Raw genomic sequence first — 72,089 nt, 5'->3', positions numbered from 1 at the left:
ATGACCTGTAATGAATGTACACATTTGAATTTTTTTCTTTATATTCATGTGCTATCCTGAAGTTATGTGCATGTTTAATCAATGTATAATTGTATCACTCCATAATTCAGCCATTAGGAAACACTGATCTTAGTTGAATCAATAGCTTATTTCTTTATTTTATTAAATTTATGGGGCTATCCAACTATATAACTATGGGCAGTGCACAATAAAATCAGCAATAACATATAAATAAAACCTCCAAGCATCAAGAACAAAAAAACCAGCCATTTTTTTAAAAAATACAATACATAGGACTCACCCCTTACTCTAAGCCAAGGCCTGGAGAAACGACTACATTTTGGGGGACTCTTAAAGACGGATAAAGTGGGGGGAAATGGGAAACTAATCTCAAGGGGATGATGTTTCATAGGTGGGCACTGCAAGAAAGAAGGCGTATTTCCTAAATCCCATCAGGTGATATTGTATAATGGAAGGGATCCAGAGCATGCCAATTATCCTTCCAATAATACAGACCAGATAGAAACTATGAGAGGCAGCTGGCCTTAAGATTATCAAGTCCTATGTTATGAAGGCCTTTCTAAGTGGTAATCAGCATCCTGAATTGTAAGGTGACCAACCGTCCTCCTTTAGGGAGGACAGTCCTTCTTTTGTAAGTTCTGTCCTCCCTCGAAAAGTGTCCTCCTACATGTCCTCCTTTTCGATATTTGAAGACTAATCTATTGCGCATTATGTGATGTATTTTTATTTGACATGACAATTCGTCAAGGCTTGGTATAGTGCGGTATAAGACATGATTATGAGATGCATGCGCTCCGCACGGGAGATCTTGAGAGAGAGCGCTGCGCGCAAGTGGCTTTGTTTACTTCTTACTGAAACATGACATGGCACATACGCACGCAGTAGATTCACGGCACGTCGGCAATTGAATGACTCACAGTAATTATTTCTTTCTCAGTGAATATTCAATTATACAGAGGTAAGTACAATTCATGTTTTATTAATTCATTATCTATTTAATAATTTCCAAATATGTATAATTTTATTTACACGTTTATACAACCCTGTTGTCAACAGAAGTGTAAAGTAATTTAAATTTAGATTTTAGTGAAGTTTATTCGCTTATGTTATTAAAGTTTCAGTTGTAATAATTAATTTTATTTATTCATAATGTACCTGCATTGTTCGTGTAGCTTTATATTTTATTTTTAATTTTAAATTTCATTAGGGATGGAAAAATCAAAAAAGAAGAAATGCTATTTCAATGATCAATTGAAAAAAGAATTTCCACTCCTCATATCAAAGAAAGATGCCATTGTTTTCTGCAATATTTGCAGAGGAGAATTTTGTATTGCAGTTGGGGGCAGAGCAGATATAATGAAACACTTGTCCACCAACAAACATAAGCAATCATTAGATGCATCAGCTTCCAGTCATAAAGTAACAGGTTTTTTTAAAACCATTAGCCGGCCTGGCCTGTTAATTTTATCTCATTTTTAAAATGTTATTGTCCTATTAATTGGGTTTGTTTTTTGGATATGTATCTAATTTCTCTTTAACTTTCGTGATACATGTTTTTTAATGTTGTACGCTGCCCTGAGTCCTTTGGGAGAAGGGTGGCATATAAATCCAATAAAACAAACAAACAAACCCTTTTGCAATCTTCTGACAAGCAGAGTCAATGGGATTCACTTAACAACTGAGTTACTAACTTAACAACTGCAGTGATTCACTTAATAACTGTGGCAAGAAAGGTCGTAAAATGGAGCAAAAATCACTTAACCAATGTCTCACTTAGCTACAGAAATGTTGGGCTCAGTTGTGGTCGTAAGTCGATGATTATATCTGTATAGAACTGATATATGCATGCCCAAAATTGCCCCTTCCGTTGCATTTTGGACCAGCTGCAGCTTCCAAGTGATTTTCAAGGGCTGCTCCATATAGAGCAGATTGTAGTAGTCCACATTCAAGATAATCAGAGCAAGAGTGACTGTCTGATTTATCAGGTCCAGATAAGAGTGCAAGAAAGAATTGTATGAAAACCTAGTTAGCCACAGCTACTACCTGCACTCCAAGGAGAAGCTATAAGGCCAAGAAGTCCTACAAATCACACCTCAGTCCCAAAGAAAAAATGTAACCCCATTCAGGACTGAAGATGAAATATTCCTAGTTTCAGAAGTACTCCAAAAAACCATAGTCATTTTATCTTGTCTGTTCCTCCTCATCCAGGCCTCTATAGTCTCCAGACACTCAGATAAATTTTTGTCAACATCATCTGGATAGTTTGAGATTACTGACTACTTTTGACTGGTCAGGAGTTTCTGTTCCTTGCCTACATTTTGATACAAGCAAATTCCTGCTTGCTGAGCTATCCAATCTTCTCTATCAGTAGCAGGATTTATTTTAGAAAATGGAAAAAAAACCTGTCCTTGATTTATATAGGCACCGAATGAAAACTGTAATCTTTGTACATTTTTGTTGCACAGAAGAAAGAAACCTATAATCAAAAGCTTTCTGCCGTATGAAGCTTTTTTTTAGCATAACTGGTTTTTCTTTTGTTTCCTGCCAAATATCTTTCCAAGGACACTTTTACCAGCGGACATCGTTATTTTTAAGCATGGGGTTTTTGTAAACTTACCTGAAACATTACCTGCCATCTTTTCAAGCACTGCAAAATTTAATGGAAAATCAAATTATTTATAACTCATCCTGGGTGAGACTTACGCCTTTTTAAACAATAGGCCAGTTCTTCAGAATTATATATTAAAGATATTTGAAACTAAGAATAAGATGAGGAATTGCTGATATTCAAAGAACCACCCAAACTGGGGGACAGGAACTATATTCCTACTTCACAAACCCAGTCGTCTTTTTGGTGTCATCTCCATCCTGCAGGACACATTCAGTTCATCTACAGATTCCAATTTAGTAATATAGAGACAGAATTTAGTCCACTGCACCACCATCTTCACATCTCTTTAGCAAAACCTATCTGCAACCCTGGATTCATTAATTCAGCTACTCCAAGGAGATTTTCACCTTCTCCTTGCAGGCACAGTTCTTGGTTTTTAAAGTCTGTAGGACAAATAGAAATTTAACTGCATGCTCTTTTTCCAGGCATAATGCTAGACAAGAAGAGAATATTCAATTTGATTCATGCACTTGTTTCACACACTTGTTAAAGGGACACGGTGGCCTAACGGTAAGGTGCTGGGCTTGTTGACAGAGAGAGCATACGTTTGAGACCCAAGTGTGGTAGAGTGAGCTCCCATTCTTGCTCCAGTTCCTGCCAACCTAGCAGTTTGAAAGCATGCAAAGGCAAATAAGTAAACGTGTACTGTTTTGGTGGGAAGGTAACAGCATTCTGTATGCCTCGGTGTATAGTCATGCCAGCCACATAACCACAGAAGCATCTTGGGACAGTGCTGGTTACCTCGGCTAAGAAACAGAGATGAGCACTGCCCCTAAAGTACAACATGACTGGGAAAGGGAAACCTTTGCCTTTATACCTGTTAAAGGTAGCGCTCACAGCAGACAGCATCACTTAGCTGACATTGACTGCTCTTGAAAAAACTTAGCAGGGTCAGGCTCGTCTCGAGATGAGATGAATGGATGTCACCCAAACCAAAAAACAGGGATGAGAAACCACTAGAAACTTGAGAAAGCATCCTGGTAGAAAGCAATAATAATCCACTTCTGTATAGCAATATATAGCATTTAGGCTTATATACCACTTCACAATGCTTTACAGCTCTCTCTAAATGGTTTACAGAGACAGCATATTGCCTCCAACAATCTGGGTCCTCATTTTACCCACCTCAGAAGGATGGAAGGCTGAGTCAACCTTGAGCCTGGTGAGAATCAAACTGCCAAATTGCAGAGAGCCTGCAGTCAGCAGAAGTAGCCTGCAGTATTGCATTATAACCACTATGCCACCACAGTATAATTGACAAAAATACAACATGTCCACAAAATCGCAAAGCTATAAGGGAAAGAGGATTTATGTTTCATCTTAATGTCATGGAAGCCTGCCAAGAAGAAAAAGATAGAACAATGAACCATAAAATGAATTTGCATCTCAACACTGAAATCAATAGTTTTTACTTGTTTCAGTTTGCTTAGAAGTAAAACATTCATACATGTTAATTGTACATTTAAAATGGTATTCTTTAAAATGCAATCATGGACATATTTGCCTAGGGATAGTCCGCATTCAATCAAACATGAGATACTATGAATAAACATTATTTCAGGATTCGCCAAGTTATTTTTATCATATATATCATCTAAAGCACCAAGCACTTGAGAATTTGTTGTCTGGATTATGTTCAGCAAACTGGGTCATAAATTTCCAGCCTGACGCCCCATAAAGAAAATAGATAGATAAAAGAGGGAAGAAAAAAGAAAGTGAAAATGGTGATTTCAGACTTGATCATTTCCCTACATAAAACGATGAAGAAAACTGTGCTGTTCTTTGTGAAATTCACTCTTGTTTAAAATTATAGCCCTCTCACATATACAACCAAACATAAGGATCCAGCACAGGGGGGACAAACTGACAGCCCATGGGCCAGATGCATCACACACAGCCCACGCCCGCCCCAGCTCTGCAAATGGGAAAAACGTCACAAAATGTCACATGAAGGCAACATGACATGGGGAGTTTTACACCCGTGATCCAGCATATAGACAGCACTTTTGTCATAATAATAAAGGAACAATTAAAGAATATATATGAAAATATGAACAACATCTTCACAGAAATAAAATTCACATGGAAAGAAGAAAACAACAACACACTATCCTTTCTGAATATCCTTATCAGCAGAGGAAATAGCTGCAAATTAGAAACACTAGTCCATTGAAAAACCACGCACACTAAACCAGTGCTCCAGTACCAAAAGAAGAACTCAAACTTCTACAACTCACCTTAACACATGAACCAACTAAAGTGCTCCAAAACATCTTGGATAAACCAAAAGACCCAAGAAGCCCAAGAAGAAAAAGCAGGACTCATTTTCAATATAGAATGTAAAGATTATAACAGCCACTATATAGGGCAGATAGGCAGAAGAGTGCATCCATGAACATCAAGAGCCTTATTCAAATGGGTACAAATACACTGCAGCAACTCAGACCACCAGAAAAATGAAACAGACCACCTATACAACATTTTTCAACAAATTGGATACGCATGCAACTTTATTACAAGCTGCTTGACCACTCAACCCTCTAAAGCAGAGTTCCCCAACCTTTCTGGCTTTGCGAACTGGCCAGTGGGGTGAGAGGGAACAGTTCCATGTGGGCGGCAGACAAGTATACACATGCGCTTGTCTGCTGCTCGTGCAAGTGAGAATGTGCGCATGTTTACCTGCTGCTTGCACAAGTAGGGATGGATATGCTCTCACCTGCTACTTCCACAGCCTATTCCAAAGGGCTCAAGGGCCAATAGTGGGCCTCAGCTCAGGGATTGGTGACCCCTGCACCAAAGCACAATCAACATGATGTGTAAGAGGATAACATTGCCATACATCATCACCTTAACTCATGAACCAACTAAAGTGCTCCAAAACATCTTTGATAAACCAAAAGACCCAAGAAGCCCCAGAAGAAAAAAGCAGGACTCATTTTCAATATAGAATATAAAGACTATAACAACCACTATATAGGACAGATAGGCAGAAGACACAGAGTGCATTCATGAACATCAATTAGCAGTCGGAAGACATAATTTTACAACACATGGACAAACTTAACCATAGTTTCAACTGGGAAACTGAGCATCCAAGCCAAGCTAAATCAAAAAATGTTAGGGAATAATTAGAAGGTTGGCACTTAGGCAAATCAGTCATCAACTGACACATGGAGATAAACAACATTTACACAGCATTCAAAAGAGACAACAGAAAGCTAAAAAAAAAGAAACTATAAAGACTAGAACACATCCTTGCCAGCAATCAACAATCAAATAAGTAGGTGTTAATGCCAGACAAATAAGCCATGAGCAATACCCTAATCAAGGAGCTACCCATCCAGACAAACAAGCAATAAGGAACAAACTAATCAAGGTATTATCAAGGAGAAAACCACACCCTCACCAGCACTGACAGGACAAGCTATTATATATAAACAGAGAGCAAAACCCAGGCTCACTGAAAATGCTACCTAGTCAGGTAATGAAGCATCCACAAACAAAGAACCAAGCTTAGAGAGTAGCAAAGACTCCAAATCATTCTGGTGACTACTTTATTTCATATGTGGGTATAGAGAATCCATGATTCAATTTCTTCCGTCCATTAATATCTGAACATATTATAAATGCATCCTTATGTATCATACAGAAAACAGATAGGCAACCATTTGACAGCTGAGGATTGCATGTAGCTGCACCAAAAATTATTTTTCCCAAATAATTTAGCTTCTGAGAAGGACTGTCATCTTAGATTTACTATGAAGGTTGTAATGGAGACAGAGGAGTTTTTCCTTCTGATCTTTCTGTAACAGAGCATAATCATCTTAAATTCAAGCAGTGTTTCTTTCAAGTGAGTGTGGTACCGTTTTGGAGAAGTAGCGAAGAGCCAGGGCAATAGTGCAAAAGTTGATAGGAGTACATTACATACATTGATTTGGGAGTAATATTTCATATTTCTGGGCTTATGGGGAAGTTATTTTGTTTTGCTTTGCTTTTGAAATGTGTTATGTCTGCTTTATATCATAAACAACAGTTTAGTATCCTAGTCAACTCACATTACAGGAAATGATATCTCTGATGTAGTTGACCTTCTATCAAAATTCACTGGAGGTCAAAACTGAGATTTGGGGGCTACTTAAGCACTGTGGTTTCTCTTGCCTATTACTTGTAGATACTTCAATGGTGCCCCACCACCTTCTCTGGATCTTCTCTGCTCAACCGTCTGCTCATTTCCTGATAGATTATTTTAAAGCTGCTTTGCAATTTGCAGATGACTATGAAAGCAGAATCCTTCTATCACCCCCTCCCCAAAATTTCTCTTTTAGTTCTTTTGGAATAAGACTTTAATTCTTCCCAGTTCAGCTGTCCAAATCTCACAAGAACAAACCCACACTTGCTAAACAAAAAACAGACTGGCTAATGAAGCACACAGCACTTAGATAGCTATTGTAATAGGGGCCTCCATTCTTCCCTTTAGTCTGATCACAATAGCCAGTTTCCATTAGCCTGGCCCTCCCCAGCATTTATTTTCCTTTCAGAAGCTATTGAAATGGCTTTCCTGGGACATGAAAACTAATTTATGCAGATTGTTATACTGCATCACTGCCAAGTGTGATGCTGCTACATTGTTGAGATGGCTAATTATGGGGATAATGCGGTTTGTCTGCTTTCTGTTCTCTTCTGGTGATGCTCAAATGGAACAAAAGACATGGCAGACTGAAGACAAGGAGAATGAGAGCTTTGAGCCCTGTTAATAGGAGCCATAAAGGGAATAAGAGAATAAGGTTGGTTCTCAGCATGAATGAGATTCTGCACTCTGTGTCCGAGAAATCAGAAAGGAGATCAGGAAGCTAAGTTACCGTCTTGGAAAGGTTGTTTACTGCTAATAAGCTGATAAATTTAACTCATTTTGATAACTTGTAGGGTGTTGTTACTGATCCCAAAATAAATATGAATTGAATTTTCCCTCCAACACTACCCCTTTAATTGCCCCTCAATAAGTCTTACAGGAGAACCTCACTTCCCTTGTTATTATCTTCAAAAGATCCAACCATACAGTTCCCACATATTCCATTTCTGATATATTTCGTTACATAAGCACTGCTGCTCCCTGGGTGGTTTCAAAGAACCCCGCCTCAGGCATTTCCAGATAGCAAATGGAGGAGATACCATCTGGATCAGTCAAGGTCTCATCCTGTGAATTTGTAACAAACCACAAGGAGCAAATGCTGCTTCACAGAGCCCTTTTCCCTTAACTGGTTAAGATTGCATTATAACCTGCTGTGAATGATTCATTCAAATGACTCCTCGTAACACTATTCGGCACATCGGAAATACCTTTGGAAAAGTGGAAAAGTGATTTGAGAGATTCAGATATTTGCCCTGTCTCCATTTCCATAATTTGCTTTGCTCCATCCTTTTTTTTTAATGGAGGCTTTGTGCACAGATTAAAACAGATTGATGGACATTTAAATCTACTTTCATTTGCAGTTGTAAAAAAAAACAACAGAGGGTGGATATTGATCAGGAATCTACTCCTCTACCTGAATCTGTTTCTGGTTTTTGAAATTGGAAATCCATAAAAATGCTTGTTTTGAACTGCCTGTTTCTGTGCCTCTTCAAAGACATGGCATAAAAAGGAAAGGGGTTATATTACTCCTCTTTTATTGCTATACAAGAGCCCATTAAGGTTGCCAGGAAGAATTTTATTCACACTTCACATTGAAAGCGAAAGATGAGAGATTAGATTAGATGCTGGTTGCTAAAAGAAGGTCAGAACAAATCAAATAGTTTTTCTAAACTTAGGGATTATCTATGAAGTGTTCTAACATCTTGCTTCTTATTCAGAAGGCAGACAGCAGCTGTATACAAAACTGTAATAGAAATGTTAATTGTCTGTCTTTTGCCTAACTTAGGTGCTTATGTTTCTTTTTTTCCTCTCTCCGGTAATTATATTCTTGATCTATTAACTCTGTAAAGCAATAATGGTTTTGAACCAATCTGCAACATTATTTCCTAAATGTTTTTTACATTAGTTCTGAGAGTGACATCACATGTTTATCCATGGACAACCTTTATTTTTCTGCAAGGTCTCCATGCTGATGCCTTCATCTTGCCCCAATCCATGAAAATTTTCATCATGTTGAACTGTTCTGGCATTAATCAGATATCAACTGATTTACTATCTGATATCAACTCATGGCATTTTTTAAAATATGTAAAATGAGGCATACTTTGCTGATTGTTTTATGGGCACATAATCAGAAGACCTGTAGAAGACACAAGGGTATCTGCAGGCTGGAATCAAAAAAGTCAAGAGGCAACCTTGATGGTCCAATCAAGGCTCTGATCATTTTTAATGATATGTAATGCAGAGCTTTGGTCACACCATTGAGGCCACCATCTTGGTTTTTTGGGCCACATCCTATAAACATTTCTGAGGGGATGGGAAGAGTTCAGTACTTATTCCCCCCATACATCTGGGTCAGGAAATTAGGTGAGTTCTGTGGTGTTGCAGTTCTGTGTTTTTTTTTTTAATTTTGGAGGTTTTTTTCCATTACTTGGTTATTTGTATTCTATATTGCATTCTATAATTCAATAAAGCAATTTTAAAAAAATTAAGAATGCTTAAAATTTAAATGTTCCAGACTATTTTCCATTACTCCATTTCCATTAAGAAACATCCAGATTATACAATACAGTACAATGCAATAATACAATACAATACAATACAATACAATACAATACAATACAATACAATACAATACAATACAATACAATACAATACAATACAATAGCAGAATTGGAAAGGGCCTTGGAGGTCTTCTTGTCCAACCCCCTGTCTAGGCAGGAAACCTTACACCATTTCAGACAAATGACTATCCAACATCGTCTTAAAGACTTCCAGTGTTGGGGTATTCACAACTTCTGGAGGCAAGCTGTTCCATTGATTAATTGTTCTAACTGTCAGGAAATTTCTCTTCAGTTCTAAGTTGCTTCTCTCCTTAGTTTCCAACAATTGCTTCTTGTTCTGCCCTCAGGTGCTTGCCTTAATATCACCTTGCCATCCGCCAATCAATTCCTTAGAACCACATCCATCTAAGTCAACTTTATTAGTTGATGGTAAAAAGACCTTAGGTCAGCATCAGTAGTGGGATTCAAATTTTTTTACCATCGGTTCTGTGGGCATGACATGTTGGGCGTGGAATGGCTTGATGGGCATAGCAGGGGAAGGATACTGTAAAATCTCCATTCCCTCCCGATCAGCTGGGACTCGGGAGGAAGATAATAGATGGGGGCGGGGCCAGTCAGAGATGGTATTTACCAGTTCTCCGAACTACTCAAACTTTCTGCTACTGGTTCTCCAGAACTGTCAGAACCTGCTGAATATCACCTCTGGTCAAATGTAATGTAGGAGAGGGCAAATTCACTTTAGACCTCTCGTAAAAGTAAATTTCCCCTTTTCTGAGAACAGTCAGGAGAAATTAAGAAATAACAAAGAGTACAAAAACTATCATAAAGAAAGAAATTAAAGAGAAGGAGAAGGTGTGGAAGATGGGAGGGATGGAGGAAGAAGGAAGGAAGAAGGAAGGAAGGAAGGAAGGAAGGAAGGAAGGAAGGAAGGAAGGAAGGAAGGAAGGAAGGAAGGTTGGTTCTGCCTACAAATGGCACATAATTTACAATAGTATATTCCAGGAGAATGTAGTCCTGACACAGAAACTGATGTCTATTCTGGCAAAGATGATTTAGTTATAGCATGACAAGAATAAATGTTTCTTAAATCTTCTGCAAGCTGAAATCAGTATGATCTAGCCTATTTCTCTCCCTTGAAGATGTCATTATTTGAATTTACCATAAGGATAATCTTTCAGTGGAGCAGCTATATTTTGTATCTGTGACTGTTTTAAGACCAATTTTGTGTGAATTTTCTGCCTCACAAGAAATGATAAACCAAGATCATGACTGGCTCCTGGGTACCCTTGACTATTGGCCATGCAGGCTGAAGAGAGCCTGTAACATCTGTAGTACTATAAGATCTCAGTCTCAAGATATTATGAGCACAATTTTAGCAGAATACCTTAAGAGAAACGAAGAACAGATGTGGTGGGATATGGACCTGGTTTATAGAATTATTTATTATTTATTTATTTATTTTATCAGACTTATTAGTCGCCCCCTCTCCCCACAGGGACTCGGGGCGACGTACACAAGCAACGGTCTATGGACTACAAAGGAGGAGGTAAAAAATAAATAAATACAATAATCAGAGAAGTTAAAACCCCAATAAGAATAAGAGTTTAAAAGCTAACATTGACAATTAAAATTAACCAAGGGGTGGAACAGTTGTCGAGATTATGCCAGGCCGGCTAGCCGAAACAGGTGGGTCTTCAGTTTACTGCGGAAGGAGCGGAGATCGGTTGTTGTCCTGATGTCTAGGGGGAGGTCGTTCCAAAGGGTGGGACCCGCCACAGAGAAGGACCTACTCCTGGGCACCGCCCTCTGACAGTCTCTAGAGGACGGCACCCGGAGAAGGCCCTCTCTGTGTGAGCGAATGGGCTGCAGGGATGTATGGGGCAGGACACGATCCCGCAGATAACTAGGCCCTATGCCATGGAGCGCTTTAAAGATGGTGACTAACACCTTGAAGCGCACCCGGTAGGCCACAGGAAGCCAGTGCAGTTCGCGCAGGAGAGGTGTTATATGGGAGAACCTCGATCTCCCCATGATTACCCGCGCGGCTGCATTCTGGACCAACTGCAGTCTCCGGGTGCACCTCAAGGGGAGCCCCATGTAGAGAGCATTACAGTAGTCCAGGCGAGACATCACCAGTGCGTGAGTGACTGTGCGCAGGGCCCCCCGGTCCAAAAGGGGATGCAATTGGCGCACCAGGCGAACCTGGTGGAACGTCCCCCTCGCCACGGCTGCCACATGATCTTCTATAGTCAGCCGGGCATCAAGGAGGATGCCCAAATTGCGTGCCCGTTCCACCGGGGCTAATTGTTCATCCCCGATGGCCAGCGATGGAATGTGCTGGTTGTATCGGGGAGCCGGGAGCCACAGCCACTCTGTCTTGGAGGGGTTGAGCCTGAGCCTGTTGTCACCCATCCAGACCCGCACGGCTTCCAGACAACGGGACATCCCTTCGACGGCCTCGTTGGGGTGGTTTGGGGTGGAAATGTACAGCTGGGTATCATCAGCATACAGGTGGTATCCCACCCCAAAACCACGGATGATCTTGCCCAGCGGTTTCATATATGTGTTGAACAGGAGAGGTGAGAGGATCGACCCCTGAGGGACCCCACAAGTAAGGGGCCTCGGGGTCGACCTCTGCTCCCCTGCCAACACACATTGCGTCCGGCCAGAGAGGTAGGAGCGGAACCACCGCAATACGGTGCCTCCGATCCCCAACCCCTCCAGACGGCGCAATAGGATACCATGGTCGATGGTATCGAAAGCCGCCGAGAGATCTAATAGGACAAGGATGGAGGAACAACCCCCATCCTTTGCCCTCCAGAGATCATCCACCAACGCGACCAAGGCCGTCTCAGTACTGTGACCGGGCCGGAAGCCAGACTGGCGCGGGTCTAGATAGTCATCTTCCTCCAGGTGACGCGGGAACTGTTGAGCCACCACACTCTCAACAACCTTCGCTAGAAAAGGAAGGTTGGAGACAGGACGATAATTTGCTAGCTCCTCTGGGTCCAGGGAAGGCTTCTTGAGCAGGGGTCTCACCACCGCCTCTTTCAAGGCGGTTGGTAAAAGGCCCTCACCCAACGACGCGTTCACCAGCCCCAGTAGCCAGCCTCGTGTACCCTCCCAGGAAGCCAGTACCAACCAGGAGGGACACGGGTCCAATAAACATGTGGTGGCTCGCAGTCGCCCGCGCAACCTGTCCAAATCTTCGGTGACAACAGGGTCAAACTCCTCCCAGCGTGGAATCTCAAGACTAGCCTCGGACGCCCCCACTGGAACACTGGGGTGGGTCCACTCCCTCCGGATCCGATCAATTTTATCCTGCAGGTATTCCCCAAACTCCTCTGCCCTGCCCTGCAACGGGGGATCCCGCTGTCCCTGCGACAGCAGGGAGCGGGTCACCCGAAACAGGGTGGCAGGGCGGTTCTCTGCGGACGGTATAAGGGTGGCACAATACTGACGCTTGGCCACCCTTATTGCCACAATTAATTCAGCATATGCCAGAACCCATAATGTTCCAAGAGAGGTACATGTTAAATTTCTCAGGAGGACCACGAGAGATGAGATGCTAGGGGCCCAAAGGGAGGGACCTTTAAAATACCAAGATAAAGAAATTACCATTCTAAAGCAAATCCGAAAAAAGATAAGAGAAAAAAGGAGGAAGTATGCTTCCTTATCAAAGAAAGTATACAATAGAGGAATTTGGTTTAGATGGTTATTGCCAGAAGGAATGCTGATTTTTTGGGAGGGAAGCCGAATTAGAATTAAGACAGTGGATGAGGCCGAAGCCTTTATTAAAAAATATTTTTCACTCCCAGAGGACGAAGATAGCGGAGGTGGGGGAAAAGGCAGCAATGTACAAGACATGGGGAAGCGGGGGGCTATGGCTCCACCTGGGGACAGGGAGGAGGGAGCAATATCGAAAAGGCTCAGGTCACAAAAATAAATATATCTGAAATATTATTGTAATTGTTGATATACTAGAAAGTGACAAAGAAAGAGTTGATTGAACACATGGTTGATATAAAGTAAGAATTCTGTTTATGCTTATCTTTTATATGTTATTTTTAAAATTGTAGAAGCGTGAGATTTGGAGGGATTTCTACTACTAACATGGGAGCTACCAAAATTTTCTATGTACCCTTTCACCTTTTCCCCATAAATGTTTTAAAACCAATAAAAAAAATTTACAAAAAAAAAAAAAAGATCTCAGTCTCTATTTCAGAATCAAGGCTGAATGAAAGAGAGTATCATTTTGCTTGTTTCTTTATTTGCTAGCAACTGCAGAAGACTACTCCAATATTTATTGTAGAAGGAAGCAGTAGAAAAAAACATTTCTTGGTTTCACATTTCTGGTGCAGCAGTATATCAAGGAGGTCAAGATAATTGTAGCACTACACAAACTGATGAGAAAGCAGAGGAAACTCAGGATATTACATCTGAAGTATACTATTGCAAAACCTGTTCAGACATTTGATTAATGTATGCTAATTGTGCATAAATAACACTCAAATGAGATGAAAGGGATTCAGAAACAGACATTAAAAATAAATGTTCTGCTGTGACACCCTTGACCCTTAGTTTAAAAAAAAGATTTCTTAATTTTTGTTTATTTGACATTATAACTAGATTTAAGGGCAGATATTTCATGTGGGTGTCCAGAATGAAATTCTTGAATAACCTTAACCTTTGTGATAAACAGTGCAAGACAATTAAACTTTCTTCACTGGTAAAAATTGGTATTCCTGATTTCCTATGGCTGACATTATTATCTTTGTTTTGTCTATCTTTCCTTTCATGAAAATATATAATGTCACAGCCATTCAATGAATGTGGAATTCAAATAAGATAAATTTATTACCAGCAAGATATGCATTTATTAGAATTAATCAAGAAATTCATTCATATTATACATTTACGTATTAATTTATATGGCATTCATATTGCACCTTTCTAATATTTCAACTTTCTTCAGAAAGTCTATTTACCATGATTAAAACCAATATAGTATTTAAAAAATCAAAAGGACAAAATCAATCTAAAAACATTGCAGAAATCAATTTGTAGATAAGACATATTTTCTTTAGGCATTTGGCCTTTGAATGAGGGGTTCAAAACTACATTTTAGCAAGCATGAAAAGTGAGGATAAGGAAATTAACAAGAACAATGCAAAATTAAATAGGATTCACTTAAAAACAAATCGAACACAGTATGTTCACTTTCCCAGTATTTCATTTTTTCCTCCTTCCATCACATTACAAATAATAATTTGGGGCTCTATGGGCCACTTGGCATGGCGTGGATTCGGGTGTAAGAATATATAACATACTATAAATGTATCACCAAAACCAGTTACTTAAACTATGCAAATTAAGACATTCCTTGCCTGGGGCAGGAATTGGCTTAGGCTGAGGGGAGAAAATAAGAGTTAGAAATTCAGGACTAATATTCACATAAAGGTAATAAAATATGGTACTGTTGAATGAAGCTTTGAATAAGTCAGACATTAGCTGGGTTCTCACATCACTATTTTTTATTTTAATTATGATTTGATGAGCAAGTTGCAGGTTTTTGACTGACGCACAAAATTAGGCCATGAACTATGTTTTTAAAATTACAGAGGTAAGGTTTATATATCACAGAAACCAGAGCAACTGTATTATGTGATAGCACAATGTGTGAAAATAAGGCATCTTCATCCCCATGATTTTTAAAATGTTATTATTGCCATTATTATTACCCCTAATTATACTAAGTTATTATACTGTCAGGGTCATGGTTGTCTATTTTCTATCAATTTGATGACTTCCAAATAAATAAATCTCCTATCACCTCCTAGGTAGCATGGCTATATATTAAATATCACATTTATGCAGATGTTTGAGAAGACAGTTTAGAGTGTTATTTTCTGTCTTTTTCTTTTTTTCATACTGAAAATTGGTATTTCATGAATCATAGCTACTTAAGAAATTACTGGTTTATAGACTTCTATGAAATGGTTTGTAGCAATGATTTTACGGGTAGTCCTCAACCTACGGCCACAAATGTGGGAGCCCAAACTTTCCGTTGTTGCTAAGCAAGACTGTTGCTGAATTTTATGATCTTTCTTGCCACAATTATTAAGTGAATCACTGAATTAGTAGCACGGTTGTTAAGCCAATCTCGCTTCTCCATTGACTTTGCTGGTCAGAAGTTCACAATAGGGGATCACATGAACCCAGGGCACTGCAACCGTCATAAATATGAGTTGGTTGCCAAGTGTCTGAATTTTGGTTACCTGACCAGGGGGGATGCTGCAATGTTCGTAAATGTGAGAAACAGTCATAAGTCACTTTTTTCAGCGCTTTTGTAACTTTGAATAGTCACTAAGCAAAAGATTGTAAATTGAGGACTACCAGGATTCGGGTTTCACTTCTTCATGTGTAAAGTAGAGAAATGTGAAAAACATTGTGTGATTTTTAAATCTTGCCTCCCCGGTGGGATTACTAGATTCTAATCCCACAGATGCCGGGTGGGAATAAAACACCAAGGAGAAGTTCTCACTCTCCTTCTTTTTTAAAAAAATAAATAAAGTTTTATTAGTTTTCTACTATTACATTTAATTAGTGCTTAATAAACATCATGCCATCTGGGTTGTTTTGTTGGCTGAACAATACAATATTCCTAATCTTTACCCCTTTTTCCCAGCCATTGATAAAATAAATTCCATGTTTGGTAGTATTGGTAGTATCTTCTTTCTGTTTAATCTTCAATGTAAGTCTGTCCATTTCTGCACAGTCCAATTTTTTTTATTTTTTATTTATTTGTATTGTCAAGTGTGTATAAGATAATAGATATAAGTACATACAAGATAATGAATACATGAAATGGATATGAATAAATGGGGTTGTTAGGACAGGGACGTTAGGAACGTTGGTGTGCTTATGCACACCCCTTACAGACCTCTTAGGAATGGGGTGAGGTCAACAGTAGATAGGCTAAAGTTAAAGCTGTGGGGGTTTGAAGACGAAACCACAGTCAGGTAATGCATTCCAGGCATTGAACACTGTTGCTGAAGTCGTATTTTCTGTAATCAAATTTGGAGCGGTGTACCTTAAGTTTGTATCTATTGTGCGCTCGTGTATGGTTGTGGTTGAAGCTGAAGTAGCTATTGACAGGTAGAACATTGCAGTAGATAATTTTATGTACTACGCTTAGGTCATGGTTGTGTTGTTCTAAATTGTCTAAGCCCAAGATTTCAAGTCTGGTGGCATAAGGGATTATGTTGCAAGCATTGGAATGGAGGACTCTTCTCGTGAAATATCTCTGGACTCCAGTGACGTGCTGTGAGGTTTATGGCTGATGAGGCACTGACGTCACCACATCTTGACCGCATGAGTTATCTTGTACATGTTTGACAAACCAAATAAATAATAAAATAAAAATAAATAAATAAATAAATAAATAAATAAATAAATAAATAAATAAAATTGCAGCCGAAAGCTGGGGGAAACAGCGAGATGCCTATACGGTCAGCCCGGGAGCAGCAGTACCTCCATGCCGTTTCGGGCATGGGTGGTTCCTCCGGGACCACAGAGGCTACCTCTTAATCCAGCATCTTCTCTGTAGGAGAGGGCTACTCCTCCTCTCCGCACCACCCGTCCCATTTGCGCCTTTTGCCCAAATTGACCAGAACCGAGTGCCCGGACATCACTGCGTTCCCAGCACCAGCTGCAACCCCGGGATGCCCACAGCTGCAGCACCCCCGGCATCACGCTATTGCAATCGGGAGCGAGCCAGGCTGGGACAATGGGATCGCGACTGAGCTGCCTTACCGGAGGCTGGCGAGCTTGCGCGGCAAGAGCTTATGACAGCTCTGCCCTTCCTGGAATTGGAGAGCGGTGGTGGCAGTGGTGGAGGGAGAGGCGCAGGCGCCCAACAGCAGCAACAGCAGCAGCCTCAGCTGCAGAACAAGGGCCGGCGGCAGGCGAGACCCCGGCATGGTGGTCTCTGGTGATGCTTTAGCCCGGCCGATTTCCCACAGCTGCCCGCTGCTTATAAGGGAAGACCGGGGACCGGGCGGGGATGACAGAGCAGAATGCGTGCACACAGGTATCAGCTCACTCACGTGTGGCTTCTTGCTGGATTTCCTCCCCTCTCTCCCTCCCCATGCATGGCTCACTTGCACCGCGGAAAAGCAGAGCCTCGGAAAGGGATCCCAGCATCTCCGGCTTGTACTTATTGTGGTCCACCTTGGGCTGGGGGATCACTGGTGGAGAGGGATCCGTGTCGTTCCAGAAAAGTCCTTGGGGAGGACTAAATATAGAAAATAGTGGTGTGTGTGTATGTGTCATCACATCTTGGCCGCATGAGTCGCGCTGTGTGGTTGTCACTTACTCTGCTGCCGCTGAGTCACAGGAAGAACGATCGCCCTCTACTATGAAGCAGGAGAACTGCGTGCCTCACCTAGCCTGACTTTTTAGGCTTTTAAGCCTCTGCTTAACTTTGCTCATGCTGAGCGATCATAAAACACCTAAAAAGTCAGATTAGGTGAGGCACGCAGTTCTCCTGCCTCATAGTAGAGGACGCTTTTTAGAGGCTTTTTTAAACTGTTAAGCAGAGTCATCCAGGATGAGGCCACAGCTAGCTCAGCCTCACCGCAAGCTCTCGCCTGACTAGTTGAACGGTAAATGTGAAAATTCTGCAATTTTAATACCAAATAATGTAAAACTGGTGAAGTTAAATGGAAAATAACTTTATGGTACAGATCAGTAGATAAATACAAGCATTTAATTTATTTTTTCCTTTTACATTTTTTTTCTTTTCATGATGAGAGGTGAGGCTGTGCCTCGCTTGCCTCACCTGACTGCACGTCACTGCTGGATTCGCTCAATTGTGTTAATATTTTAATTATCTCTTCATCTAGTGGTATTTCTTCATTTTTTTTCCAGTGCTGCACAAATACAATCCTTGCTGCTGTTAATACATGCAATATTAAATATACACTTTGTTTTATCAAATTTTTCTGGTACTATGCCTAATTTTTAAAAGTTCAGGTTCAAGATATACATGTTTTCCTGTCATCTTTTCTAGCCACATGTGTTCTCTCTCTCTTTCTTATGAACTTACAACTGTTTGTTGATTCAAAGTTATGAGAGCCTAGGAAAAACTGACTTACCCATCCTCAAAGTTATGATCACCCTGCCACTCCCAAGGCTACATGATTGCAATTTGGGTACTTGGCAACCGGCTCACATTTATGATGGTTACAATTTCTTGTGGTTGCATGACCATAATTTTTGACCTTCCCAACCAGCTTCTGACAAGCAAAGTCCATTGGGAAAGCCAGATTTGCTTAATCCCTGCATGATGTCATTAACCACCATGATAAAAAAAATATGAAAATCTCATCCAGTCACATAATGATTCGTTTGCCTGTAGAGGTTTTGGATGCTCCATCACTTGGGCCTTTTAAGAAGAGACTGAACAGACACTTATCTGAAAGGGTATAGGATCTCCTGCTTAAGCAGGGAGTTGGACTAGAAGACCTTCCAATTCTGCTATTCTGTTACTGCTTTACATTGCACCAAATTAGGACAGACATTCTGGTTGTAATTGTGGTCTTAAATTGAGGGCTACCTGTAATTTGTTCAATCTGGGTTTTCCTTTAATTCAGCCATAAATTGATGCCTATCAAAATCCAGCTATTCTGTGTTAGAAATGTGGAAATTCAAGAAGGAAATAAGTAAACAATAGGTTTATTAGGGTCTTACTTCTGTAAGCTACCCAGAATGACCATGAGTGAGGCCTATAGACTTGGGGGGGGGGGGAATTGTGTCATATCTCACATTTAATGATCAAAATAAATAATATCCTCAGCTTGGGGAAAACAAAAATGATAGATGTGTTGTTCCTTTTGCTATTCCAGAAAGCCATTAAAGTTGCTACTGTATATCCCATTTTCCATATTTTCATATCCAGAAGCATCTTTGCTTCTTATCTGCAGTCACTCTGCTCTGAATGTCATGCCTGCCGCTCTGTTCATAAGTGCTAAATTACATACGTGTCATTTTCCTTGGCAATGCAGCCAGGACTAATGAAGGTCTTCCACACTGCAACTGCAGAGCTAACTCTGGTGTTTGTTGAAAAGCTCTGTCAATTAACAAGAGAGGGGAAGGGAATCTAGACAGATATTTTCCCTTGAAGCAAAATAGACATAGAAGGTGGCAGAATGAGAAATCAAGTGAAAAAGAGCAGTGAACATTGGCAGACTGTCCATCCTTCCTGCCACAATATAAACGTTTGTCTTTTATCATGAACAGCCTGTGGCAAAACTAGAAGCTGCCTGTGGATTTTGTTTTATTGCACTGATAGTGAACATGTTTTAACACGTGCAGCAGGTAATTATAGTAATCAGGAGAAAATGATCTAAAATACGTCTGTACAAGGGGGGGGAAAGCTAAACGTTTGTAAAATGCAGTAAATTGAGGTTCTCCATTATCCGGAATGATTTAAAAGGAATCTCTCTCTCTCCCCCTCCCTTCCTCTCCCCTTCCTCTTGCTCCCATGTGCTTGTATGTATGCACATGTGCAATGTGTGTGCTCCTGCAATTGAGTGCATGCATGTATGGCGCTGAGCTTTAGAAAAAGAAAACACCAGCTCTTTGGGGGAATAGGGAATGTTGTTTTTAATTAAATGGTGCTATTATTAGGTGTTTTATCTTTGCATCTATTTTTTCCTCTTCATAATAATAGATGCAAAGGTAAGGAGTAAAAGAAAAGAGTAAAGAAGAAGAAAAGGAAGCTTGGCCTGGTGACCCTTACACAACTACTTTTTCAGCTCTTTTCCAGGCAAGCAACCAGATTCAATTTTATATTGTCAGGGCAATATAATTAGAGAACATGGTGTCCATGTTCACCAAAGAAAGTGTCCGATGCACCATTTAAATGTGTCTATTTTTTAATTTAAAAAAAAGAATGTCTCATGCTTCTGAAGTGCAAATCCTGCTCCCTATTCTAAAATTTAAATGGGAAGAGAGCTAAGTCAAAAAAGAGAAAAAGAAAAATCAGGAAAAAATATTTCCATTTTAAGGAAATCAAGTTGAATTTAGGTATAAATAAGTAAATATAGATAGATCAGGAAGAAACCATTTCTTTTTTAAAAAGATTTTCACTTTGAAAGGAAGTTCAGGGAGCAGAGGAGAAAGGGATGACATAATAATGCATGAGTTTTCATGCAACTTGTTGAAATGTTTGCTCTGGACTGTTTATAGGCAACAGGGGGAAGTTAGTTAGAAAACAAAGACTGACATAATCAGATTGTCACTTGGCTTCCAGACGTTTTGACTGGATAGGCTTCAGAGACTTGCCAAACTTTTTTTTAAAAGGAGATTAGCACTTCATTAAGTTTAATTGCCAAAAATTCTCCTTCTTGGGCAATCATCAAGAGCCTCTGAAAAGCCACCTACCAACAGTATCTCCAATTTGTCTCCATTCTTTGTTTTAATTGTGAGTTGTTTCAGCAGTGTATGTCTTAAGTTATCAACAGATGGTTACCCAAAGCACGTGTGTGGATTAATAATCATCAGAGGGCTTTAGTGTTTGCTGCTTTTATACAAATAAACATTACTCAAGGGAGAAAAAAATGAAAGGAAATTGGCTCTGAGATTCGACAGTGCGCACTCATTGTACATGGTATCTTTATCTGTTCCCAGATGCTTCCTTTCCCAAACTTAGTCCAGCTTTTTATGTTGACCTCTTGCTAATGACTGTTTACCTCCTGAAACAATCATCTACTTGCCAAAATTTGGCATCCCTGCTAGTAAAAATCTTTCTAGCTCCATTCTGTCTTCAGGAACAGAAGACTTTTGCCTGCGTGCTCTATTTTATTTTATTTCTGCCTCCCAACTAAATCAGCACATTGTCTAACACCATGATGGCAAACCTATGGCATGTGTGCCCAAAGTGGCACGCAGAGCCATGTCATCTGGCACGCACAGCATTGCCCATTCCTCTTCTGGGTTCCTGGCGCACATGCGCATGGAATGATCAGCTGACCTTTGTGAGTGCGGCAGTGCAAGAAACCGGAAGAGCTGGTCTTCTGTTTTCCAGTGTGAGCATGCGCACTGGACAGCTGATCGGTGTGAGCGCATGCACGCCAGGAACCAGAAGACTTGCTGGCAGGCACACAAGTACACGTTGGAAACTGGAAGTACATTTTCTGACATATGCATGTCCCCTGGGCAGCTCCTCTTCCTGGTCACTGCCAAGATAAGCGCACGCGAAGTGCTCTCTTTTTGACACTCGGTGCCACATACATATGCGCTCACTCCCTTTTCGGCACTCAGTGCCAAAAAGGTTCGCCATCACTGGTCTAACATATTTAAAGAGCTAGTTTCATATGTCAGAAATGGATACTATTCATATTCACTCTGGTATGCAAACAGTTATTTTTCCAACCCGGTCAGTTTTATACACTTCCAAGCAGACCCTTTTTGAATCCTTGAAATTACCCCAAAATCAAATTCTTTGGATTCTTCTCTTACTGTCTGTTTTACTGCGCCTTTTCTAAGACAGAGAGTTTACCTCTCTCTGGTAAACTGCACACAGAAGGCCCTGAATTCCATCACAATTTTTTTCCCATACTATTTCTGCATTGGAAGCACCAAAGTGCTTCTGTGATCAAAGGCTTTGCTGGTGACATCACCATTGCCCAGGGGACACCTTGTTGGGAGCTCCTTTTGTGTCCTGATGAAGTTGACCATTGAAGTGCTACCCATTTATCTACTTGCTCTTGCCTGGTTTTGAACCACTGGGTTGGTGGGAACTGGAGCATATGACAGGAACTCATCCCATCCCACAACAACAGTGGGTCTTGAACCCGAGGCTGCAGATAATCAGCCCAGTGTTCTAACCTCAGGAGCCACCATGCTCCTATTTTTTTTTCATGAACGGATCAGATAGAAGGAATGATCCAGGAAATCCTTGGTCAGTATTGGGCTAGGTAAATTAATTTCCCAAATCCATCTGAAGTTACAAATGTAGATTTTTTTTTTCCAATCAAATTTTTATTTTTTAATATTCTTTATACACTGCGTGAGTGGTATGGTAACTGGGTAACATACATTCCAGTGCACATAAATATTGTTTTATTATTCCTAAATATTACATTTCATTTCCATTGTTTCATATTATTTATATATGCTTTTATTTTCACCCTTCATTTCTGAACCATCTTTCGATCCTTTTGTACATCTTAACATATTTATATATAATGTAAATAGTTATTATAAACGCTTTTACAGTTGTGTAGTGATCGGGCCTTTACCCTGAAATAGAGTCAGAATTCTAGATTTGGCCCTCTCTGTCCTAGGTCAGTTTGGCAATAGTCTACAAGTTGGTTTTGGAGCATGATTGGGTAAACAGAGATTATGCTCACTGGAAGGGTTCTACCTGTAGCATTTTAAAAACATTTCCCCGTCAACATTGTTTGTGTTTTCTTCCCTTCCTTTCCTTGCATGCCTATTTAAGTATTCATAGCCTTACCATTTAACTCTGTAACTTTGCTTTTAGGATCATGAAAAAAACCTATTCTAGCGAAACATTCTTCAGACAATAAGATGATTTATATGCATGCATCCTTCACAATGTCGATCCTACTGCCACAGCCTACAAAAAGTGCAAATCAACTGGTAGTATGAATAAGAACAGAAGATGAGCATAGCAACATTCGTCTCGAAAAGGATTGATTTGGCCCTGCCTTGATGGTAATGATTCCAAGGTCACCCAAGCCAGATTACTATCCATAGTCTGCATTTGGCACAACTCATCGTGGCATCTAATTTTGGAGGTTCAGTTTTCACCTCCAAATCATAGAAGTCACTTGCACAGGGCATATACAAAACATTTCCATGGCTTCTGGTAAGCCTTACTTTTTGCAGTTCGACTTCTTCCTGACCTCTTTTCCTAAATTCAAGACAGTGTAATTGATGTGTCTGATAATGTTCAGATCACAAAACTGATTCCGAGTTGAGGACTCATCTGCAGACAGATGAATCCAAAGGGGAACTTATCATACTATGTGAGGATTGTTACATCTGGTAGAAACCAACACTGTATTCTCCAATATGAGTCTCCTAGTCGTTGTCAAGCATGGAAATCATACTGTCAGTTGTTTCTGGATGGTTTCATGCCTTGAAAATTGGAGCACTTGCTATCACTGAAAAAAAAAGGATTCTGCTTTCTATCAGAAAATTATCCAAGACAGTACCAGACTTCTATCCATTAGTAGAAGTTCAAGTGCATCAGGCAGCAAGATTATGATTCCAAAGACTACAATGTTTTCAAATAGCTTTTTTTTTAAAAAAAAATCTAAGTGGATATAACAGCAAAGCGGGGTTGAAAATGGAATAGATGAACTTCAAAGTTTTGCTTTCTTCTGCCCTATTTATAAATTTGTCTATTTACCATGGAAAAATGTAAAATCTCATCCAGCCACATAATGATTTGCTTGCCTTTAGAAGTTGTGGGTGCCTCATCACTGGAGACTTTTAAGAAGAGAGTGGACAGACATTTGTCTGAAATGATATAAGGCAGGAGTCCCTTGGTCCACTCCGCAGCATGCAACCAGTCCACGCAAACAAATGAAGCCCCCTCTGCAGGATGCAGGCAGCAGCATGCAAAACCACGCCCACTCTGGTTCGCGGAAAAACCTATCTCCATGGAACCGGTCCCTAATGCCCAAAAGGTTGGCGGCCATTGGTATGGAGGTTGGACTAGATGACCTTTCAACCATATTATTCTATGTTATATGTTTTCTATATGTAATTAGTTATATTAAGCCAGGGGTGTCCAAACTTGGGAACTTTAAGAAACTTTAACTTAACTTTAACTGGCTGGGGAATTCTGGGAGTTGAAGTCCACAAGTCTTAAAGATCCCAAGTTTGGACACCCCTGTATTAAGCTATTACAAGTTGAAGATATGTATTCTATTTACTATCAATAATTAGTGGGAAATAATACTGCTGCTGTTTGACAATTTGGCACCAAACTGTGGTACTGCAATACTGAGGAAGGGGCTCTGGAATCTGCAAAGGACAAACTGTCATGGAAAGCATGTAACTTGCAGATTATGGTTGCTCACTTCCGTGCTAAAGGACAAACTAAAGAGGAATATTGTTTTATGCAATGCTTGCAAACAATGACAAAAATGGAGACAACAGTGCTCTATTTTCAATAGCTAGCTCCCCCCCAAAAAAGTAGTTAAGGTTTAAAAAAAAGTTGAATATGCGATATAAACAGGAAAAAACCTTGTAAAAAGTTGAGAAAACTTTAGATTATTCCCAGCATGCTAACTAAATTTGAATAGTGTCAAATTGCAGTGCCTGTATAGCCAGGTTCCAGAAAGAGATGTGACTTCAATTTCCTTTTCTGTCATTATTTGGCAGTAGAAATACATCTATAAATATACCAAGTTATTCTGATTCCCTTCTCTAGTATTTGTCCACAGCTTAAAACCATAGCAGGTTATGCTTCTTAAGCTTAAACATCAAAACCAAAAGCATTATTTTCCAAAGAAAGCACCTTTACATTCAGTGTTCAAATTAAATTTACAGAAAAAGTATTCAGATGTTTATACTGGTCCAAAAAAGAAAAACTCCAAGAAACAAACCACAGCCCCAAAGTGATAAATGGATAAATGCAACTAAATTCCATGAAACTTCTGAATTGGACCCAGGCAGTATTTCAAACACGTTGAATTCAATCTTATATACTGCATAAAAATACTGTTACAACTGTAATTTTACCTTCCCAAACCAAATATCTTTATCCAAATACAGTAGCTTCTGCATACAGTTAGTGGGATATACATTCCAGCCACTCTGAGAACATTTATCTATCAGTCAGCCTGGCCCCGGTGCCCCAAATTTTTAATGCCTTTCTAAAGGCTAACAAGTTAGGGCCATCTGTGTTGGAGGATGGGGGAAAGGAAGAGATTATTACAGAGGGCAGACACGGTACAGAAAAAAACACTTTACTAGATGACATGGTTTCAGGGAAGGGACCTGAAATGTTCCCATCCTATCAGAGCATAGGGGATGGGCTGAAACCATTAGAGAAAGACAGACCTGCAAATAATTCAGCTTGTTCCATATAAGGCATTATAGCTGATAACCAGCACCTTGAACTGGATCCAGAAGACAACGCAGCTCAGTAGTGGTGTTTCATGGCTGCACTAATGTGCACCCATAACTTCGTTGGCTGCTGTTTTCTGGATCAGCAGTTTCAGGGAAGGGACCTGAAATGTTTCCATCCTATCAGAGCATAGAGGATGGGCTGAAACCATTAGAGAAAGGCAGCTTCATGAGGGGTACATTGCAATACTCCAACCAGGAGGTGCTAGACTGGCAAAATCAGCGTCTCTCAATCTAGGAATTGGGGGGGAGGGGCAATTGGCACACAAGAATTGTTGAAAAAGCATCCTGGCCATGGCTCCCACCAAAAGCAGGAAGGATCTATGAAATGTTCAGCAACAGGTAAAACATAGTGGAGATCATGGAAATTATAAGGGATATATTGATACAGGTAGACAGAGAAATGGCAGGGTGTAAATTCAGCCCTGTATTTAACGAGGGGATGAACCGTGGCCTTTCCTTGAAGTATACTTGATAATTAAGTAAAATAAACCCGAGATATAGTCTAAGAAACACATTTTATTGTAAAGAAAGTAAAAACAAAACTTACTAGCTAAATGATTACATTTTGGCAGAATTCCTGCCTACCACCTTGGCAGGCGAACAAAAGACAAAGAAAGTGAAATAATAATGATGAAGGAATGTGGAAGAATGTGTGCACATGCGCTGTTGAGTTTAGTGATAAGAGTCAGATCAGTCTACCGTATGTCTTAGAGTTGAAGCACAGCTGGCAAACAAAAAAACGCAGTGACAGGAAAGACCTGATCATTGATTAGCCTTCAATAAATGGCATCATCAATATGCTGCTGAGAGTTTCCAAATAGAAGATAGGAATGTGGATAAGACAGATAGACTTCTTCCACAAACATTAGACAATGTATGGTAGGAACTGGTTTCCATCAATAGCTTTATATAAATTTGTAAGCAACTACTGGTTACCAGCTAAAGACATATTCTTGATTCAAATGGATGCATCAAAATTAGAACATCTCTGAACAAATGAAAGCAAATATACATGTCACAGGATAATGTTGCAGGATCCAATCTGGGTCAATCACTGGGACCAGAGGGTTGGTCTTCCAAGCTTTCGGACTCGTGTTGGAGCCCATCCTTAGAGAATTTCCCTCTGCTGGAACATGTGCTTGGGCTATTCTATGCATCTTATTTATATCGTGCCTGGTTGGGTGTGGCTTCTTACTGCTTGCAACATTATCCTGGGACACATATATTTGCTTTCATTATATTTCATTATATTTTGGGTTTTTTGCCACATGTAGCTTTCAAAGAGTTTAACAGCAACAATAAATTAAAACATAAAACCCTCTTTTTTAAAACAATATGCATCCCGTCTGCCCTGGATATCATGAGTCAAAGGATACGCATGCATCAAAGACTTGTCTAAATCAAAAGACACCCACCCACACCCAGCCGGAAAGTTGAGAAGACACTAACCTGACCTCACTAAGATGGGAATTCCAAAGTACTAATAAATCTTTTTCTTCTAAAAGAAGCCGGGCCTTCAGAAGAATGTCCCAAAAACATCCAGCTGCTCCCAGGAATGTGAAATACTACTCTAGTCTAGCTGAGAATTTAGTCACCTGGGCATAACTTTTGTGCAGTAAAGTTGACTTTGGGAAAATAATTTGATTTCTGAATATTATGATGACGCCATATTGAAGAATGTTAAGGAGGGAGAAAATCTCATTAGCACTGGGATAATAAGGCCTAATTTGTGCAAACGGGTGCCTGAGTGGTTGTAAATTTGATTACCGTATTCAGTTACTTACTAGAAATATTTCCCATCAGTTCTGTGGAGGAAAATAAAAGCACCCCTCTGACGTCTTACTATTTGAGGCAAAGATAGTTTTGGGAAATGGGGGAAGGGGTGTAGAGACAAGAGGGAAGTGATCAAAGCAATTGATGGAGTAACAGAAGGCACTATTAAAAAAAAGATGTAAGTGGCAAGAGGGTAATAAAAAAAAATACTGCAGGAAATAAGAAAACCAGAATCTTGTCACCTCTTAAATATTTTCCATATTCTCTGAATATGGAATAGTCTTAAAATGAGCTTTCTCAATAGTTTGCTCTGCCATTTGCCCCTAAGAAAGGAGCCAGATGTAATTTATGGTCCGTATAAATCCTAGGAGAGACAATTTGGTCTAATAGTTAAGGTACCAGGTTAAAAGTTAGGAAACTGAATTCTAATCCTTGAACACCTTAAGCATAAAGACCTTCAGCCAGTCACTTTCTCTCAGCCCTAGAAAGGAGGCAATGCTAAACTACTTCTGAAACCTTGACAAACAAATGTCCAGACCTGTCCAGGAAGTTGTAGGATTCAAGATTGATTGACTTGAAGGCAGCAAATAAATAAAGTCTGGAGCAAAAGATTCTCTCACATTAACTGCTGATTGGAGATGAGGAATGGAACCAATTTTGTTGTATTTAAGTACAAGAGTAAGGTTCTACATTTAGGCAACAAAAATGGAATGCACAGGTACAGTATAGGCGATACCTTGCTCAGTAGTAGTAACTGTGAAAGGGATCTTGGAGTCCTAGTGGACAACCATTTAAATATGAGCCAGCAGTGTGCAGCAGCTGCCAAAAAAGCCAACACAGTTCTAGGCTGCATCAACAGAGGGATAGAATCAAGAGCACATGAAGTGTTAATACCACTTTATAATGCCTTGGTAAGGCCACACTTGGAATACTGCATTCAGTTCTGGTCGCCACGATGTAGAAAAGATGTGGAGACTCTAGAAAGAGTGCAGAGAAGAGCAACAAAGATGATTAGGGGACTGGAGACTAAAACATATGAAGAACGGTTGCAGGAACTGGGTATGTTTAGCTTAAGAGAAAGAAGGACTAGGGGAGACATGATAGCAGTGTTCCAATATCTCAGAGGTTGCCACAAAGAAGAGGGAGTCAAACTATTCTCCAAGGCACCTGAGGGTAGAACAAGAAGCAATGGATGGAAACTAATCAAGGAGAGAAGCAACTTAGAACTGAGGGGAAATTTCCTGACAGTTAGAACAATTAATCAGTGGAACAGCTTGCCTCCAGAAGTTGTGAATGCCCCAACACTGGAAGTCTTTAAGAAGATGTTGGATAGCCATTTGTCTGAAACGGTATAGGGTTTCCTGCCTAGGCAGGGGGTTGGACTAGAAGACCTCCAAGGTCCCTTCCAACTCTACTATTGTATTGTATTGTATTACAATGACAATTGTACAATGACAATAAAGATGATACTTATACTTATGTCTGCAAGAAGGCAGGGGCTGTGATGTTAGAATACTCGAGAAGAATTTAGTGATTTGGATGAATGAAGGGTTTGAGCAATATTTGACTCCTGATCCAGGGATTTCTCATTCACATGATTGCAATTGTTGAGATCATGAAAAATTTACCACAAGACATGAGAAATTTAAAATAACTGCATTTTTGAAGATGGCAGGAATGATTGCCATGTTTTGACTCAATTTTTCTTGAAACTTAAAACTAATTGTCATTGTTTTAAAATGTCACTTTCATGTCACAAATTAAAAAGGCCATTTCTCTTATGTGCCTTTCAAAAACTCTAAAATAGGCCAAAGTGCTATTTTAGGTGGAGAAATATTTTCCCCTCCTCATACAATAGCTTCAAGCATCTTAAGCATTCATTTTATCTTGATGGTCTCTGTTAACATCTTCGTCTTGGGTCGTGTGAGATAAAGTTTTTCAGATTTCAACTATTATAGTTTGAAAATAAGAATTCCTTAAGGGTTTCAAGTGAGAAAAATGCAATTGTTTTTTAAAAATAATTCATATTGATAGAAGTAGAGTTCAGGAGTCTTGGCTGATGAAATCTAGTTTGAAATGAACTCTGTGGATGAAGGTGTAATTGTCAATAAATAACTTTCTGGTATGTGCTGTGAATGTATGCAGAGCATCTATATTCATGATTTTCCCACAACCATTCAGGGAAGCTAAATCTTCCCACAAAGATTTCCTCTTTCCCCAACTTCTCTGGAAGTCCCAGACATTCCTTTTCATATTTATTAGATCAGCATTTTTGTTGCAAAAACAAAGGGCCATTGTTCTGCCTAAATTTTCTTTTTACAACGATGTTAGTTAGCTCTCAGTGTGTAATCAATTAGTGATGCCTGTTCATTCTGGTATTATTTTGAACTAAACAGTGGCCCAGAATCGCATATTAATTAGAAAATTAGAACCAAGCTAGATATTTGCAGTGTTTACACCTGAATCTCAGTAATGAAAACATTTGTCTGATTTAATTCCGCCACATCTCAGTCACGTTATTCGTTATTTTCTCCCAGTTTAATGAAGTGAAGAATTTCCGCATCCATTCACTACATGGGAAATGAAATAAAACATCATCATCATTGCTGTTGCCACCACCAGCAAAAGAGGCTGAAAATTATATTTTGGTTTAATTTTTCTTATTAATTTATCAGATGGGTTTATTAAGGAACTGATTTTTAATCAGGGAAGTTATACATTTTTATTTAACTTCTTAGTCTGCTTGGAACTGAAGTACTATAAACAGTCCTCTATTTTCTTCAGAATTATTGCATCCATTTATTAAATCAGGGACAACCTGTGCTTTCCCCCTGAAACCCTCCCCAGAGACCTTTCGGAAGTGATGACAGAATTGCATTCTCCATGGCTGGAGAGAAAAATTAATCTGTACGAATGGCGTAATCATAAAAGTAATCATAAATGTATTTGATTCATTTTACCCAACATTACATTTTGATTAAACTAGCGTTGTTCTTTCCCCATCCACTTTTTTTCCTGACCGTTTTCCCAGCCAGAAGACCTTTGATCCCTGCTCTCTCCATAAGCTGGCAGAACATACCTCTACAATTGCAAGGAAGATAAAATCAAGTTTGTAAGCATGAAACTGAATTACACGTGAGCTCCAGCAGGGAGGGGATGAAAATTAGTTGGACTCTTATGTTGATTCACTGATCAGTCTTCTTTCCAGGCATACTCATCAGGGCAAAAGAAAAGATGCTCCTTTAGACCGGGAGCTGTTTCCTCTTCTGAGAAGTGGGAGACAACCTGGAGATGATTCAGAAGATATATGAACAACATTGTCAGGCACAAAGAATCAAGACTAAGTTGCAATTCAAAAATGATTCATTGCTCAAGCCTATACACAAACGTCTAGTCAAACAAAGTTCAATACCAAATTGGCACCAGACAAAGGTAAATGACATTCAAGAAGGGTTGAAAACAGATTGTTGTGGCAATGTAACAATTCTAAGCTAATGACACGTTTAACTCCACCTCCTGGCTCTGCCTTTTCTTCTCCTACAAACATGGACAGAGGAGAGTAAGAGATGGGCTAATTTATCTCCATAGAGTTTCTGTAAGGTTCGCTGGTGCAGAGCGTTCTCCACTGCCCTTTTTTTAATTTCACATGCGCAAGGAAGATTCCTTACTCAGAGAGGCAATATCCCAGTGACTCTGGGCATACAGGAATAACAGAGCATGTGCTCCTCCACTGCCTACAGAAACATTCATCTGTCTAAATACCAAGGTGCACAGGACAATTTTATACCCCCATGTTGTTTGCAGAGACTAATCCAAATATAACAAGCAATATTGCCAATGTCAGCAGTGATTAAAATCTGTCAGATGATGAGCCTGCCTCAAATCAGCCTTAATTAATGTTTTTAACTTGAGAATGTTTGCATTATGATACATCAGTTTGCCATAGACTAACCTATTTTTTTTCCTATTTAATTAATATTTTAGTCCCTTGTATAGGTTTTAAAAGATGCTTATGTGTGTATGTACATGAATATATACTTTATCAGCTTTTAAAAATTGCTGATTGTATTTTATTTGCTTTATGCTGGTCTATTATTTCAGTGAAGATTTAATTGATTGACAGCGACAAGAAAGTAAAGCTTAAATGGGGAATTCCAACTCTTTTAGAATACTAGAATGCTACAGAAATAGATATGTTTACTTGTTCATTAGAGTGTAGGGCAGTCACAGAAGTGATAGCCAATCAGTACTTGTTCCTCTAGACCAAGAGATGAATTGGTCAATGTTTGTGCCAGTCGGCATGGGGACCTTATTCTCATCAAGCCTCTCCATTTCCTCCTCTGTAGAAAATCTGTTTTAAAAAACTATGTGCCTAGAAAGATGATAAGCACCTAACCACTTATTTTGCTATCATTTGGTTCATGATCCAGTCCTTCATAACTAGCCACCATGCCGAGCAGCCAAGAGCTGGGAGATGATGCTAGTCTGGTGTCCCACCAGTAGCTGCCCAGAGTGCCCAGTACAACCCACAACTCTCCTTCCTTTGTAACAGTCTTCATTGCCTGCAAACACCATTCCTCACCTTGAGACTAGAACAGGGAGAATAGGATCAGGCACAATGGTAAGTTTGCAGCAACAATATCAGAGAAAACATTGGCAAGTTATTACCTTGAGTCACTCTGAGAGTGAGATTGGCGGTATCTGAATTTGATAAACAAACAAAATAAACATAAATTTCACTCTGTACCCATATTTGGAAATGGACATTATTGTTCTTACTGGGTAAAATAAATATGCTTGCATATCTTGTACTATTAAATTACATTGTATTTACTCTGCACAGATTGTAAACAGTTGTCTGTATAATCACCTATGGATTTGTCTTTAGGAGAGTGAAAAATAGAAATACTTATTTACCAAAAATGCACGTGGATATATATATAACTTTCACTAAAACAACAGTAAGCAAATTAATACTAATTAATTAACATTTACTATGCAATTAATGTAAAGTATGTAAATTAATATTTACAATGAGCAAAAAAAAAAAATCTGGACTGGCTATCACTTATCTTCCTGACTAAAACTTTAATCCAGTGAGTTATACATTCTATTCAAAGCTGCTTGTCACTGACCTTTAGATCTTTCAGTGTAAACAAAACAGCGTAGGCTCCAGTTTCTTATCACAGCCTACGTGTGAGATCTGCCTTAGCAAGTAACATATACATATAGACTTCTTAGATGGGTGGAATGTCTTCAATTAATCTGGAACATTTATAATACTGTCAGTTGTCTAATTCTGAACAAGAGTCACAATAAAACGGAAGGCTGAAATTATAACTATCCAAATGTAATATAGTTTCCCAATACATTCAAGGGAAGTCGGTCAATCAATCTGTCAGTTAGTTAATTAGTGTCACCGAGCCAAACCTGATTCCTAGTGATCTGTAAAAACAATAAAGCAAATGTAGTTGTGGTTGTTTCTTTTTCCTTGCCTTGATGATCATGTTTTGTGTTGTCTATGATAGATGTACATATATAAGAATGAGTCTGAATACGACCCCATTGTTAATTTAGACATCACCATCAAACCATAAAACACGTGCTTGTAACCTATTGTACTTTTAAATTTTGGTAAGCTTCTCATTGATTGTGTGACCCTTTCTCTGAAGCCAATGCTAATTCACAGATTTAAACAGGTTAGGGACGGACGATCACCTGGTATCCAGTGTGCTTAAAGGTACAGTATCTTAGTGTAGTCAATTCCTTGTGAATGTAGTACAGAACTTATCATTATACCCCACTATCTTTTGTACAAAGATGCCTTCCTACCATCTTCGGAGGGCATCTCCTCATTAAATCACATTTATCTCATTCCTAGCCCATCTCAGACAATGCATTTACTTTGCTTCTTTTTCCAACACAGACCTATCACAGAAACAATCTGCAATGCAGTCACTATGACATGGTCAGGGGCTGGGATGTGCTCACTATGATTCTTCTCTTCCGATCTTTGAGCACTGTCCAGCAGAATTATTTGGTTTTCAGTTCCTGGTGAGTTTTCAGGCTTCAGTTTACATCAGGGGTGGGATTTAATTTTTTTTACTACTGGTTCTGTAGGCGAGGGGTGGCTTGGTGGATGTGGCTTGGTGGGCGTGGCTTGGCGGGCATGGCAGGGGAAGGATACTGCAAAATCTCCCTTCCCTTCCCACCCCACTCCAGGGCAAGGATATTGTAAAATCTCCACTCCCACTCCACTAAGCTGCTTTCCCGCTCAGTTCTCCTATGCAGGGCAACAGAAGAAGACCCAGCCAATCATCTGAGACTTGGGAGGCAGCGAATAGTTGGGAGTGGAGCCAGCCAGAGGTAGTATTTGCCAGTTCTCCAAACTACTCAAAATTTCCGCTACCAGTTTCACCAGAACCGGTCAGAACTGGCTGAATACCACCTCTGGCTTACACCCAAAAATGTTCAGCCTGTTAACCAAGTTAATTTTTTAGTCACAGGTTTGGTGCTTTTTGGGGCACAGGTTTAGTGCTTCTCTAGAAAAGTGCTAGACCTATTCCCATTAGTACTGCTTCCCTTCTTCTGATAATATGAATATATTCTTAGCTCAGCTGCTGTGCAGGTTCTTGGATGCCCTGGCCCAAAATTGTAATGGGAGAAGACAATTTTGAGGCAAAAAGCATCATGCCTGTATTCAGAAGCATAGGAAATAGCTGTAACACTCACCAAAGCATAAATATTCCTTCATTTCTTACAAATTTCACAATTATTGATGTCTCAAAGAACTTATTGGCTACTATCATTTTGCAAAACAAAGGAATTTGGGTTATCTGGTACCTTCCTGGGTGAGGGCTAATGTTATAAGATTTGTTTTATGGAATGCAAGCATTAGTGGGGGGAAATTCATTTGTATCTGCCAAGATGTTCCTCCCTCAAAGCATTCCTCTTTTTAGATAACATGCAGAAAGAGCCAAGGTCAGAAGGATTTTGTCAAAGTGAGTAGCAGCTTCAAGAGAGCCCAGATTCATGTCAGACTGTGAAATAAGATAAACATTTTCTAAATTCTCTCTTTAATTTTTGAAGTGGTTTTCTCGATTAAAATTCCTCCTAAAACATTGATATTTATTCTGCATGGGAAACAATTCTCTAGAAAAAAAGCATATTTGCAACCCATGAAGATAAGGGTGTAAAAAAACGAAGTGCAGAAAGCAATCTCTGAGAATTCTTCAATCACAGCCAGTCGTTCCTATTCCAGTGCCAGGATTGGCGAGTTTTCCCACTCGTTGGTGAGGAAGAACAAAAGAACAATTCATTATGCTTATCTCACATTGGACATGACTAAGCAGGACAGTATTATTTGGGAGTGATTTGGAAGACGCATAATAGAAGCAAAGTAGGGATTGGAATGGGAGCAGGCAGATGTCATGCTGGCACCATTTTGGATGAATTCAAAGAAGGGTAGATAACACTTTAAGTCAGCAATGGGAAGGATCCTCAAGGGAGACTCTACTCAACTCAAATTATGCAAATAGGAGAAAAGAAAAGAAAGGTTTGATTTTTCTCTTTTAAATGGAAGAAATCCTGATTATAGACACAGTGGGCCATTTTTCATTTGGCCTTAGATGTTAGAAAGGTGCTGGTACTCCTATCTGCTGTTTATAGTTACATATGTTTATAAAGAAACAATCTACTGCCGATAGTGATATTTATCTTTGATGTATTTTTTAAAGCATGCAGATCTTATATTAACTTCCTCTGAAAGTTCATAAAACTTGGAAAGAAAAAATATTTTAGGGCAATGCTAACATACCATGAACAATTAAACTATAAACTAACATTTATTTATTTATTTACTTACTTACTTATTGAATTTATTTGCTACCCATCTTGTGACAAACCAAGATCAATAAAGAGAGGGTGAAGGAGTAAATATAGTGACTGACCATGTATTGCATGTCCTTATTCTTAGCTTCAGGGAACTAGAATCACCTTTGCATTAAAACAGCCAGATAACAGAAGGTAACTTTTTAATCTATTCTAACCCAAGTTTCTCAGCTCAAAATTCACTTTAACTAACCTCTGCCTCAGAGGTCGTATTCAGCAGGTTTTGACCAGTTCTGGAGAACCGGTAGCAGAAATTTTGAATAGTTTGGAGAATGATAAATACCACCTCTGACTGGCCCCGCCCCCATCTATTCTCTGCCTCCCGAGTCCCAGCTGATTGGGAGGAAATGGGGATTTTGCAGTAACCTTCCCCTGGAGTGGGAAGGGAATGGAGATTTTACAATATTCTGCCCCTGCCATGCTCACCAAGCCACACCCACAAAGCTATGCCACGCCCACCAAGCCACACTCCCAGAAACAGTAGTAAAAATTTTGAATCCCACCACTACCTTTATTTTCTGGAGCTGACACCAAGGTCATTCTCATCAGGGAATGCTGGACTATAAGGCAAATTCTAGACCAATGTTTCCCAACCTCAGCAACGTTAAGTTGTGTGGACTTCAACTCCCAGAATTTCACACGCAAGATGTTGAAGTCCACACAGCTTGAGAAACAATGCTCTAGACAATGTTCCTCCCTGTTACAGATCTGCCCTTTGGCTGAGGAAAAATAGCAGCTGAAGTCTATACCTGTTCGGTACAGGAAGCTGGAAAGAAAGACATGGGACAATCAAAACAACATCTTCTCTCACACACCCAAAGATTTCAAAAGTGTCAGAAAGTATCCCCCGTGACTCTGGCGGAAAAACTTGAAAGAGCTGAGCAAGCTCTGAAGCAGATTAGGCTGAATATCTTCCTCTCCTCCTCAGTAGCAGCCAGATCTCACTTAGCTTTAGTGTAGGGAAACCAGCCCAGAGGAGTCAGGATTATGATAGTGCAAGGCAGCAATGGTATCTCTGCATCACGCTTTCAAGCATTTGCATTTTTGTGGTTTTACTCTTATGTGCTGTAGCTGGCTGTGTATGGATGTCCCACCCCCACCCACAAACACACATACACATATTCCCTTTTGGCTTGTCATGGGTCAGCCCTTTGTGGCAGCTAGAGGGAAAAACAGCAAAAAGAACATACACTTGGCCAGCAGCCTGAAAACACAGCTGCACAGTTTGTTGTGCTGTTGAAAAGGCAGACCTCTTGTTTGTCTCCATTCGTGTAATTTGTTTGTTTGGTTTTTTTTTTTTTAAAAAAAAAGCTGTTCTAATTGCCAAAGAGCAGAAGAGTGGCCCGGCTGACCACTGCTTTGTAAACTTATGCTTCAATGACACCTGGTGGCTAGCCTTATAGAATTTCCTTTTTTTAAAATAGTAAATGCATTAATTATTATAATTGCAACAGTAAAAACTAATACAAATTTCAAAAAAATGGATAATAAAAAGAAAGTAAAAAGTGCAAAAAAGGAAGAAAAAGGGGGAGAATAGAAAGAAAAATAGAAAAGAAAGGAAAAAATATATAGTAAAGAAAAAAGACATATCGTAAAGAAGTGGCTTCTCAACTTCATCACGAGTATAAGCAATTTTAGTAACTTCTCTTGAAATGCCAAATATGATCTTCCTATATGCCAACTCTCTCATAAACTATTCTCATTTTGGCCTGATATAAGCAAAAGTCTATAGAGGTTATCATAAATAGCAACATATCTCTTTTAACCTTGATCAAATAAAACAGCTTTATATTCCTTATTTTTACTTCTAACATCTTGTTCTTTAGCTCTGCCAAATATTGTCATGGAACTTGATTTATTTATTTTTCTTTTCGCCTTTCATACATTTTTTTAAAAATTAACAAAACTCATTTGTTGAATCCAATATAGGAAGGCTATCCAGGTCACTCTTTCAGTGTATTGTTTATATCCCCCTTTTAATTGTTAAAATATAAGCCAGTTTCTTTTATATGTCCAGTGTAACATGTTTTTGCATGTCATAGAAAATCACTTTCAAATCAGTCTCACCCTTGTTAGGTAGACTGTGCTCCTCTTCCATAGCATCTTTTAGATGCAGTCTATCTATAGAACAGACACTCTTAAAATTAACTTTTCATTCCGTCGTTCAGTATATCCTACAGTAAAATATTTTGTTATATTCTGTAATTATAAATTGAGATTAAATGTCCTTCTCCTTGAACTGTAATCTTTACAGTCTCCCTTTAATTTGCTATAGTGCCTAAGTTTTAAAATCGTATCTTATGTTTCAAAACAAAAGCATTTCCCACAGGAAGGATTCTTCATAATTAATTCCGAAATCTTATTTCAAATTTATCTGGACCCTTAGTCCATTTGTAATATTCTAAAATCAAATGCTTTGGATGTTTACTACATACACACAAATGAAAATATATGAACTTAATGTCCTTTCAAAGGTACCAAATACAGTTTGAGCAAGACAGCTCTTGACAGATATCTCCCAGAGCTCTAAACCAATTCCCTCCCAGCCCGAACTCTAATAAGGAGCAGCAATCTGGAGCACTTGTGGGTAATCTCAAGTCATCTCCTTGCCCTATTCATTAGCTCCTCATTTTGCCATTAGATTTTTGTTCAACCTAAGCAACGGAGACTGAGTATTAAATCCCATATCTTTAAAGCCATTACTTTTGCTTGGATAAAGTATTGTTTCAGAATTTCTGGGACTAAATTATATTTCTAACATCAGGATCTCTACTGGATAGGCTTTATTTGATTAGATTGCTGATGAGGTATCTTGCTACCATGGATATTTTTCACAATGAACCTACATTGATCATATTTAATTCTGTCTATATTAAGGTGACCAACTTTTTTACAATGAAAAGGAGGACAAAACACGTTCTATTGTCCAAAATGGCATATTTAGCAGTACTATGACAGATATTGCACAATGAAAAATTGAAATTTATTGGAAAAGGAATATATCAAGTTGTTTTCCAAAATAAGGGAGCAGCAAAACCAACTCATTTATACATCCAGTACAGGTTGTCCTTTGCCTGAACTTGTACAAAAGCTCACAGGTGCTTGGCTTAGAGAATAGGTGGAACAGATTCTAAGAATTATTACTGAGACATAAATCATGATAAAATCTGAGGAAATTGTTCTGATTAGTTGTGTTTAGAAATGGCAATAGCATTTAGACTTAGATACTGCTTCACAGTGCTTTACAGCCCTCTGTAAGCAGTTTTCAGAGTAAGCATATTGTGCCGAACAATCTGGGTCCTCATTTTACTGACCTCAGAAGGATGCAAAGCTGAGTCAACCTGATCCCATCAGGATTGAACTGCTGGCAGTTGGAAAAATTAATCTGCAATACTGCATTCTAACCACTGTGCCATCCATTACTGCAATGTTGTTACTGTTCAAAATGTGGCATGGGTGATGCTTATTCTAACAATTTGCAAAGCACTAAACAACAGGAGGTTATACAATTGTGGTATGATATAGTACAGTAATAGTTATGGACCCAATGGTTGCATAAAGAGGTTTCAGAATAGAATGGCTTCTGCCATGTGTAGCATTCTTGTATGCCCAACATATCCATGTTACAATCCACCACACTTCATTTGTTCCATTTAATGGCTGAAAATTCAATGGTTGCAAATATTCATGTTGCCTGCTACCCCAGGAACCACAAACTCTATGCTTTAAAGCCATTCAGAATTTATACACAGTAGCTTGTCCTGCCAGTTTCAGTGGAGGTGTGGCTTTCTCCCTTGTGGTTCCTTATTAGGATAATATTTTGTGTTGAACTGTTTGTTTGATGTTAATCATTGTTTATCAGGGTGTTGACTAATGAAGAAGATATAAGATTATTTCATCAAGTGAGATTATTTCATCTAGTCTTCTGACTGGCTTTCATGGATGTGCTTTGCTTGCCCTCTGCTTGTCCTACCTAGTGGCTGTTACAGTCCTTACATTGTATGTTTTATGGCAGATGACTCCTGTTTTTTCTTCTTGGGCTACTGGGTCTGTTGGTTTGCTGAGATGTTTTGGAGGGCTTAAATTGGCTTGTGTGCTACGTGATACTATAGCATACACTCTCTGGGTTTTTTCTGAAATGTTTTGGATTATGGCAGTGTTATGCTTTTCATTGCTTGTGTTGGTTGTGCTATAGTCAGTTAAATGGTCAGGCACTTTTTGATAAAGTTGCATGGGTATGTATTTCGTTGGAAGACGTGTAAGTGATCTCGTTCATTTTTCTGGTATTACAAGTTGCTGCAGTGCATTTGTGCTTGTCTGGGTAATGTTTCCACATAGTTCTTTTTGTGGGAGGTTGGATTGTTACTGAGCACTGGTTAGTATGGGTTGTTTTTTTCAATATACTTGTGATTCTTATTTGCCATTGTTTCCTCTACTGGTGAGGATATCCAGAAATGTTGTTTTCTTCCTACCTTGTCAATCTTATTCCTTTGAAGATATTGTTGATTGTCTTCTGTTGATCCTTTGTTATTAAGACAGAAGTGTAATTTACATACCAGATCCATATGTTTGGTTTCATGTGTAGGAGTACTATAGTTTCTAAACACTGCATTAGGATGTCTCCTATGCATCCTGAGAGTTCCCATGGGTGTGCCTCTGATTTATTGGTATATTTGTCCATCAAACTGGATGTGAGGCAGAGGCTGATGTGGTTTATTATCCTGGGTATTTCAATTTTAGCATATTTGTCTAAGTCATGTTATGTAGTACTGATGCAATGGATTATTTTGCTAATTCTCAAACTATAGACATGAAGAGTGCTGTGACATCAACTGAAACTATAATTTCATCTTCCTCTATTTTTAGGGCTTTGATTTTCTGGAATCACTGTGGTGGGGTGTTGGTGTAATATTTACTCTCCTTGATGATGTGTCAAAGCTTTTTTCTGTGAGTTCTTTGATTATATGGTAAATTAGGGTCTCTCAGAATGGTACAATTGGACAAAGAGGTACGTTGGACTTGTGTATTTCTGGGTATCCATAGAAATGTGGGAGAATGGATCCACTGCTTTTCATTCTCCAGAGTTCTTCTCTTGTAATTTAACCTTCCTTGGGTGGACTATTGAGGGACGTTTTGATCTGAACTGCTTTGTGTTAAATGTGTATTCTTTCTTGTCCACATACACTTCAGCACAAGTTGGTTTTTTTAAGGAATCATTCTGAATTTAATGCTTGTATGCATTAATATGTCCATGCATTCTGCTTAAGAAAAACGCTGCATTTATTTTTATAAAAAAAGATTGCTCCCAATGGCAGCCATTTTAAGATATGGCATAATTAACTGCACCTTTAAAGTACAATTTCTGTGTTGCTTTTTTCAAATAAATTGGAGGGGGGGAGGAGATAACTCTTTAGGAAAAGCAATTATTATTAACATCTTTATTACCCAGGGCAAGCTAGGAAATATATATATAGTACCTCTTTATAAGGTAGGAAACCTTTTAGCAATGCTATGCTCAACATCTTGTTCAAATGAACAGTATTGTGAACCTAGTGAAAATTTGAGAAAAGATGCTGGTTAGGAGAGTAATCACTACCTCCTTCTTCCTGGATAGGGCCGCCCTTGAACTCTGCCTTCCTAACCTTCTCATCTGGGCACAACATAGCCTCTCAGTTTCTGGTCCTCTCATGCTAGCAGTATACACTGAAGAAAATTGTGCAAATATGCACAGGCTTAAAATTGGGGCCTTGGATAAAACCTGGATTGGCTTCCCCTCCTCTTAATGAATGAATGAGAACAATCAACCAATGGAACAGCTTGCCTTCAGAAATTGTGGGGGCTTCATCACTTGAGACTTTCAAGAAGAGATTGGACTGCCATTTGTCAGAAATGGTGTAGGGTCTCCTGCATGAGCAGGGGGTTGGGCTAGATGACCTATAGGATCCCTTCAAACTCTGTTAATCTGTTAAACCCTGTTAAATGCCAAATGAAACAAGACTAGGACTCTACAGTAGATTCCTTTTCTATATATACAAGAATATGTATACAAGAAGAAGGCTCCTGTTTCACTGAAAGTATTCATACATTGTGGTAAGTCATGGCTTGTTTTAATCCTAGCTTCCTGAGTAAATCACTTGGTTAGGTCTACCCATGCACTGCAATTGAAGATCTCCTATAGTATGTTAAACAATAAAAATTTTATATGCCTTGTGGCTGGGTTCACTCAACACATTAGACCCAAATCAATCATATGATTTTTAGGAATGCCATGTGAATGTGTCATTTACCCATGTGGCTTTGCATGCACACATTGCCATGCCCTAAATAATGGCCAAGAAACCAAAGTTGTAAGACTCACAAAAATAAAATAAGTCCAATTCATAGCAAGGATGTGTGGATTGGGGAGGGGGTGGCAAAACCTTTACAGCCATTTGTGGAGTAATTGACACAGTGTGGCTTGCAGGGCCATTTTTCTGCTCAAACCTGCTGAGTCAGTTGGGGAGGAGAAGCAAGTAACCTTGCTGATGTATTCCCTTCTTCCGGGAACCAGGTAATTTGGGCTGTCACTTCTGTATGCTTGGATTCACAAATCATTGTATGAAATTAACATGAGGATGGGGAAAAAGGGAGGTGGCATTGCAACACACTTTTCATTCTTGCTTAAAGGCGTGTTTCAGAAAGAGTGAGCATGGTGTGTCCAGTCAAGAGAGACTAACACGTAATGAAAGTTCTCTGTTTCGATTGGGAAACTGATGTTCAAATAGAATAAGGAGACAGACTTAAATAGCATAGGACTGCCAGCCTCAGAAGAAGTTGCCTTGAAATAGCAGCTCAGATATCCAACACCGCTCTTGGACAATTGCCATCAGTCAGAAATGGTGTAGGGTCTCCTGCATGAGCAGGGGGTTGGGCTAGATGACCTATAGGATCCCTTCAAACTCTGTTAATCTGTTAAACCCTGTTAAATGCCAAATGAAACAAGACTAGGACTCTACGGTAGATTCCTTTTCTATATATACAAGAATATGTATACAAGAAGAAGGCTCCTGTTTCACTGAAAGTATTCATACATTGTGGTAAGTCATGGCTTGTTTTAATCCTAGCTTTCTGAGTAAATCACTTGGTTAGGTCTACCCATGCACTGCAATTGAAGATCTCCTATAGTATGTTAAACAATAAAAATTTTATATGCCTTGTGGCTGGGTTCACTCAACACATTAGACCCAAATCAATCATATGATTTTTAGGAATGCCATGTGAATGTGGCATTCATTTACCCATGTGGCTTTGCTTGCACACATTGCCATGCCCTAAATAATGGCTAAGAAACCAAAGTTGTAAGACTCACAAAAATAAAATAAGTCCAATTCATAGCAAGGATGTGTGGATTGGGGAGGGGGTGGCAAAACCTTTACAGCCATTTGTGGAGTAATTGACACAGTGTGGCTTGCAGGGCCATTTTTCTGCTCAAACCTGCTGAGTCAGTTGGGGAGGAGAAGCAAGTAACCTTGCTGATGTATTCCCTTCTTCCGGGAACCAGGTAATTTGGGCTGTCACTTCTGTATGCTTGGATTCACAAATCATTGTATGAAATTAACATGAGGATGGTGAAAAAGGGAGGTGGCATTGCAACACACTTTTCATTCTTGCTTAAAGGCGTGTTTCAGAAAGAGTGAGCATGGTGTGTCCAGTCAAGAGAGACTAACACGTAATGAAAGTTCTCTGTTTCGATTGGGAAACTGGTGTTCAAATAGAATAAGGAGACAGACTTAAATAGCATAGGACTGCCAGCCTCAGAAGAAGTTGCCTTGAAATAGCAGCTCAGATATCCAACACTGCTCTTGGACAATTGCCATCAGTCCTGCAGTGGGTGGGATGGAGACATGATTGTAAAGGTAACCTGACTGAATAAGTTAGAAGATGAGACTGCCTATGTGCAGTGTTGATGAGGAGCAAGTGTAGGAGGATTCAGCAATAGAAATAGTTTTAGCAGCTTATGTCTCCAGTGACTTTCCTTTAATGTGATTGGTCAGTGCTCTAGGAATGCCTATGGGTGTCTATTATTGCCATCAAAATCATCTTGCACTTGCTCCAATGTTTTCTCCTTAATTGATTCTCTTGGAAATAACCAATACAGAAAAAGCCTCCTATTAAAATCCACAGCTACAGTAGGAGAGCTTTAAAATGGTGTTGCAGTGGTTAGCTAACTCTGGCTAACTCTGTCAACTGCCAGCAGTTCGATCCTGACGGGATCAAGGTTGACTCAGCCTTCCAGCCTTCCAGATTGGTAAAATGAGGACCCAGATTGTTGGGAGCAATATGCTGACTCTGTAAACTGCTTAGAGATGGCTGTAGAGCAGTGTGAAGCGGCATATAAGTCTAAATGCTATTGCTATTAAAAGAAAACTTATCAAGAAGCACTTAAAACTTCCCCTCACCACTCCTAACCAAAATATTTTGCAGTGCACTAAAATTATCAATAATAATAAATTATCAATAATAATAATAATAATAATAATAATGATGATGATGATGATGATGATGATGATGATGATGATAGTTGGGTGGGGCCCGACTAGTAATTAATGCCAAATCCAGCGAAACAACTGGCCGCTGTGATACAATTCTGTTGATGCAATAATAATAATAATAATAATAATAATAATAATAATAATAATAATAATAATAATAATAATATTTTTGTGCAAAATATATTTCTTTAGCAATATTTGTATATTATTCTGCTATCAGAACCTGTCACTTTCTGACCATCTTTAATCTGGCCAGGAAGAATACTATTCGGTGTAAGAAGCTATTGTTATTATTTATGGAGCAAAATGAGAGAGGGCAGAAGGGGAGAGAAAAGTGCTTTTAATTGGCGATAATGGCTAGTGTTATATCACATGCTGGCATCCTTACACATAAACATGTGATGTATCATTGCCTTATGAATGATATTTCCATTTAAAAGGAAGGAGAAAGAGAAAGAGAGAGAAAAGTAGATCACATATATGTGTTCAAAGATATAAACTGCATATTCTTCTCTCTCTCTCTCTCTCTCTCTCTCTCTCTCTCTCTCTCTCTCTCTCTCTCTCTCTCTCTCTCTCTCTCTCTCTCTCTCTCTCTCTCTCTCTCTCTCTCTCTCTCTCTCTCTCTCTCTCTCTCTCTCTCTCTCTCTCTCTCTCTCACCCTGATTAGGTACCATCAAACTAAAATGTTTCAGAAAAACTGCTAGGACTCAACATCTCATGTGGAGAATAAAGCTGTGGGGAGACAGTATTTTTTGGAGATGATGAAACTAAACTGGAGAATGACAAGGAAGTATTTTTCAAGGTACTATAAGAACATGACCAGATAGCTGATTTATCAGGTTTCTTTTAACTCTTATCTCCAGAGCTGTTTGCATAGGTTGACATTTTAAGGCTGCTTCTGGTCAGTTTCACAGCTATCATGGAGGTCTTATCAAGGAGTCTGAGATAACAAAATTTTGGAGTCCAGAGGCCCTGGCCAAACACTTGTGGGTGTCTATTTATTAGACACCTACTCAAACACACTTTTGAAAACTTGGTAAATATGAAACATATTAGCTCATAATGTACATTAAATACCATAGACGAAGGTGGTATATATACCACTTCAATAATAATCAAGGAAAATGTTAAGAGTGGAATAATGTCAATTACTTTTTGATGCAGATATAAGATAATTGTGACTATTTAAAGAAAATAATTATAGCATTTAGCTTTTTGGGGTTGCATTGTTGTACAATATACACTCACATGTAAGCCCATTGGCGGATAAGCTGACTCTCACATTTATATCCAAAATACTATGAAAAATGGGCCACCTACAAATAAGCTGACCTTTGTAATTTCATATGTTTACATTTTCACAATTGATATATCCACAGGTAGCACATTTCCCATGGCATACAGCACCTGTGCGACCCTCCACTGAGCAGCTGGAGCATCGCAGTGGTTCACGGAGGCGTAGCTGGACAGTATGATGCATGTGCGCGCTGCACACGTCCATGTGGACAATGCCGGGCCCGTTCCAACTGTACCAGTTGGAACGGGATCCAGAAACCACCACTGAGTCAACCATATGAGAGATTATTAATGGGAGATTAATGAGATGAATTAATTAATTATTAAAATAGTAATCTATTAATACCATGGATTACTACAGTAATACAAGACCTCCTTTTCCAGGAGGGTGCCTCCTTCATTCAATCAATCATATCTAGCAGGGATTGAGAAAGATGCTTTCTTTTGAACAGATGAGCTATTCATGGGCCAGATAAATCAAGATATGATTGGGTAGGTGGCAACTTTCAGTTTCAGTTTGACAACCAGAGAACTGAACTGACTGAATCTGCAAAAAATGGAATTGGCTGTCGGTCTCCCAGACTATAATCTGACACTAGCTATTGAATGACACCATCGTTCTCTCTTTTTGCATGGTACAAATGCTACATATGTATGGTGACAAGTCTGTTGAAGGTTGTGTGAATAAGACATGTAAAGGACAGGTTGCATGAGTCAATGTTTTGATCTCTTTCTGACCTCTGGAATTGTCTGAAATGCAGCCTTCCCACTTTCCCCTGTGGAAAAGTCCTCACATCCTTTTGATTTGTCAAGATATGCAATTATCTAAATAGAGCTGGCATGAATCATTGTGGCCCAGCTCTGGATAAAATGTTCCATATTAAATGTTGGTTTATAGTTATCGTATTTATTCGAGTATAACGCGCACACGTGTATAACGCGCACCCCTAATTTTCGATTAAAAATCGGTATAAAATTTTGTTTCACACCAAGCATTGTAATTGACAAAAAAACGTTGTTGAACACGTGCGGCCATGACTATTGCCGCCGCTGCTGCCACCGTTCACAGGACCCGCCTCTCACCCTCTTCCTCCTGCCGACTGGAGGAAGAGGGTGAGAGGCGGGTCCTGTGAACGGCGGCAACAGCGGTGGCAATAGTCGCAACTCGGCGGCGGGCCGCCCCGGCTGGGAGACAAAGGAGGGGAAAGGCAGCAGGCAGCTGAGTTGCGACTATTGAGCATGGCGCGGCGCCGCCTGAGGCCGGGATCGAGGCTGCAGTCCGGAAATTTACAATTTACAATTTGCCTGCGCCCTCAATGGACCGGCCGCCACTGCCACCCCACCCCAGCCCTCGTTTATAACGCGCACCCAAACTTTGATTTCTTTTTTTGGTAGAAAATTTTGCGCGTTATACTCGAATAAATACGGTAGTTGTTTGATAGGATGAAAGTGGAAAGAGGGAGGGGAGAGAGAGAGATTAGCTATCCAAGGTGAGAAGATGGTTTTGACTCCAGTTTCAATTTCTCCTTTTTCCACATGAGCTCCAGGGACGTGAGTTGTCCTGGAATGCCAGTCTTTTCTCGAGGTGGTTGAGAAATTTGGAAATGATCCCCTTTCTTATCACATGGGCCTCTGCCTTAGATCAAAAACAATGCCAACTGCGGGGCTTGGTTTGGATGGCTCCCAAATGCTTCTGAGTTAGATCTTTAGGGGAAATGTCACAAGGGGTCAAAAGGACAAGAAATGATCCTTCTGTGACTAAAATAGAGATGATCGGCTCTGGAAGAATGGAACTGGGAGCCTTTTTACAGAAGGATTCTGCCCGGGTTAAATTCCATCTCTAAATGCAACATCTGATGTTTTCCAGTGCCTTTATATTTAAAAATAAATAAACATAGCATCTGAATTGAGCTTTCAGTTTCCTTTTCTGTGGTGTGGTGCAGGAGTATGAATGTGCAAGAGAAAATGTTCATACTTTTCAATGTTACCTGAGATACTAAGCCTGCAGTTCCTACAAAAAGCATGAGGGGGGAAAAGTAGGAAGCAGATGTGGTGGTGTGAAGACCCTCCAGAGGAAAAAAAGTGAGAAGCAGATGGTTTTTCCTTCAGAAGCCATTATTCACCTCCTGACAGGAGTTAGAAAGGAAGAGATATTAAAAGAGGAAATCTTAAAGAGAAGAATTGTTAAAGCAGAGGATGTTAAGTATCATTGTGACTATGTTATTGCACTATTACTATTATGGTGATGAATGTTATAACAAGAATGAATACTATGTCTGATGAAACGTTACTGTACCCAGACCAAGTGAAAATTGGATTGAATATAAATAAAATCAATAAGACATTGAAAAAAAGAAGAAGCCATCATTCATTTCCTGATATCACAGAGTCAGATACATTTTTTTTTTGCATTGGTACACCGCTCTGTTTTACAGGTGGTCCTCGACTTCCAGTTACAACTGAGCCAAACATTTCTGTCAGTAAGCAAAGCAGCTCTTAAATGAGTCATGCCCCATTTTTACGAACTTTTTTACCACAGTGGTTCAGCAAATCACTGCAGTTGTTAAGTGAATCATTCGGCTGTTAAGCAAGTCTGGCTTCTCCCACTGACTTTGCTTGTCAGAAGATGGTTGGAAAGATGGCAAATCATGTGACCCTGGACAGTACAACCTTCATAAATGCATGCCAGTTGCCAAGCACCAAGATTTGATCATATGACCATGGGGATGCTGCAGTGGTTTGAGAACCAGTCCCAAATTATGTTTTTCCAGTGCTGTTGTAACTTTGAATGGTCACTAAATGAATGGTTATAAATTGAGGACTACCTGTATTTAATTATTTATTATTTGTTTAGCATTTATATACCCACCCATCTCAACATAAAGTGACTCTGGGTGATCCCTCTTTTCATGGACTCATTTTATAACTCCTCACTATGTAAAATATCTGGGAAATTCTGGCCTCTTTTATGTACAGCTGTTACTATCAGAGCAATATGATACAGTTTCCTTGTATGTTTCCTTAAATTCAGCTATTCTGTCTGTAAAATCAGACAGAGTTTGGCAGCCCATTGAAGATATCACCATTTGTTCTAATATAACATTATGTCCTGTTTTGTTTTAGTTTATTTTAATGTTTTAATTTTTAAGTCTTGTCTAATAATCATAATAAAAGATTGACTGATTCTGGGTAGCTTATACAATAAAAAAACTATCACAAAAAGCCTAAATGTTAAAGACTACAATTAAAATACATTGTTAACAACATAATATTGAGCAAATCATATACTCAATATTGTATAATATTACTAATCAATGATATGCTTATATTCACAATGCAATATTTTGCAAATGCTGCTAACATATCAGACTGAGTTCATACATTATATTAAGTCATGGTGCAGATGATTTATTTTTTCCTTGGTACAAAGAATAGAATTATTTATTGGCCAAGTGTGACTGGACACACAATGAATTTGTCTTTGGTGCATATGCTCTCAGTGTACATACAAGAAAAAATACAGAAGAATGCAGCCACTATGATTGTAAACCATGATGGTTTAGCATGCTATGCAAACTCAAACAAACTGCTGAGTGCAGTGGAGGAGTTTGATCATGGTATTGAGGAAAAGTTTCATAAACTTTCCCATATAAGGCAATTAAGGTGAATGAAAGCCATCCTTTAGGGTGGCTGATAATATTGAACTGTTATGCGTGTTAAAGTTGTATGACCATCTAAACAGAAATGTAAAGAAGCCCATTAGTAAGCAAACTGAAATAAGTTTAGAAAAAAGGAAACTTGAGCGTCAAGGAAAAATGGAGCTCTTTCTTTTTCCTTTTTAAAGTTACATAAAGGTGTTCCTTGGTTTGCTAGAAGTGTCCATTCTATAGCAAATTATTGTGGCAAGCCTGCATTGCTATAGTGAGGAAGGTATTCAGGGGGGGCATTCTTTAAATTCCCTGCATGTATAAGAGCTGAGACAGAAATGCAAAGGCTGTCTGGGCTCTTTTGGAGTCAGCTTAATCTTAGGTGCCCTGACAGAAAAAACTAAAAGGGAGTCAAGGCTGACATACCACAGGCCCTTGAGGTACACTCAGAGCTTGGTACAATTAAAAAAAAACAACTTTTTAGCCTTGACAAATTCTTACAGTAAAGAGGCAGCACATTCCTTTGGAAAGATTCACTCACAAGAAGTTGGAAAATTCAGCCCCTGCAAGGCATGCTGGGGCAACAAAAAAATATAACCAAATTTATATAAACAATTGTTTGCAAACCATGATTCATAAATTATCTTCTATTCCTGGAGGCAGAAAGACCTCTGTCTTGAATTTTTCATACTTGCCTAGACTTTTCTTATGGTTTGGGATGATTTTATTGTTTGTTTGTTATTAAATTTATGTGTCCTTGGTGCTGTTTTGTATCTGTACTCTGCTCCTTGATTTCTTCATTTCTACTCTACAGTACATCTGTTGAACTCTCAGCTTCTTGTTCTAGGCAGATCGGTTTAATTTGGCTTGTTTCACATAAATTCTCTTTTTTAAGTGTGTACAGCACAAGAATATCACAGAGATATCTAATATCTTGGAGTCTAATTACCCATATCCTGGCTGGATGTGATGGGAATTGGACTCCAACATATCTGGAAGAAAGTAGTTTGAGGGACAGTATTTGGGGGGATAGTAAGTGCTGCAGCTTTCCAAGTGACCTTTCCAATGGAATGCTAAGCTAAAACTGTATCCCACCCACCTGTTTCTTAAAATATATTTCTTCTTCAGTGTGAGTGGGCAAGGAAGGGGGATCTGTTTCAAAAAAAGCAATCTGGAAAGCTTCTTGTGGCTAGAAATGATTTGCAAAATTGGGTGTAAGGGAATACATCGTGCGAATGTTGTACGCCTTGGGGGGAACCCAATCAATACTTCAAATCAAGTTAATTGGTACTATTTCTTACCATTGCTACCAGACCTGTAGCATTTTCAAAGCTGAAGAGTGCAACACTTGTGGGCAGGTATTCATGTAGCTAACATGACTCCCTTTGTGTTAAAGGTGAAGGAAAGCCAGATTTCTCCACTGGTAACTTCTATGACTCAGCTATGGATTCATATCTGAAAAACATCCTTGTGATGTCATTTGGATTCACATTTCTTTTTACTGCTTATGGAGGACTCCAAAATCTTCAGGTAGGTGAAGTTTATTTGGATCTATGAGATCCTGTTGTGCATTATTCATTCCGGTATATACAGATATTGAATTGTACACTCACTCTCCCTCCCTCATTTGCTTTTCACATTTCTCTGCTTTCATTTTTTTCTGATCATGTACATTTATATGTACACATGCATGCATGAATGCGTGATGTATATTCATATATTATATTAAACACATATTGCATAGTGTATTTAATGTACTATGGTAGATGCTTTATTTATTTTATTGTATCTTTTAATTGCTATTAAAACTATTCTCTGTAATGTTCATATTCTTTATGCTGCCTTAAGAAAGTCTGATTTTCTTTGTTTTCAAATGGATGAGGTGAGATTGCATAATGGAGGAAAGTTTTAACCCCCAAATTGAAATAAATCATAAGTGCCTCAAGATAAGGGCAGTGATCCTGGTGATGTGACCAAATATGTTTTGTTGTATGAGGGCAGAAAATCCTCATCATCTCTCTCCTTTCAACAGTATTCACTCCCAACTGCCTGCTATCCCTCCATGACTACATGAACTGTCAATCATCCCAGCAGACCAGACAGGAAACATGATCAGATGTGCTAATACGTCCTTAGTGTAAGATTACTTTCCAAGATTCAAATCCTTGCAATTATGAAAGTACAAAACTCCTGCCATCTCCTTTACAGCCTCTGAAAGAAACTACAACGAAGTCACTCTTTCTGTCCGTTATGCAGCTGTGGGCCATGCACCCTCTTAACTGTTTGCTCCATCTGCAAAATGTACCACCTAATGTTCTTAGGCTGAAGTAGCTTTGGATAATCATTAGCCCTTTAATTGGTCATTGGTGGCAAATGATGGCTTGGTGAATCTGGTTCTTTTCTAAAGCAAGAGACACGCTGCATTTTCATTGCTCTGTACAATAAAGACTGATGAGTCCGAGTGTCCCAAGAGAGGAGCTTAATTTGTGGGCACCCATGAGGGGAGGGAGGCTTGATGAAAGTGTGTGATGATATCATCACCCAAATGCTCTGATTTCCTCAGAAATCAGGACACAGTAAGAACAGACAGCATTTTGTAATGACAATGCATTTGTCATATGTGTTTGATATCATAGTTTCATTACCAAACTTCTCTGGCTTAACTGTCTCTTCCTCTTTTTCTATTCATCATTGTTACCGATGTATTATTGTGTTTGCTATAAATATGTGCCTCCATTGCATTTTGTCTGTACAGAGCAGCCTCCACTCTGAAGAAGGCCTGGGAGTTGCCTCCCTGAGTATGATCTATGCTACTCTCATCCTGTCCTCCATGTTTCTCCCATCAGTCATCATTAAGAAATTTGGATGCAAATGGACCATTGTAGGCTCAATGTGCTGCTACATTACATTCTCTTTGGGAAACTTCTATGCCAGCTGGTAATTAGTATTTCCTAATTCCTATGACATTTGCAATGCATTTTGTCAGACACAAAAAAAAATCAGGACCATTCGTAAGGTTGCAGCATGAAATATTTATTCAACCCGATAAAGTATTTGGTCAACTAAAGTTCAACAATAAATTGTCAACAGATAAAGGTCAACAGAATTCAGGAGGGGTTGAACTTGGAATGCTTGTGGGAATGCAAGGACTCCAAACTTACAACATACTTAACTCCACCCTCCTCCACCTACCTGCTCCATTCCTACACATTTGTGGGGGGGGAGATGTAATTTCTGGCTGACATATCTGTAGTGGGCTACCACCATGAAAGATCTAATTGAATCTAACTAAATGGAAAAAAAGTATAGTAAATAGTTTGTTCATTAGATGGCTTGGGCTTCACAAAACATAAGACTGAAAGTCACTTTAGGATTTGATGGGGGACAAGTAAATGTTTTTAATGATAGCACCAAACTGAATGCTTTGAGGCTAAAAACATTACTGATACTTGAGGAATCAGCAGACAACAGCTGGAAAGGGAGATGGAGGAATATCTATAGAAGAGGTGTGCAACTTTTATTGACTTGAAGGTAAGAATCAAGTTTTTTTATAACATGCCAAGATCTTCAAATGAACAGAGCCAAAACCCAACTTTGTATGTGAGTTTTTAAAGAATGAAACTGGGGCCTTCGGCTCCCTAAAATGAAGTGAAGGTAAGAGAGAGCTTTTAAATATTTGAGATCAGGCCAGGCTTCAAAATGATACCGGTTTCAATCTGGATAGAACTCTTACAGGCCAATGGAAATAGGGAATGAAAGCCCAGCAACAGTTCCCTGCCCTTGGAAGAAAAGAAAGAAAAGATCAGATTTGTAGTGAATACCTTTGGTGTATTTCTTCTGCCTCGCTTAGTTTTGAGCATTTCTTCACCCACCCCAAGATCATTTTCAGATGTACTTAAAATAAGACACTGGGAGAAGCAGATCTCAAATAGTCTTACTAGTTTTGGGTTTGAGGGATAGCCATATGGGTAGGATTTATGCCACAATTTCCATCTGTAAAACTGCAGCTGTTGCTGTAGAGCAGTGGGTCTCGACCTTCCTGATGCCGCGACCCTTTAATACAGTTCATCATGTTGCGGTGACCCCCCAACCATAAAATCATTTTATGTTTTCTGTATTTTTTCAAAAATATGTGTTTTCCCATGGTCTTAGGCGACCCCTGTGAAAGGGTCGTTCGACCCCCAGAGGGGTCCCGACCCACAGGTTGAGAACCACTGCTCTAGACCATTCTATAGATCAGGGGTGTCCAAACTTGGGAACTTTAAGACTTGTGGACTTCAACTCCCAGAATTCCCCAGCCAGCATGGCTGGCTGGGGAATTCTGGGAGTTGAAGTCCACAAGTCTTAAAGTTCCCAAGTTTGGACACCCCTGCTATAGATGATTAAGGTGGTTTTGCTGATCCCTGGTTTGTGGTTTTGTTTTTGTCTTTGTCCTTTTTTTTAACCAGTCTACCTCTGACATGTCAGTGAAGGGTTTCTCATCAAAGCAAAACAACCACTCACATGCTGCTTTTTTCATGAGCTATTAGAACATGAACAAAAAAGCAGAACAAATAAACAGATACGCTGGGAAGTGTATAGCAACTGCTTTTGTAGCTGAGGCAACCACTTACGTCTCCTTTACCAAACAAAGCCTGGGCCAAGTGAAACCAAGCAGAAGCCAGTAAAGGCATTATCTAACGACTGGAGTTATAATTACATTTCAAAAGGAAAGGACAGGGAAAGAGAAGTTTAGCTAACATTTGATCAGCCTGGTATCCTCTCCGACCCCCATGATGTCTCATAGAATCATAGGGCCCTTATGCGATCCCAAGCAAACGGTTGTCCAAACTTTTCTTGAAAACTTCCAGCGATGGAGCATCCTGGAGATTCCTTGAACCTCCATCCAGAAAGTTGGCCAGATTAGCAGTAGAAGTCTGGGAGGAGACAACCCTCCCCCCCAAAATATCCAGAGGGTACTGTACTAGCCCTCCATTCCTGGGGAATGCTATGTGATCCATGTAACTTTAATTTCCACCAACCAGTGGTGGGATTCAAAAATTTTACTACTGGTTCTGTGGGTCTGGCTTGATGGGCATGGCTTGGTGGGTGTGGCTTGGTGGGTGTGGCTTGGTGGGCGTGGTAGGGGAAGATTACTGCAAAATCCCCATTCCCTCCCGATCAGTTGGGACTCAGGAGGCAGAGAATAGATGGGGGCGGGGCCAGTCCAAGGTGGTATTTACTGGTTCTCCGAACTACTCAAAATTTCCTCTACCGGTTCTCCAGAATTGGTCAGAACCTGCTGAATACCACCTCTGCCACCATCCTCTAGCGAGTACAAAATAATCGAGAGTATCACATGATAAAAAATGTGGTACCTTTATGCAGCCATAAATAAGTTGTACTTTGACCGTTAAACTTTTTAAAAGTCATTTCTTCTCATATTATGAGGGCTGGTTTTATGTGTTCTTATAAATAGAGATAGTCCTTAACTTACAACCATTCATTTCATGATTGTTCAAAGGTATGATAGTGCTGAAAAAAGTAACTTGCAACCAGGCCTTGTATTTACTATACAATCTTCACAATGTCCCCATAATCATGTGATCAAAATGTGTGTGCTTGGCAGCTGATATGTATTTCTCATAGTTGCAGCATCCCAGAGCCACAGGATTACCATTTGTGACCTTCCCAGCTGGCTTCCAATAAACAGTCACAAGGGCAGGGGTCGGCAACCTTAAACACTCCAAGAACCACAAAGGTCCTAACCGGAAACCCCCATTCAATTCTGGAGCTGACCAGAAGTCCGGTTCTCCCACCATAGAGTCTCCTCCTAGTGCAGTGCCCTTTTCCCTCTGCCGACAGGAAGTCTGGTTCTCCACCATAGAGACTCCTAGCGCAGTGTCCTCTTTCCTCTACCTGTCCTAACTGAAAGCCCCATCAATTGTGGAGCCGACCAGCGACAGGGAGCCACAACAGAGGGATGAAAGAGCCACATGCGACTCCAGAGCCATGGATTGCTGGCTTCTGCAATAGGGGAAGATGGATTTCACTTAATAACTACCCGATTCATTTAATGATCATGGTGATTCACTTAATACCCACAGCAAAGAAAAGTTTATAAAATTGGGGATGACTCACTAATAACTGCCTAGCTTAGCAATGGAAGTTCTGATCCCAGTTTGTGGAACTTTGAGGTCGTAAGATGAGGACTATATGCATAGCAATCTATCCCTAGTAGGCATAGCACCTCTGGAATATCCTGTGTTTCATTATATTAGACAGTCAGACTCAAGTAGATATGATGTGGACATTCCAGAATTATAGCTCACAATTTTCTCTCAGCCCATCCTATTTCAAAGGACTGTTGCCCTGGGGGTAAAAAGAAAAAGAGAGACCTATTCTGTAAACTGCCTTGAACCCTCAGAAATGAGAGTGGGCTTACAAACATGTGTGTTTGTGTGTCTTCAAGTCAGTTTTTGACTGCTAGCAACTGACTGCATTTTTCTTGGCAAACTTTTTGGGAAGTGGTTTGCCGTTGCCTCCTTTTCTAGGGCTAAGAGGAAGTGACTGGCCAAAGGTCACCCAGCTGGCTTTGTGCCTAAAACAGGCTACTCACCATCTCCTAGTTTCAAGCCTGATGCCTTCAACATTACACCAAACTATTAACACTACACCAAACATCCCCAAAGCCCCATAATTTCAACCTAAGACTGTCTACCATTGACCTCACCCCATTCCTAAGAGGTCTATAAGGGGCAGGGGTGGGTTCCACAAATCTACAGTGCCGTTTAGAACCGGTTCCTTCCCCCCACCTGTTCAGCACATCATCAAGATGAAGAGCGAGAGGAGGAATTCTGGGAAATCCACAAGTCTTAAAGCTGTCAAGTTTGAATACCCCTGGGGTTTTTTTTCTAAAGAGTTAGGGCTGCAAGGGTCTTGTAACTTGACAGCTTTAAGACTTGCGTGCTTCAATGCCAGAGTTCCTGAGCCAAAATGACTGGAGGAGGAATTCTGGGAGTTGAAGTCCACAAGTCTTAAAGCTGTCAAGTTTGAACACCCCTGGGATTTTTTTCTAAAGGGTTAGGGGTGCAAGTGTCTTGTAACTTGACAGCTTTAAGACTTGCGTGCTTCAAATGCCAGAGTTCCTGAGCCAACATTTTGGTTGCTAAGCAAGAGCGTTGTTAAGTGAGTTTCACCACATTTTACAAGTTGGCCACACCCACCCAGTCATATGGCTGCCAAGCCACTTTCGCCCGGTCACATGGCCAGCAAGCCATTCCCACAAAACAGGCCACACCTACAGAAGAGGTTCTTAAAATTTTTGAAACCCGCCACTGGTAAGGGGCGTGCATAAGCGCACTAGTGTGCCTACAGTCTCTGTCCTACTGTCTCCATTCATTCGTACCCATTTACTGTGTTCATATTTATGTTTATACTTATACCTGTTTTTTTTTTTTACATGTTTGACGAACTAAATAAATTAAATAAATAAATAAACTGACTACAAATTTAGGAAGTAAGTTTTAAATATGAATGGTAAGGAGTCTATCTGAACAAATGTATTGTTTCATTCTACACAGCTGCAGCTTCTGAGCCCCACACAGGGTCATAAAATGCTTTACACAGGCCTAGTTTTGATTTTATTAATGCCTAGTTCACTCTGGAAACCCTACCCAGAAACAGCCAATCCTGTTACTGGGCAAATAGTGGGTGGACATCACTTGAGTTTCTGGTGCCAACGTTGCAATTTGAACTTCTGTTGGTGATGCTTTAATTCTGTACTTGTATCATGACTTCTTACGCAACTCTGTAGGGACTTGGCATTAGAGTGAAGATGACAAAACATGTGAATCATTATTTGCCTCCCTTGCATTCTGTTTTTGTTCTTGCAGAGGGAATACAAATAGCAAATTTCTCTGAAATTCAGTGGAATGCTAAGTATTTGGGGATTATGTTTGTTTCATAAAAATAACCACATTAGGTGTTTTTGGCAGGTTCACACTCATCCCTACATCGATGATCTTAGGGCTGGGAGCAGCCCCACTCTGGTCAGCCAAGTGCACTTATCTTACCATGGCCGGCAATTTATACGCTCAGAAAGTGGGCAAAACTGGAAAATATATAGTTACCCAGTATTTTGGAATCTTCTTTTTGATATATCGATCCTCTGGAGTCTGGGGGAATCTAATAGCATCTCTGGTTTTTGGCCAGACTCCTAATAAAGGTAATTATGTTTAAGTAGACATGTAGTAAAGAAGACACATGAAGCCTATGTTATTTGTAAATAATGTAATGAGAAAGAAAACATTTTAAGGCTTTTAAAATTCTTGTCCTAGTATTATAACTGATCTTTGTTCTCTTACTTTGCCTCTTGGGCTTGCAAATAACTGATTCCAGATATAGTGTCAGCGTTCCAAATATCATGCAGAATTAAATCAGAGTCCAAGGCAGAGCTATCCTTAAAGTTCCAATTTAATAAGACAGACATGTTGGCAATGAACTGTGGAATCCCAAATCTGAAAACTTCCTGGGATTCCACCCAGTTGAAAGTTCATGATCTTATCCTCACCCATAAATCCATCACATGGTCCAATCTTCTTCGGCCACGCTGGCATCTTCACCCAGCTGGTTCCAGTCAGGTGCAGAGGTGCGGAGACAAAAGATGACCTTGGGCTTCTAGAAAAGAATGACAACAACACATTCCACAATTCTACTCCTTTCTATTCCCCCCTCCCAATTACTACACTAATGAAACAGCACAGTGAAATAATAGAAAGTGTGGCAGGCCAAAGATCCTAAAAGGAACATAACTGCAGGCCTGACATATAGTTCATATATTGCCCTAAATCGGAACATAATTTGTTGGATTTTGGTTTAGCATATTAGATAATCCCATGCAATTTTGCACTAGTTTTACTAATCATCTGACAAAGTACCAAGGTGACTCAAACAAATAATGTTTCTAGCATTTACACTAAAGAATCGGTCTATGGATTTATATTCTATGTTTTAATTGCTTTTATTTTAAGTTTGATTTAATCTTTAATGTAAGGATAATAGAGGCTAGATGGACTGCAACAGTAGTCAGTTCTTCTAAGAAATTGTTAGGGATTGAATGTTACTAATTAAAATCACTACTAATGGGGCAATTTTACAAAGTTGTATTCATAATTGGTAACATTTCCTGATTGACCAAATATTACTATTAGGAACAAATCAGAAACTGTTAATGGTACTCTTGAAAAGTTTCAAAATCTCATATTCATCTCAAAGGCACAGTTATTGGTTTGGGGGGGGGGGATCACAAATAATTGTTCTATTTTATCATGTGCATCAGAGGTGGTATTCAACAGGTTCTTTACAGTTCTGGAGAACTGGTAGCAGAAATTTTGAGTAGTTCAGAGAACTGGTAAATACCACCTCTGACTGGCCCCAGAGTGACCCCCCCCCCAAATCTATTCTCTGCCTCCCGAGTCCCTGCTGATCGGGACGGAATGGAGATTTTACAGTACCCTTCCCCTGTCGTGCCCACCGTGCCATGCCCACCAAGCCACGCCCACAGAACTGGTAGTAAAAAAAATTGAATCCCATCAATGATGTACATCAACCCATTAGCAAGTTCTTGATATAATTGCTTGAACGTCTGGACCACTGAAAGTAATTTAGAGAGAAAGACTTTGCAGCATGAATGCACAAGTAAGATCACTTAGGAATTTATTTTTTTATAACAGAGTGTACAGGGGGTTAGAATGGCCCCCAAACCTGTTAGTCTTTTATAAGGACCTAAAAACCTGCCCATGTTTTCATGCCTGGGGTGCACAGGGTGCCAATGGCCCCATTTCCAGGCTGTATTACTAATAGACCAATCTTGCTCCTATGTATATTTAATCTGGATGTTTTAAAATGTTTTTAGTATTTTTAATTGTAATATACTTTTTTGAATTGTAAGCCACCGAGAGTCTTTGACTGAGATGGGTGGTTATAGAAAGCAAATGAAAGGAAGGAAGGAAGGAAGGAAGGAAGGAAGGAAGGAAGGAAGGAAGGAAGGAAGGAAGGAAGGAAAAGAAATATCATAGACCTTCACAGATATTTCTTTTCCTTCCTTCTTTCACAGAAATAAGATTACCAATGCAGTTTAAATTTCTTTGAAACAAAACTTAAAACTGATGACAGGGAATCACAAGTGGATTGTATATTTGGCCTTCATTTGCTTATACAACCTTCATTCTTGTCTGTACTTTGACCATTAATAAAACACTGTTTCCTTTTGTTTTTAATGTATTAGTGAATCTCACGGAAGCAGATCTGATGTGCTGTGGTGTAGGCAGCTGCATGGTAAACACCACAAATAGGACTGTGACATCAATACGACCATCTAATACTTTGATCTATACTTTGATGGGAATCTACACAGGTAAACCCTCTCATGCATCTCTGACATATAATGAAGGAAAATGTGCATAATTTGTATGCATAATGTATCAGAGCACATTTTAAAGTTATATAATGCCGGACCTTACTGAAGCGAGGTTCTTGGTTTAGGTAGTGCTATGATGGAAGATTATGTAGGACAGGGGTGTCAAACTCGATTTCATTGAGGGCCACCTCAGGGTTGTGTTTGACTTTGGAGAGCTGGGGTGGGCATGGCCAGCTTGATATCACTCGTGTTGGGAGTGCCTGTGGCAGCCCAAGTGCTCTGCCAGTGAAAGCGGGCTCTCAAGCTCCATTTACAGCTGCTATGGCCTCCTGCAACCAACTGCCAGAAAAAACAGAGCTCGGGAGGGCCTCCCAAGCTCTGTTTTTGCTGGCAGAGGGTTGCAGAAGGTGGTTGCAGCAAAAAAATGGAGCTTGGGAGCCCATTTTTGATGGGAGAGCCACCGCGGGCCGATCCTTCACTGTTTCCAGGCGGCCCCCCAGATCTAAGCACCCTGCAGGCTGGATTCGGCCTGCAGACCTTGAGTTTGACACCCCTGATCTAGGAAATTTGCTTTTCATGCCTTGAGCTCCAACATGGCAAGATTTAAATTCTGAAAACCCTCAAATAGAGATCAAGGTTCACCAGTGATGAGGATCGATGGCACTGAATTTCAATATATGGAAAATCATTAATTGACCAAAGACAAATAAGAAAAATTTGGAAGTTTACAGTAGGATCCCCTAGGCTTTAAACAGGATTTACAAATTATTCATATATTTTACATGCTAAAATGAAATATTAAAATGAGAAAAGTGACATCATATATATATATATTTACATGTAAATTTGAACAGGATATTAGAGAATATCCACACCAGAGGAAGAATCTACTCTTAAAGTATCCCTGACATCAGATGGCTGTCTAGCTTTGTTTAAATCAGTGGTGGGTTTCCATTTTTTTTACTACTGGTTCGCACGCACGCGCAATGCTTCTGTTCATGCGCAGAAGTATCCGGGCAGGTGGGCAGAGCCTCCTGCCACCGCCACTACTAGTTCACCCAATCCAGGCTGAATCAAGAGCAACCCACCTCTGGTTTAAATGCTTTAGTGAAGGAGATCCGCCATCTCTCAAAGCCGCCCATTCCCTTATTAGACGACCTTTTATTGTTAGACAGGTTATTTTCTCCTAACACAATCAAAAACATCTCCCTTTTAATTTAAATCCATTGTTTCTTGCTAGTCCTTTATATGCTCTTAGGAACATTGCCGAAAGTAGTGGATCCTATTTTGTAGTGTCTGTGTTCGTAGCATACAAGGCTTTTCTGGATTTCTCCTCCACTCAGGACCGGATGTAGGAAGAAATCTCAATTGAATTAGAATCTGAAAATGAAAAGCTATAGACCAAGTCTATAAGTAAAAGCTATAGGCCATGTCCAATGAAGTTCAACCAACCATGGTACAGGGCCATGATGGCAGACTTATGGCACGCATGCCACAGGTGGCACACAGAGCCCTCTCTGGAGGCACATGGGTCGTCATCCCAGCTCAGCTCCACCATGCATGCACGCGCACCTCCCACCAGCCAGCTGGTTTTCAGGTCTTTGCTGCGCATATACGGGGGTGGGAAGCATGCAGGGGGGTCATGCATCGAATATCTTCAAATATTAGGGATCAAAATATTATGCTTTGACATGACATGCTTTGACTCTGAAGGTAACATTTTCCATTCAAAATATGTACAGAGAAACGGTAAATCTTACCAAATTCTGAATATTTTGTAGATCATTTCAATTCATATATTCAATCTTTTTGATTGGATTGAATTTACTTCAACCTCCATCAATGTAATATAATAAAAATTAACATTTCTTGCCAGAGGGAAGGTTGATCTTCTGGGAGGGAAATAGGATTAGAATTAATACAGTGCAGGAGGCTGAAGCCTTCATTAAAAAGCATTTCTCCCTCCTAGAGGACGAACACAGCCAAGGTAGTGAAAAGGATAGCAAGGTACAAGACAAGAAGGAAGGGGGGCTGTGGCTTCCTCGGGGGACAGGGAGGAAGGAGCAATATCGAAAAGGCTCAGGTCACAAAAATAAAAGTATTTGAAATATTAGTAATTGTTGATATTTTAGAAAGTGACAAAGGAAAAATGATTGAACACATGGTTGGCACAATATAGAATAAGATTCTGTTTTTTGCTTATCTTTTATATCTTGTTTTTAATATTGTAAAAATTATGAGATTTGGATGGATTTCTACCACTAGCGTGGGAGCTGCCAAAATTTTCTATGTATCCCCTTACCTTTTCCCATAAATGTTTAAAAACCAATAAAATTCTTTTTTAGAAAAAATTAACATTTCTGCTTTTAGTATAGTGTCCTTTTACACGTAATTTAGAAAATACTATCATTGCAAGGAAATGGCTCAAAAATATGCTCGTCTGGAGTAGAAGCAATATTGACGGATGTGTGATACCATATTCATGCTAATCTCAGTAAAGCCTTTGATTTGACCTGGAATGGTAACAAATGTTTCATGCAACAGCAGATTGTGGGGTTGTTGTTTTTTTCCTGCTAGCTGTCATAACACAAACGTCACAGCTGAGAAAAAAAAAAGTGAAAAAAGGATGCCCAAAAAGTATTTTGCTTTGGGTTAAAAGAAGACATTTTTAATATTGCTAATTTAAATTAGTAGCACTTAATATGCCAAGAAATATGACTTTATTATTAAACACCAATTTTTCCAAACAAAACATACCCTTTTAATTTTGTTTGTTCAAATACTTCCTTTCATTTTTCAGCTAGTGAGATTCTAGCCGTGTTGCTAGTAACTATATTTCTGGATCAAATCTCAACCAACCAAGCAGAGAGTGAAGAAAAGTCCAGGTCATCTTTTAGATCCACTTTTCTGGAAACATTTCAACATCTTAAAGATAAACGCCAGTGTCTCTTGATACCTTTGACTATGTATAGTGGACTTGAGCAAGGATTCCTGGCCAGCGACTATAATAAGGTGGGTTATAAAATATAGGTTTATCTAATCTACTTAAGGTGCTAAGTGAAAAAATGCAGAAGGAGCAGAAGTTCACCACAGAACTGCACCACAGAATACCCAGTGTAGACTGTCTCTCTCAAGGGACTAGAAAACGCATATAAATGATGTGCCACTAGATGTAGTCATCTATGTATTCCATTTGGCACTAATTCTTGGAAATGTTTTAAAAAGAAACAATACAACCATTTGGGAATCATACTGGGATTAAAGACACATAAGTATAGGTAGGAGAACTATTTCCTAGGCATAGTTTTTGGTTCTTTAAACAGTATGAACTATTAATTTATAAACCACTTCATCAAAATGATTTATTCAAAGAGTAAGTAGGCACGCAGGCAGGCAGGCAGGCAGGCAGGCAGGCAGGCAGGCAGGCAGGCAGGCAGATTCATTCATTCATTCATTCATTCATTCATTCATTCATTCATTCATTCATTCATTCCTTTGATTTCTATAGCTGTCCATCTCAGCAAAAGACTCTGCGCAGCTCACAATTCAAAACATATATTGCAATTAAAATTTGAAAAACATCATAAAACAATTAAATCAATAAAAATGTTAAAACGGTAAAAGATATTAAAACGTTTCAATACATACAAAAATGAGACATCTGTCCCATTAATAATATAGCGAGAAACAGAACTCTTGGCACATGGAGTGCTCCAAACTCAGGAGCATATCCAGGTGCATCAGAATTAAAACTTTCAGAATTCCTTGTCAATATGTCCAAAGAATATCTTTGCTAAGAATTCCAATGTGTTGAAATGACTGGGTTTTTTAAAATTACATTTTATTACATTTATATGGCCACCGGTGGAATCCCAAATAGGTGAAAACATAATATAAAATAATTTAAAAAACAAGTTGAGACACCTATAAAAAAAGCTCATCATCAATATGTTACACATACAAATGCCGGAGTTCCATTAGTATCCAATTCCTATGCTAGGGGAAAAGCCAAGTCATTACAATCTTCCAGAAGGCCGAAAGGGGTGGGTCTGTCCAGGGGGAGGCTCTTCCATAAGGCAAACACCGTGAGAATGAAGGTACACTTCCCAGAACCTCCCAAATGACATTGTTTCATCACCGAGATCCTGAACATGTTACCTCTTATTAGATTGCTGGAACAGGCAGAAACCAAAAGGGTAGGCTATCAAGCAATTACAACACACCTGGAGGATACTACTTTGAGAATGAGTACGTTATGTCTTTTCAACTCCGGGTCCAGTTTTCACTTGTTTTTGTGTTTAAGAACAGCTGCAGTAGCTGATCAAAGTCCTGGCTGTCTACCCATATTGCACAGCAGCTGCACACTGCATTTAAAGGCTCTATAGCGAGACAGGGAATAGCTTTATTGATCATGTACATGTGGCATGAATATTCAACATCTGCACTCTGAAGCATTCATCAGGTCTTTAACTGCAAACAAGAAAATTGAAGCTGCTGCTCTGTATAATAAAATAACTGTGGGCACCTCTCTCTTTCCCATTTTCTTTCTAGTTCTATGTGACCTGTGCTCTTGGGATAAACTTCGTTGGATATGTGATGATCTGCTTTTCAGCTACAAACTCACTCGCCTCCTTTCTTTTTGGCAAGATTTACCAGTTCACCGGTAGAAAGGTTCTCTTTACATTGGGTAGGTAAAGGCTAACTGAGTGCTTATCTAGTGTAATGGCCTGGATGGATTTGACTTGAGCTTTGAGAAATAGGATATAAGTTAAGCAATTGCTCAAGAACATAGTTTCCTGTTGTGGCCCAGCCGGTGCCGCTGTCACCAGACTCCGAGAGTGATACTCCATACGAGTCAGCTCCAGAGGAGATGTGCGATCCTGGACAGGATTCGGAGGCTGAGCAGGAATCCGAGAGTCTGGTCGGCCACCAGGTGGCGCCAGAGGCATGGAGCAGCGGTGAGAGCAAGAGGAGGAGGACTCCCGATGCCCTGCCTTGGAGCAGCGGAGAGGATAGTGACTCAGGACTTAGTAGGGCGTTTCGAGATGCCCGTTTCTGGCGCGCCCACAAACGCAAGGAGCGTGGGCGTAATTATAGGCAGTAAAGAGCTCCCAGGTGCTGTTGGGAGACGCCCTTTTTAGGTTATAAAAGGGTTGACTCTGGACAGGCTCTGCGTAGCAATCAACAAAGGACTTTTGACAGCAACTCTAGTCTGGGATCCTGGCAAGCTGGATTGCTGCTTTTGTGTGTTCTGTCTTTGTGAGTTCTGTCTTGGTGGCTTGCTGCCACAAAACCTCTTGTCTGTTGGTGTAATAAACCTTGTTCCCTTGTACTGTTCCGGAGTGTGTGTGCTGTGTGGGCAACGGAGGAAGGGTGGTCAGAACAGTTTCCCATCACTAGCAAGATGAAAAAGCAACAGTCCCAATAGTTACATAAATATATTTGCTGAATCAGTAACTTTATTGAAGAATTCTCCAAGGGTACCAGAATTATAATTCACTGTAATCCCAAGAGTTCTCAGGAAAGCATCTGTAGGTAAAGGAGCTGAAGGTTTCCAACTTTCCAACTTGGAGAAGGTGTTCTGGAAATCACCTGATCTATGGGGCTTCTTGTAATTTCATTATCCAGCTTATTAAGTTCATTATCTGACCTCATATCATCAATTCCGGTACTCTTTTTATAATGTATTGATATAGGTACCGTCTTTCCCTGAAAATAAGACAGGGTCTTATTTTCACTCCTGAAATAAACGCTTGGCCTTTTTTTCGGGGAGGTCTTATTATTTTTGAGGTGCAGGAAGTGGTGAGTATGGTCATGGCTGCTGCTGCATTGCAATATTTTCGAGGATGACTTATTTTGGGGGGAGGGCTTATTTTAGCGCATGCACTCAAAAGCCCAAATGGGCTTATTATCCAGGGAGATCTTATTTTCAGGGAAACAGGGTAATTTTTTTTAACAAAAAAATGGTCTTAGGGCTGTGCCTACTTTGAAAATGTTTTGGAAGAATTGCTTTAGATCTTACACAAATGTGGCTATTTTACTATTTGTTGGAATAGCAAAAGGAGGCTGCTGCTTTAAAGGCATATTACAGCAGTAGCATCTTTTTAGAGGCTAATGTGGCAGCTTGACAAAAGGCTGCCTGAATGAGAGAGGTCAGGTGATATATGAAGTACTTGCGCACTAAAACAATAGAGAGGAAGATACCTTAGAGGTCATGTAGACCAGCATTTGGCTCAGTGCAAGATTCCCTACAGCAGGGGCATCGAACCTGTGGCGTCATGTTGTTGTCACGTGATGTATCGCGACATTTTTTTCCCCTTCACTAAACCGGGGATGGGGGTGGCCAGCGTGTGACACATCTGGGCTGCAAGTTTGACACCCCTGCCCTACAGTATATCTAGTAGATGATCATCCACCTTCTGTGGAAAACCTTTAGCAAATGAGAACTTGCCCAATAATGTGGCAGCCTTTTCCACTGCCTAACACTTCATACAATCAAGAGATTCTTCTTAATGTCTAGTCTAAACCACCTTCCTTTGTTTTAACCACTGGTTCTAGTCCTGTCCTTGGTGGCAATAGAAAATATAGTTCCTAAGATTGAGAAACGCTACCTTCATGGTTTCATTATCTGGACCAATCCTGCTTCTTTCTTCCAGAGTTTACTGGGTGCTAGAAAGTAAGTTATAGCTAAGGTGCATTCTGGGTCCTATGATACCAAGCGGTTCTTAAATTCATAAAGTGTGAATTGGAATGTGCTTTACTATTTTCTCATGATCTTTGCCTCATCCAACAGGTGCCATTCTCCATCTCAGCTGCATAATAGTGCTATTGCTCTGGAAACCTCACTCAAACCAACTTGCCCTATTTTTTATAATACCTGCCATCTGGGGTGTAGCAGATGCTATCTTGCAAACACTAACCAACGGTAAGCATTTATAGTGAGAGAAGGCCAGCAGAAAGATGAAATAGGATTGTAGGTTTTATGCAAAGGAGATAATATCAGCAACTATATTAGCCTTCCTGGAAAGGGCCTCCTTGGCATGAACTGTTAGATTGATCTATGTGATGTTTGTGGATGGCCATTTAGACCTGTCCTTCTATGCATAATGATTCCACTCTATTTCTATGCAAATCTGATGAATTGTTTAAAATCTGCAGGAAGATCCACCTACATTTCTGTGTCCGTAAAAGTATATACGATTTCTCAAACATATATAGTTGCATTTCCCCTTAATTGGTCCCTTTTAATGCAAGGCTTTTTACAAAGCATGCTTTTTTTTTCACCTTCTCCATTTCAGTAGGAAGAAAATACATTGTAAAATTCTGAAAAGGGAAAAAACCTGAAGGATTTTGTATTGCACTTTGGATAGTCAGAGTATTGGATACATAAGTTCCCTTTAAAATAATGAGCTGAGTCAACTTCATCCCAAACCCATAAAATCATTTGACCCCTGAGGATTGTTAAAACTTAGCAACATATTTATCTTATACATTTATCTTATAAGGCAACATATTCTGCATACCCCATCTAGAATTTCACTGGCAGGGAGCAGCCTGGCATCAGTCAACTTTAGTAAGACCCTTTGAAGGAGGTGTTTTTTTTACTGTTTGCCACTTTGAAGATCTGCATCACCCCGCAACCAGACTTGTTTAGGTTTCATTCAAATATCTTTGTGTGTTTCTGCTTGCCTTTTCAGTTCCAAGAAATGGTAAGCTCAAATTACTAAACTAACACTACAAAAGGAGAGGGAAGGAACAGGAAAATTAAGAAAGATCATTGGTAAACTATCATAATGTAACATCACAGCCCATTTTGTATCTGTTGTTTTTTACAGTCCATTTGAAATTCATAGGTAAAGATTTATTTTTTATCATTCGCATTGACAAATAGTATCCAGCAGACCATCGCTGATCTCAGACGCTAAGCAAGATTAACCCTGATTAATAATTAGAGGGGAATTTCCTGGGATTCCCAGAATTGTAGGTTGGACAGATTATTATTTTTTTAAGTAAGGTGAAGCTCTGAAGAAGACAATGGCAAATTATACATCACTGCTCCAAATCATCACATAGATGAGTTGAAGATATCCTTGTGTTTGTTTAGAATAGAATAGAATAGAATAGAATAGAATAGAATAGAATAGAATAGAGGAGAGGAGAGCAGAGCAGAGCAGAGCAGAGCAGAGCAGAGCAGAGCAGAGCAGAGCAGAGCAGAGCAGAGCAGAGCAGAGCAGAATAGAATAGAATAGAATAGAATAGAATAGAATAGAATAGAATAGAATAACAGAGTTGGAAAGGACCTTGAAGGTCTTCTAGTCCAACCCCGCTTAGGCAGGAAACCCTACACCATTTCAGACAAATGGATATCCAACATCTTCTTAAAAACTTCCAGTGTTGGGGCATTCACAACTCCTGGAGGCAAGTTGTTCCGCTGATTAATTGTTCTAACTGTCAGGACATTTCTCCTTAGTTCTAAGTTGCTTGTCTCCTTGATTAGTTTATATTGTACCTTCTAAACAAACTTTTTTTAAAGGGGAGACTTATAACCAGAAGGCATTTAAAATTACTATTTGCATAAATGCACTTATGTCTAATAGTATAATTAAATAAAATGCTATATATGAAGAATTAACAAATAAACTGTTGAGTAGAAAACATTTTAAAGAATTTACTGTAGAGGATGGAGGGAGAAAGAGAGAGGATGTGTGTGTATTTATGAACTTCTCTTTGTGGGATTATTTTGCTTAGCAGTGTCTGGGCTATTTTTTAAAAAAAAAAACTTATGTATTTCCTTTCCCATTTCTGGGAGACATCACACTATCAATCTAAGAATAAAACTTAGACTGTGCATTTGGTTCTGTAGGATATAGCAATAGCACTTAGACTTATATACCGCTTCACAGTGCTTTACAGCCCTCTCTAAGCGATTTGCAGAGTCGGAATATTGCCCCCAGCAATCTGGGTCTTCATTTTACCGACCTCAGAAGAATAAATGAATCAACCTTGAACCTGGTGAGAGTTGAACTGCCAAATTGCAGCCAGCAGAAGTAGCCTGCACTATTGCATTTTAACCACCATGGCTCAATATAATGGTTAATATGATGGGCCAAGACCACCCTGACCTCACTCAGACATTTTATGCCACTTAATCCCTCTGCTATTTCACAGGCAGTGATTGCAGCCAGAAATTAGCTATGTGTTCTCCCTTGAGCTTCTTAATTATCTAAATCAGTCTTTCTCAATCTTGGCCACTTGAGGATGGGTGGACTTCAACTAGTCAAGGTTGAGAAACACTGATCTAAATTATCTAATGGTTACATGAGTTCATGCTCATTGGGCACTAGTGTTATAAAAGCTGCGTACCACCTAAAGAATCTAATGTCAGTTCCTGTAGTCTCTGCAAAAGACCCTCTATGCTCTCTTTGCATGCTCAGAAGTTCTTTCTCTTTCTTTCACAGAGTAGTTACATAGTAAAGCCATGCTTTAGGGTTGCAGATATTCTTCACATGCCAACTGCAATCGGGACCAGCAATTCGGTTGCTAGGTAATACAGTTTTTAACGGAGCTGACTTACACTGTCCGTTCCAGTTGTTGTCATTAAGCAAACCACTGCAGGTGATTAAGTGCAACATCACATATGTGGGTCTTCTTGCAAATTTCCTCATCGGTTCTGGTTGCCTGAAGTCAGTTGTGAATGTCACAAATGGCAATCACATGTTCGCAGGACGCTGCGAGTATCCTAAATTCACACCCATTGCAAAGAGCCCAAATCACAATCACTTGATCATAGGGAGGCTGTAACAGCCACAGCTTTGAGGACCAGTCATAAGTCTCCTTTTTCAGTGTTGTCATCACTTCAAACAGTTGTTGAATGAGTGGTCAGTAAACAAGGACTGTCTATATACTACTCCAAGCTATATACGGTATAAGAACAGCTCAGTTTAAAAGCCAGTAACATTGCTGACCCTTGGCCCAGTTCTCTCACCAAAGGATCATAATATTTTAAGGAGAATTGATCAAAAATTCATCAGCATTCAGAACCAAAGCAAGTCACACACAAAGCTATCTTTTAGAGTTGGGAGCTACTACTAATCAAGAGCTCCCCCTAAAGCACACCTAAAGAAACGCAGGATTCAGTTTCATTCATTCCGGATACATTTGTTCAGGATATGTGTGCGCTGCATTTTGATTTGCAAAGCTAAAAATATATCAAGCAGCAAATGAGGGCAAACCCACTTCTCTCTGTAAAAAGAGAAAAGACTCAATAAAGTCTTGCCATTCAGAGCAGAGATATGGGAAACCAAAGAGTTTGATATGATCAGAACACTCCTTCCTTGCAGCCATAAAAGGTATCCCAATCTATAACAGAGCGCCCTAAAAATATTTGACACAAAAGGAGAAGTATAATAAAAGATTTTAATGCAGAATCACCTTTGCTTGAAATAGATGACAACTGTTGTTTTAAAAAACATAAATCTGAGCTGATGTCGTAAAGATTATCTGATATCATTCTCTGATATCATTTTTTTTATAGCTCTCTATGGAATTTTATTTGAGAAGCACAAAGAGGCAGCCTTTGCAAATTACCGCCTGTGGGAGTCATTGGGCTTTGTCATAGCCTTTGGCTACAGCACCTTCTTAAGCGTCTCCATCAAACTGTACATTCTGGTAACTATTCTGATTGTGGCGATGGTCTTATATGGAGCAGTCGAATACCTGGAATCCAAAGTGTCTTCTGGAACACCTCATACTGCTAACCAGGAGCCAATCACATCACAGCAAAATGTTCAATCAACAAATCTCTAAGTAAGGAATCTATGCAGAAAAGGGTTCTAAATCAAAGCTTCCATAAGAACATTTACTGGACAATAGAGAATGATGGCCATGAGAAGGCTATAATAATGTGCACAGGATTTTTTTGAGTCTTCTTTTGTGAAAAGACTTTGCAGAGTATTATGAACTTTCCTTGTATAGACTCTCCAACCAACTTCACAGGATGGTTGTTATGGGGAACAAATCAGAGGTTGGAGTCCTGTGTAGGCCACCTGAAATCCTGGAACAAAGACAGTGGACAAATATAGCACTGATTTTCATTTTACCTATTTTTTTTAAAAAAAAATCAAAATCAATAAACAATGACAATCAATAAACAAAATATCTCTTTTTGCACTACAGAGTTTGTATTGACATAGCAGATATAAATTGATGGTTGCAACTGGATCTTAGTATAGTATAGTCTTTATTGCCATTGCACAAAATAAATACAACGAAATTGGTTGAAATCTTGTTGAAATCTGGAGTTAACATTTTCTTTAGAGTTAAGAATTCTGGGCAATAAGCCACATCCTAGCTCCTCATCTATGCAACTGTCAAATTTTGTATACATTCAGCTGTTATCATACAGATTGGATATATTTCCTGCAAATATGAGAACACATACATTCAGAAACAAGCTGAGTTTCCTGAGAGAAGGGTATTTTTTTCTGATTCAATGAGTCCGTGTAAAATTAGATACTCCAACCCTGCACCACGTCAAGGTCTAGCCGTTCTTTTTGCACAGGAAGGAACCTTAAAACTACAGATAGTTCTTGACTTACAATCACAATTGAGCCCAAAGTTTCTGTTGCTTAAGTGAAACGTTTGTTAAATGAATTTTGTTCCATTTTACGACCTTTCTTGCCACAGATGTTAAGTGAATCACTGTAGTTGTTAAGTTAGTAACATGGTTGTTAGAAGTGAATTTGTTTCCCCATTGACTTTTGCTTGTCAGAAGGTCGCAAAAGGTTGATCACATGACACCGGGACAATGCAACAGTCATAAATATGAAATCAGGTGCTAGGGCTTTGAATTTTGATCACATGGAATTGGGGATGCTGCAAGGCTCATAAGTGTGAAAAATGGTTATTAGTCACTTTTTCAGTGCTGTTGTAACTTTGAATAGTCATTAAATGAACTGTTTTTTAAAAGGGTTTTATTTTTTCATTTTCATGCAAAAAACCCACATGTATACTGTTACATAACCAACATTATTTTGTATTATTAAATATTTACATCAATTTGTCTTACCATCAACCCCCAAGAATGATTATTGGCTCTTCTGCTCTCCATACACCATATTTGTACCCTATCCATCACTTTCTTCTCCATCTCTCCTCTTCCTCCTTACCTTCTTTCTTCCCTCTGTCATCCTTTTCTTCTCTACTTCCCTTCCTCTCTCCTTCTCCTCTCTCCCCTTTCCACTCCTTCTTTCTCTCCTCTTCCCCCCATCCTCTCTCCTAACCCTTTCTTCTTCCCTTTATCTCTTGTCTCTTCCATACTCTTCATCTCATTTACTTGGTGTATTTCAGCCTCTGAGCTGGCTTCATTTTATGTTGATGGTATTTATAATTTCATTTCAATAAACATCTTTAATTTTAACATATATCCTCCTCCTCCTTTTTTTTGAAAGAAGAAAAAAAGTATACATATATAGCAATTATATTTTAACCCCCCCCCCCAACTTCTTTTTGGCCAAAATGTGGACCTGGTTACAATTTCCAGCTATTCTCATCATAATATTGTATAGTTATATATCATTACATGCCCCAAATTTTTAGTTCTGTCTTTATAATCTCAATAATTTTCCATTATAAGTATGTTTCATGTTCCCCCTCCATTTCTCCATATCTTAACTCAGCTTACATTTAATTGTCTTTAAATAACAATCCTTGCTGTTTAATGTTCATTACAATTCCGTTGGCCTGCTATGTAAAATAACAAGCAATACACACCTCACTTTTGTTCACCTTCTTAAGAATTCTATATGTGTCCATATTTCATATATTTAACCTATATTTAATTATCTTTCCATTATCATATTCAATCAATTAGCAAGTCCGTTTAATTATCATGTAAAAGAGTAAGTCACCTCTACTTTATATTCTCCACTAACAATTTCTAAATATCTGATTTCTCCCTAGTAAGTCTTTTATCCCAAATTCTAAAGTGCTTT

At 39.4% G+C, this 72,089-nt stretch overlaps 1 protein-coding gene across 2 annotated transcripts; it reads left to right on the top strand.

Moving 5' to 3' along the window:
* The first annotated feature begins 34,810 nt into the window (after nucleotides 1-34,810).
* Nucleotides 34,811-71,508, top strand: UNC93A (unc-93 homolog A). 2 transcript variants are annotated; one of them, XM_081943751.1, is made up of 9 exons: nucleotides 34,811-34,889; nucleotides 50,095-50,228; nucleotides 51,454-51,635; nucleotides 56,675-56,904; nucleotides 58,966-59,094; nucleotides 61,898-62,109; nucleotides 63,649-63,784; nucleotides 65,891-66,022; nucleotides 69,632-71,508. In XM_081943751.1, exons 2-9 carry the CDS (start codon nucleotides 50,142-50,144, stop codon nucleotides 69,901-69,903), a joined length of 1,380 nt encoding a protein of 459 aa, XP_081799877.1. In that variant the 5' UTR covers nucleotides 34,811-34,889; nucleotides 50,095-50,141; the 3' UTR covers nucleotides 69,904-71,508. The 2 variants fall into 2 exon arrangements, with proteins under 2 accessions (XP_081799877.1, XP_081799876.1); XM_081943750.1 differs by lacking the exon at nucleotides 34,811-34,889 and adding an exon at nucleotides 49,857-49,985.
* The last annotated feature ends 581 nt before the right edge of the window (nucleotides 71,509-72,089 follow it).

This window comes from Natrix helvetica, assembly GCF_964273705.1.
Source record: "Natrix helvetica genome assembly, chromosome: 2".
Classification (NCBI taxonomy): Eukaryota; Metazoa; Chordata; class Lepidosauria; order Squamata; family Natricidae; genus Natrix; species Natrix helvetica.
This window is presented reverse-complemented; position numbering and strand designations above follow the sequence as displayed.

Coding starts and splice junctions, on each gene's coding strand:
- UNC93A (XM_081943750.1), top strand. CDS start 49,934: ATGTTGTACGCCTTGGGGGGAACCCAATCAATACTTCAAATCAAGTTA. Junction 51,636..56,674: donor GGAAACTTCTATGCCAGCTG/GTAATTAGTATT, acceptor TGTTTTTGGCAG/GTTCACACTCATCCCTACAT. Junction 66,023..69,631: donor CTTGCAAACACTAACCAACG/GTAAGCATTTAT, acceptor TTTTTTTTATAG/CTCTCTATGGAATTTTATTT.